The 72,089-nt window shown below is 38.1% G+C and overlaps 1 pseudogene; it reads left to right on the top strand.

Moving 5' to 3' along the window:
* The first annotated feature begins 37,106 nt into the window (after positions 1-37,106).
* LOC145010654 (vacuole membrane protein KMS1-like) lies at positions 37,107-64,379 on the top strand (annotated as a pseudogene).
* The last annotated feature ends 7,710 nt before the right edge of the window (positions 64,380-72,089 follow it).

Genomic DNA, 72,089 nt, shown 5'->3' with positions numbered 1-72,089 from the left:
ACATAAGCAGGCACATAAGGCATCACTCCTAGATCCTTAGCCCTATTCTAGCATGCGGTTCTACGTAAGCTGATAAACATAACATAAACTTGTATGGGTACTATGGGGAATACTTACTTGAGCTCGGCCGATCGCGCACGTCACACACTTCGCTCTTTCTTATGACTCTTTTCCGAGTTTTAGAGAACATTTTCTTTTGGAAAATCTTTCAATCCCTCGATTTGAGTTCAGACACTCCCGAAGGCGTGTCCGAATCCCTCAAACCAGGGCTCTGATACCAACTTGTAACGACCCAATTTTCATGTCCAAAAATTTCATTTTAAAATATCACTTTAGAAAACATTAATAAATAAAAACATTGTTTGATCACACCATAACACATCGCAAACCATGTTTTAAAACTCAAACCATACATCCCATCAAATATCAGAGTACAATCCCAGTGAATCTCGTAAATGCGGAAACCGAAGAGTGTGTGTGTGTGACATGCTGCTACCGCGCCGGCTCCTTTCCCCTAGCTGAGGAGGTACCTGAAACCAAAACTGAAACCGTAAACACAAAGCTTAGTGAGCTCCCCCATAATACCCCATACCATACAAGCATTTAACATATAACATGCAATTAGGAGATACGGGCCTCGCCCACACTCGTGAAGATACGGGCCCCGCCCACACCTCACTTTCTGAGAGATACGGGCCCCGCCCACACTCGTGAAGATACGGGCCCTGCCCACACTTCGCTACCTGGGAGATACGGGCCTAGCCCACACTCCATTCTCGGAGAGATACGGGCCCCACCCACACTCAACCGCCAACTCATATCATACAAGTATCGCACAGACAACAAGTGTAAACAGTTCTATCATGCTAGTATATAACACAATCAACTCAACTAATAGATACGGGCTCGGCCCACACTATAATACTAACGTCTCATCTATACGGGCCGGCCTTGGTGCCTTAGACCCGTTACTACTGGAAGGAAACTCACCTCGAAATAGCTACTGGTCTGTGTGGGAATTGATCACCTACTACTGCTGTTGCTGCTCCGGAAACTCCCCAGCTGTAATTCCCAAAATATACTTAATCATACACTGCTAACTGTCCTTTGGGTAAAAAGACCATTTTACCCCTGGTCTAGCCCTAAGTCAAATCGAAGTCAACTTTTAGTTGACCCAACTCGCCGAGTGGATCTCCACTCGCCGAGTCCCTAGCAAACTATTATCCTGGGTCCCTGATTCTACTCGTCGAGTTGGGCCATGACTCGACGAGTTCATCTTCTAAACTGTCATTCAACTCCTTCATCCTACTCGCCGAGTTGTATGAACAACTCGTCGAGTTCATCTTCATCCGAAGAACACATATGCTAAGACTCGCCGAGTTGTATGAACAACTCGCCGAGTTTGTTCTTGAACTATGAAGATTGCCTTGGACTCGCCGAGTCAGGGCATTGACTCGCCGAGTCCTATCATGAGTGAGTTCAGCTTCTAACTCACCGAGTCACCCCCTGTGACTCACGGCTCAACTCGATACATCTTAATGGGACCAGTTCAGTGACTCGCGACCAGACTCGTCGAGTCACATATATGACTCGCCGAGTCGCAGCCATGCATCCATCAAATATACTGATTTGCTCGATTCCAGTCCACGCCATTCACAGATCTGGGCTTCTAGGACACAATTCACACGTAAAGTTTCCAACTTTACATGTAGATATTCACCAATATGGATTTTAAGGCTCAAAGTGCACCAAAAGAGGTAGATCTAGGGCTTTCATGCAATATGACCCCATAAAGGCAATAGATCCAAGCTCCAGGGACTAAATCATGCCTAGATCTAAAGGCTAACAACTTATTATCACCCACAAAGCACAAACAAGCTTGGGGAAGAGCCCAAGAAGGACTCCAATGAAGCAAAAAGGGATTACAAGCTTGAAAACAGAAGGGAAACGAGCTATACCTCAAGGAATATGTTGAAATGACACAAAGATGCCTGATCTCCTTCTCCTCTTCTTGATCTACACCTCTTTCTCCTCAAAACCTTCAAGAACACACCAAGAGCACTTCAATCTCTCAAGGAATTAAGGGAAAATGATGTTGGGGAGTTCTGGGGGGTGAATGGGGACGAGTTGGGGCGGAATGAGGGTTTAAATAAGGTGCAAACCCTTGAAACTTAGGGTTTCATCCAGCAGCGGTGACTCACCGAGTCCAGGATATGGACTCGTCGAGTCGCCCACTTAAACGTGTCCTGAGTCTCGTCCCTACTCGGCGAGTCGGACCTTATGACTCGCCGAGTCCAAGGCTAAAATAGGGCAATGCTCAAATAAAATTCACATACCGGAAACCAGGTGCTACACTTCTTCTCCTTTGCAACCTTAAAATGGCACTACCAAGCTTAGAATGCACACACAAAGGCTTAAGAACGATGGCACACACTATTTAGGGTTTCACTCTGAGGGGTGGTGGCTGAGAAGTCCATCCACACATTCCTTTTATAGCCTCAAGAAAGGAAATTAGGGTTTGGATCTGAATGAGTTACGCCAGGCGTAACCTTGGGTACGCCCCGCGTACCTGAGGGGGAACGCATCCAAATGAGGCGCGTGAGTACGCGCAGCGTACACCTTGTACGCCCAACGCACTCGCCTACCATGAAAACCCTAAATGATTAACTTAATCAAGATGCAAGGCCAACAGAAGAATACCTGGATTTCGGGCTATTACAATTCTCCCCCACTAGAATCAGACTTTGCCCCCGAAGTCTCATACTGAAAACAACTCCGGATAATGCTCCCGCATCTCAAACTTGGATTCCCATGTTAGCTCGGACCCCTTCCAATGTTGCCACTGCACTTGTACCAGGGGTACTTCCTTGTTCCTCAGAACCTTAACTTTTCGATCCCTGATCGCTACCGGTATCTCCACATAGTTCAGTCCTGCATCCACCTGAATATCATCCAATGGCACCACTGCCGACTCGTCGGCAATACATTTCCTCAACTGCGAGACATGAAAGGTATCATGGATCTGCCCCAACTCAGCAGGTAGATCCAACCGGTAGGCTACCCGGCGTACCCTAGCAATTACCCTGAAGGGTCCAATATACCGGGGCCCCAACTTGCCCTTCTTCCTGAACCGTATCACTCCCTTCCAAGCAGAGACCTTTAGGAGCACAAGGTCACCCACTTGAAACTCGAGCTCGGACCGCCGCCTGTCCGCATAACTCTTCTGGCGACTCTGCGCGGTCAACAACCTCTTCCTGACCTGCTGAATCTGCTCGGTCGTATGGAGTACGATCTCCGTGCTACCCATCACCCGCTGCCCCACCTCTACCCAGCAGATGCAGGTGGGACACCTCCGCGCATACAACTGTTGGATAAGGTGTCTAAGTCCATAACTTATTTGGTATATACTTGACCCGACCCGGCATGGTCCATTTGGATTGCATCTCATCCAAACTATTTATGGATAATTTTATGAGAGTTACACACATACGTTTATTAATATATTATAAGTTATAATATATTAATATGAAGTCATGTTATTTAATTAGTCTTAGTCTTAAATTAATTATGAATTAATTTAGAGATTAAAAGGAAGACTAATTAATTGTGGGCTATTATATTTTATATAGTGTGGGCTAATACTCATTTGTTAATGGGCTAAGCTAATATGGAAGTGCATGGATGATCCATGTAGCTTTTAACCCATGGATCCTTGGAAAAGGAAAGGTCATGGGTTATTAGGGTTTCACCCTAACCATGCACACTATATAAGCATGCTTATGGAGCATGAAATGGTGCCCTAGTGTAACTAGTGAACTAGTGTGTGTGAGCTTGTGTGTGGCCGAAATATACAAGTGTATACACTCTCTCAAAGTTTTCCAAGAGTTTGTGGTGTTTTGTGATTCCATTTGAGGCATTCATACTATTGGTGCTTGGCCCTCAAACTCCTCAAGAACCAAACTCATCAAAAAGGTATGTAATCTCTTCTAACTCTTTATGTTGAAATGTTCCCCATGCCATGTTAGATAGGTTATAAACCTTGGAAAATTATTATTTTGCATGTATTTAGACAAACATGGATCCAAGGTTTATTAGGGTTGCATGCACACTTAGGAAGTGTTAGATTGCTCAAAACCCAACAATGGTATCAGAGCCTAGGCTTGCTTGTTTGAATACTTGATGCAAATTGCTGAAAAACGAAGATTTTATGCTGTCTGCACAGCTGACTCACCGAGTCCATGAAGGGAGTCGATGAGTCCAAGGAAAAACTCATCCAACTCGGCGAGTTGGTTCATGCACTCAATGAGTTGGACCCCCAGACAGCATATCTTCGAGTTTTGGTGCTGGAATTGGTCTAGAATGATTACCTTAAACTGTTTTGGACTCATAAAACCTGTTTTTGATGTGGTAATGATGATGGTGGACCAATTTCAAAGTTATAATCACAATTTCAATTTTATATGTGTTCATATGATTCTTGAAATTGTTGATGTGGATGTTCATGTTCATATGAGTTTTGTTAGATCATAGGAATTATTTGCAAATTGTTTGTTAGTTAATTCTTGATCTTAATGTGTTTTAATGGAATTCTTAATTTGTCCTCAAGTTATGGAATTCCAAAAGTTTTTCTTTTAAATGTTTTTTAAGAAGTTGTAGGTTACATTTTCTTGAAAAGTTTTTCCTATAAATGTTTTATGGACTCCATAACTTGTCCTCAAGTTATGGATTTCCAAGAGACTCTTCATTAAAAGCTTTAAAACACTTAAATAAAACTCATAAGTTATGAATATCCAAAAGTTTATGAATTGTTCAAAACTTGCCCTCAAGTTTTGGAATTTGGAAAAGTTTCACACACTTTAACAAACTTTAATTCCAACACTTAGAATTTTAAAAGTTAAAATTCAACACTTATACTATTTATAACATTAATGGTTAATTATTATATATATGTATAAGAACAAGTCATTTTACCGTTAGTAGGCCTCATTCACGAAGCCGGTCTATAAGGTGGGTATAAGGTTGTTGCCTATAAAATGGCGACTTAATGGGTGTCCACTCTCACCCACCGTTTGCTTCATTGGTGGAGGGTCGTTAGCCGAACGGGTAGGACAATGATTTTAAATTCTCATTAAAAGTATAATGATTATTATAAAGTAACTAAATATTTTTTATTTAATTCCCAATCTTAGTTACTTTAGGAAAAATGTGAATTTGGTGCTAGCCCATGGAATTCACACTTTGTACCTTACCAATTCGTTGGTGGAGCGTGTGTGGGTAACCGGCACACGAACTTGGACTAGTAAGGATCACGAAGGGTGACTTAATGTTTGTCATAGATCAATGGAGCGTGTGTGGGTAACCGGCACATTGATTGGGTGATAATATTAAGGGTACCAAGTGAATTGGTATGGTTATTCACACCTTGTTTTGTGATCCTCAGCATCTCAGTCACAAAATTTGGGAGGGCACACTCGAGATTGAAACATGCCATTGAAAAGTTCAATGAATCTTAAAAGATCTAGGAATTTCAAATCCAATTAAAACCTAATAAATTATTTCGTTTTTCATGGTGGAAATTGGTGAATCGTCATTCGCCTACCTTCAAATATTCTATAGCTTGGATTACGGCATCCCTCTTCCAAGTTATAAAATATTGTGTTGGGTCCTAGCCTTAATATTTCATATTGGGTGTTATATTAAGGACTTTGAATCAACTAACTTGATTTTCTCCCATTATAGATGTCTGGTTCAGACAACTATGATCTTCCCAAATCTCTTGAAGATGGTGTCACTCAACATCATGCTTCACTTCCTCCATCTCCTCCAATTATTCTCCCTCACCCACAAGTTCTTGAAAAGTTTAACGTCACTCAATCCCTATTGGCATGCATAGTCTATGTGTGCTCACATCTTGGAGGTAAAGTCACATATTGACAAGCCGGGAGAGTTGGGTGTCAAAGTCTCGTGAAAGTTGGATGTTCAATCACTTTCTTAGTAACATAGTGAGTCTCTTTGGGACTACTATGAGACAAACTATGACATGACCCTTAATGATGTTATCTATTTGCTTGGTGTTGTGGAATCAGAAATGATTTGGAACACCAGTAAAGCAAATTTGAATAAAAAAATCAACTTCCCAAACGTTAAAGGGACATTGGAAATGGTAGCATTGGATATCTAGAAAAACATTTCTCTTCCCAATGGAAAGGGATCGGCCATAGTTAACTCGGTTGACCAAATGGTAAAGAGAAAGGCTGAGTCTGAGATAGTCTCATGTGCCATTACCAAAGGGTCTATATGTTTTATTGCCAAAGGAAGGGGCATTGGTTGCGAAGCTGCCATATTTACCTGAAAGATCATAAGGTTGATCAAGTCATGAGGTTTGACTCTACTTCGGGTAAAATCCACTGTCTAACTCTATTAAGTTCCTATTTGGAGATTCTTATTACATAAAGTGAATGGGTTACATGCTGATGTTTTAAGAATCAAAGAAAAGATAGGAAGCTTAAAGTAAGTATATGTTGATTCTGATTGCGAAGGTGGGTTTCGATCGCATGATTCAGTAATCAGAATTTTGAGTTGTTGCTTAAGAGTTATAATATATTGCTTATGAATAGATAACAACAAGGTTTTCATGTGGATTGTAAGGATAAGTTTTTCCGCAAAGTTTTAAAAAAAAAGAAAAAAAAAGGTTTAAATTTTATTTATTTATTTAAAAATATCCTTACAATGGCATCCGTGGAAAATTGTTGCTTATATGTTTCTAGTAATAGCAATATTGGAAAGTGGATTTGATTCTTTCATTTGTGGTAGTGTCTGAATTTACCAAATAAAGAAAGTTTTTAATCACCCAAGTTTCAATTGGACAGAAACTTGGAATCATACAAGTTGTATTGTCTGATGAATGAGAATTTTCATCTTCGAAAATTAAGACTAATTCTTTGATCACATGTATATGTGAGTCAATTGAAGGACTAAGGAATTAGGTACACTGGGTGTGCGTTGGTCAAGGTCCACCACAAAGATTGATTTGTCATGATTTACTAAAGATTAGTAAATATGATTATACTTATAAGGTTAAGTATAATTCTGTAACATTGGAAAGGTTACAATGTATGACAAAACAAATGAGAAGAATCAAATTAGGCAGAAAGATAAAAGTTTCTCAAATCTGAAAGGATGGGAGAGTACTTTAGTATCATATTTCATGATCATCTTAATGATTATGAAACCATATCACAAATTCATGCTCTAAGGACGTCTTAGTGCATTGTTATGGCTAAGAAGAGAGGTCATGAATTGTTGGATTGGTTAAAATCAAGAAGATGAGTCATACTTCGTTCCAAAACAATTCTTAGAGTTATACTCCAAGATTGTAACCTTGAGTGACATAAAGGTTTAAAACACTTATCAAATGTAGTGTAAAATGTTTCTACTCTTGTACATTTGAGATTGGTAAGTTGTGATGTCTTGGATGAGACAAAGACCAACTAAGACCAATTGTGTGAAGTGTTAGTCATGATAAGAATCCGCACTATCCCTTGAATATTTGTTTTGTCAAGGAATGGTTCTTGAATGGGGAAACTTACATGTCAAAAGGACAGTGGGAGCCTTAAAGATCCTGAAAGAGTTTCAAGATTTAATCAAGAGTAAAACCTGTAATTTATCACTAGCACATGACTTGAGGTTTGCAACCTATCGTGTTGACATAATTCTTATTTCTGTACCTACTTCAAATAAGTTGAATTTGCATGTGAGTTATCAGAGTTCAACATTGGAAGCATTGGTGGGCCTTGTGCTACCAAGGTAACAAGAAACTAAGATTGAACAAGTTTAATCAATGTAAGGCTGAATTTGTCACTAACCTTATCTTGTGATTATGGTTTTGACAAATTCACATGGATAGGAACTCATACACTATAAAATCTAAGTATCGTAAGGTTTCTCTCCGATTCATGAAAATGATGATGAGGAAACACTTCCATTCAGTAGATTTTACGTAGATATCAATTGTGTTATTTGCATTTTCAAAAGTCGTTAGTGGAGCGCGTGTGGTTAACCGGAACACTAACATGGACTTGTGAGAAATGGAAAATGCCTAAGCAATTGTGACTATGATTACGGCATCCCTTTTCATAGTTCTTGAAATTGCTTAGACACACAGGTGAGCTATCTACGGAAAGGTGTATGAATCTAAATTTTAGAAGTCCAACCAATTTCTGAATACATGTCAAAGCTAGTGGGAGCATAAGTGTTATGCTAATAATCATCATGTTAGTGGGAGCATGATAATTATGATTAGTATTGCAAGCTAGCAATGTTAATTATAGAAAACAAAGTTTCAATTCGTGAAGTTGCAGGGGTTGAAAAGTTATTTTGCTATAATTAAGGGAGAGAGAATTATACTTCATTTCGGTTCTAGAAGCTTAGATTGAGATTTTAATCATCTTTAGTCAAGAACATATATATGAATTTTATGTCTGAATGGTTCGACTTAAGGAAATTCTATATATATTGCATTTTCAAAATTCGATTATGATTACAACATCCCTCTTCATAGTTAAATTTTGAAAACATGGCAAATAAAAAAACATTGTAGCAAAAGACTGGTCTAGTATCATGTCTTTATGTCAAACATCATGAATCGTGTCCCATATGCTTCGGATATAGGATCGATTACATGTGATATAATATTCATCTTTTCTAAATTTTCCAAATGCTTAAGGCATTAAGAAGGGAAAAGTCTGGAACTGGATATGACTAAAGTGATTAAGCAATTGTCGAGGACAATCTGAGGTTTGCCAAAGATTGGTTGCTCAGGGAAAGTTGGAAGTATGATGTAAGTTGTCGGAAAGGACCGTATTGACATGTTCTGAAAAGAAGTAACTCTTGTTCGGAAGTGATAGTCAGAATGGGACTATGGAAATGTCTCCATAAGTGGAAGTTATTCAATCTATGTAAGATTAGAAAACCTTAATGCAAGAAGGATGTTCAAAGCAATGTACTTTGAATACGAGACTTCCGTTCCATAGAAGTTGACCTTCTTTGGAATACTCTGTAATGACTGGTGACAAGGTTTTGGTGACTTTGAGAATAATCATTACAAGAGGAACATTGAATAACAGTTTAAAATCTAACAGATTTTTTGGTAAATGATAGGAATCGGGGATTCTCACATTTACAATAAGGATTTGGGATTGTGAAATGAGTATCATTGGAATCATGTTCAATTGATCTACATCACAATGTAAGGATCATAGACAAACATAGTGTGCATACTTGGAGTATGGCATAACTATTGTTTAGAAAAACAAAGTGTACATGCTAGGAGCATGGGATAACTATTATTTTTATTCAAGTCTTAAGTTGATTATTTGAAACATTATACAATGAATAATGTGTAATCAATATGGTGATAAATAAAAGGTGGTTTTATTAATATTCAAAAGGGTTCTTAGACCATATTGGATTTGATTATTATTGTGTTTCACTTTGCATGTTTTGACTTCAAAAATAGCTAGGTTATTCTTTCCGAATGACTAAGTTATTTAAACACTCCACAGTCGTTCATATGTTGGAAGTATGTATGAATAAAGACTGTCATGAATCGGGTTTGTAGATGGCTAAATGGGTTTAGTCATAGCAATGGTTGCTACAACATTCATGAGTGCTCATAAGTTATGAGTATTGGAATAAACCCACGCTCACTTGTATCACTTCATGGAATTTATCTCGAGTGATCGTGAGACGGTAATATCATATAAATATTCAAACCTAGAGATATGAATTGTTACCTATGAGTTGGTTGTGCATTGATTGCACGTAAACGCATCAGTAACTTGATGTTATAAAACGTGCCTTTGTGTACAATTCAACAAGTAGCAGAACAAGCATATGAGTCGAAGTTTATCTGTTCCTTCTAGAAATATACGCGATATCTGGGCCCCTCGATGATTTTTTTGTGACCTATGTACCGGCCGGTCAGAACTAAATTGATGTGTTCGATTAAGTTCTTTGTCAAACAAATCGAAAATCGGGAAACAAACTGCTGGACAATAAGTACGACTGATATCATGAGGACAGAGGATTATATGATCACTTATCTAAAATGGCGCTTCATAGTTCAACAGAGTCTTCATAGTTCAACGGAGTTTTCGAAGAACTACGATTGCTGGTTGGTTCCTGAAGTAACATACGCAAATATAGTTATTAGACTTATGCAAGTGGGAGTCTGTTGGATAAGGTGTCTAAGTCCATAACTTATTTGGTATATACTTGACCCGACCCAGCATGGTCCATTTGAGTTGCATCTCATCCAAACTATTTATGGATAATTTTATGAGAGTTATACACATATGTTTATTAATATATTATAAGTTATAATATATTAATATGAAGTCATGTTATTTAATTAGTCTTAGTCTTAAATTAATTATGAATTAATTTAGAGATTAAAAGGAAGACTAATTAATTGTGGGCTATTATATTTTATATAGTGTGGGCTAATACTCATTTGTTAATGGGCTAAGCTAATATGGAAGTCCATGGATGATCCATGGAGCTTTTAACCCATGGATCCTTGGAAAAGGAAAGGTCATGGGTTATTAGGGTTTCACCCTAACCATGCACACTATATAAGCATGCTTATGGAGCATGAAATGGTGCCCTAGTGTAACTAGTGAACTAGTGTGTGTGAGCTTGTGTGTGGCCGAAATATACAAGTGTATACACTCTCTCAAAGTTTTCCAAGAGTTTGTGGTGTTTTGTGATTCCATTTGAGGCATTCATACTATTGGTGCTTGGCCCTCAAACTCCTCAAGAACCAAACTCATCAAAAAGGTATGTAATCTCTTCTAACTCTTTATGTTGAAATGTTCCCCATGCCATGTTAGATAGGTTATAAACCTTGGAAAATTATTATTTTGCATGTATTTAGACAAACATAGATCCAAGCTTTATTAGGGTTGCATGCACACTTAGGAAGTGTTAGATTGCTCAAAACCGAACAACAACAGCTCAAAGGGTGGCATACCAATGCTTGAATGATGGCTGTTGTTACACGTTAACTCTGCTAAAGGTAGATAGGTGTCCCAGCTCCCTCCGAAATCCAAAACACATGCTCGGAGCATATCCTCAAGCGTTTGAATCGTTCGCTCGCTTTGTCCGTCCGTCTGTGGGTGGTATGCGGTACTGAAATGCAGTCTCGTACCCAACTCCTCATGAAACTTCTTCCAAAACCTGGAAGTAAAACGCTCATCGCGGTCTGAAACAATCGACATGGGAACCCCATGCCGTGATACCACCTCCCTCAAGTATAATTCCGCCAACTTCTTCGCAGAAGAGCTCTCACTGATGGCTAGAAAATGAGTGCTCTTTGTCAATCTATCCACGATCACCCAAATCGCATCGACTCCCCTCGCAGTCTGCGGTAATTTGGTGATAAAATCCATGGTAATCTGTTCCCACTTCCATTCGGGAATATCTAGCGGCTGCAATTTACCGTGCGGTCGCTGGTGCTCGGCCTTAACCTGCCGACAAGTCAAGCATCTCTCAACAAACCATGCAACATCCCTTTTCATACAGGGCCACCAATACTCCTTCCTTAGATCCAAATACATTTCCGTAGCCCTGGGATGAATCGAGAATTTCGATCGATGCACTTCCTCCATCAAAATAGCACGCGCACCAACCACAAATGGTACCCAAATCCGACCCTGAAAAGTCATAAGCCCTCGACCATCCGTGATGAATCCTGATACCTGACCTATAACCCACTCCCTCTTCTGGTTTTTTAGTTTCGCAGCCTCAGCCTGAGCTCCTCGAATAGTATCCAAAATTGGGGTCATGACCGTCAACCTCATACAAATATCTCGGATCGGGGTGCTTTCCGCCCCACGGTTCAACGCATCGGCCACCACATTAGCCTTCCCCGGGTGGTACAGGATCTCACAATCGTAATCCTTCACCACATCCAACCATCTCCTCTGTCGCATATTCAGATTTGGATGATCCATCAAGTACTTCAGGCTCTTGTGGTCCGTGTAGATGGTGCACCGAACCCCATAAAGATAATGCCACCAGATCTTGAGGGCAAACACCACAGCCCCCAATTCCAGGTCGTGGGTGGGATATATCGACTCATGAGGCTTCAACTGCCTCGAAGCATACGCTATCACATGTCCCCTCTGCATAAGCACCGCCCCCAAACCCGATATAGATGCATCACAGTACACCACAAAATCCTCCATCCCTTCTGGGAGTGCATGCACCGGAGCCTCGCATAATTTCTGACGAAGCGTCTCGAATGATGACTGCTGCTCCGATCCACATGAAAACGCAGCACCCTTCCGGGTCATCCTAGTAAGTGGCACGAAAATCTTGGATAAATCGTTGATAATCCTGCGATAATATCCAGCCAAACCCATAAAACTCCTGATCTCAGTGGGCGATCTCGGCACTTCCCACCTCAACACCGCCTCAATCTTGGTCGGGTCGACCAATATCCCTTTCTGGTTAACAAGATGCCCGAGGAACTGGACCTCTCATAACCAGAAATCACACTTGGAGAATTTGGCATACAGCCTCTCCGATCTCAATACCCCAAGAATTTCCCTCAAATGTTCCTCATGCTGCTCCCTAGACATCGAATACACCAAAATATCATCAATGAATACGATCACCGACCGATCCAGCATCAGCCGGCACACCCGGTTCATAAGATCCATGAACGTAGTCAGGGCATTGGTTATCCTAAAAGGCGTCACCACAAACTCATAATGTCCATAACAAGTTCTGAAAGCAGTCTTCTGGATATCTTCATCCCGAACCCTCATCTGATGATAAACTGACCTCAAGTCTATGTTGGTGAACCAAGATGCCCCCTGAAACTGATCGAACAGATCTTCGATCCTAGGTAATGGATACCGGTTCTTAACCATCAACTTGTTCAACTCCCGGTAATCGATACACATCCGGTGTGAACCATCCTTTTTCTTGACGAACAAAATCGGCGCTCCCCAAGGTGAGGTACTCGATCGAATAAACCCCATTCCCAACATCTCCTGAAGCTGCGAGGATAACTCCTGCATTTCCGGTGGAGCGAGACGATAAGGCGCCTTGGCGATGGGTGCCACTCCCGGAACCAAATCGATACGGAACTCCACTTGCCTTTCCGGGGGCACACCTGCTAACTCTTCGGGGAACACATCCGAAAACTTGCATACAATAGGAACGTCATCAACCGAATTGGGCCTCCCCGCGGCCACTCAAGTATCCATCATGTAGGCTATGAATCCATTGCAGCCCTGCTGCAGACTCTGCCTTGCCCTGGCAGCCGAAGAAAACGCCAACCCACACCGGGTCCCCTCGCCATAAACCGTAAGCACTCCCCCACTAGGGTCTCGAATCGTCACCAGCTGTCTCTCGCAGTCAATGACTGCTATAAACTTACTCAACCAGTACATGCCCATGATGACGCAGACATCCCCCATAGCTATAGGAACCAAGTCTATAGGGAACTCGACCCCAGAAATCTCGAGCACACATCCTCGAATCACATCATTGGCGTGTACCGCTTTCTCATCTGCTATAGAAACTCACAGGGGTCGACTCATGACCTCCTGATCAATACGGATGTGCTGGCTAAAAGCCAACGATACAAAAGACTGACTCGTACCCGAGTCAAATAATACCAAAGCAGGTACAAAATTCAAAAGAAAAGTACCTACGCATATCATAATATAAGCACAATATCTTAGAATAAAAGTAAATACATGAAAGAATACATACCGGCTACGACATCAGGCGTCACACGGACCTTCTCCGCAGTCAACTAGAAAGCTCTTCCATGAGCCTTCGGAGCCTCGGCCTTCACTGGCCGAGTCTCGGTAACCCTGGCAGTAGGCGTAGATCCCTGGCGAAGCTGGGGGCACTCGGCCTTCCGATGGCCGGTATGGTTGCAATGAAAGCAAACCATGAATCCCTTGGGGCAATCCCTAGCAATGTGCCCCTCCTTGCCACACTTGTAGCAAGCACCCGATCGACATGCCCCCTCGTGACCCTTGCTGCACTTTCCGCAAGTGCGGCCCTTCTGACCTCCTGATCTCGAATCGGCGGACTTGGTCCGCATGGCTGCCGGCTGAGACTGAGCCGACCGCCGATCCACCCGTTGAGACTTGGCCTCCTCCTTGGCCTGGGTCTCCAACTCGATCTCACGCTTCCTGGCATTCGCCTAAAGCTCAAAAAAAGTATGTTATGACGAGTTCGATACGAACTCCCGGATATCCCTCCTCAGCACACCCAAATACCGACTCATCCGAGCTTGCTCCGTGGACACCTGCTCGGGGTAGAACATCGCCCTCTCATGAAACTTTCGCGTGATCACCGTGACAGAATCATTACCCTGCTTGAGGGTCAAGAACTCTTGAACCAACCGTTCCCTCTCCACCGGGGGAACGTACTCGTCTCTGAACATAGTAGTAAATCTCTCCCAAGTCACAGCTTAAACCTCTGCCAGAGTAAAGTTTGCCGTCACGAACTTCCACTAATCCTTTGCTCCCAGGCGGAGCCGGTTCAAGGCGAACCGTACCCTCAGATGCTCCGGACATGAACAAGTGTAGAAGCATCCCTCGATATCAGCAATCCATCTCATCGCAGCGATCGGATCCTGCGTCCCATCAAACTCAGGTGGCTTCGTGTTGCTGAACTCCCGGAACAGCAACGAGTCACCTCTCTGTGGTCTGGCAGCGGCCACAACTGCGGTAGCTGCAGAGGCTATAGCCTCAGTCAACGCGGCGTACCGCTCATCAAATGTCTCCATCAGTGTGGTCTTAATAGACCCAAACATCTCCGGAATCTCAGCCCGGATCGCTGCAGCCACCTCCTCATGAATCATATGACGTAGCTCCTCGTCAGTCAGACTACTCGTACCAGGTCTGTGGCGTGGTCCAACAATGATGTCTCTGAAATACAACATAAAACTATCAGAGACTCTATCGAGCATAATCACACTCGATAACGCAGCGCTACTCAGTTTCCGATACCCAAGGATTTTTACTTGGGTTGCCCACTGACCCGGTGTCTTCAGTAGTACGGGCCCAATACTACCAACTACACCGCATCAGCATTCACCCCGAGTCCTCCTCCCCAAACCCCGGATCCTGAGTACTCTATTCTTGCCATGCACTAGCTACCCACTCGCTCTCAAAGCACCTCATAGAAGCAGGTTTCCCTAGACTAAGGCATCACAAATCAGGCCACTCTAGTCCTAATATGAATACCTAGTCTGCTAGCATGCGTATCATATCATATCATATCTCATAACTCATATCGTAAGAGTAGTTTGGGGATTTTACCGTTCGGGTGCTGGCTGACCGTACACACTTCTTCTTCTTTGGTTGTTTCAAAAATCACTTATCAAATTTTATTGATTTATTAATTAAAAAATTTCTCAAATCCCCGGTTTGAGTTCAGTTACGCCCGAAGGTGTACCCGAATCCCTCAAACCAAGGCTCTGATACCAACTTGTAACGACGTAAATTTTAAAACCAATTTTCAATTTTGCAAACATCAAAACCTCGATTAATATTTTAAATTGAAACGTAAACAATATTTTCACAACCGAATACATCACAAAGATCATGAAAATAGTTTTCCCCGATAATGTGTACGATTACGCCGGTGCCTTCCCACGTTCCTCGCTAGTACCTGAAACACATAACACAACAACTGTAAGCATAATTGCTTAGTGAGTTCCCCAAAATACAACCTACGCACATACGCCTTTCCAGGCCCTGACCTTCCGATCCATGTGTCTCAGGGAACTTCCGTCCAGACTGGGTAAACCTTCCGGTCCTACCCACGTTGACCTTACGGTCCACATTGCAACGCCTTCCGGCTGATAACATATTCGCCTTCCGGCCCATAACATAATGCCTTTCGGCCCATATCAAGCATATCATACATGGCACATATAACGATTAACTTATCACACATAATGCATATATCTCATATCATATTTGACCTTCCGGTCACACAGTCAAAGCCTTCCGGGTACAGTATAGTGAGAAGACTCACGTCGTGGAAAGTCTAAGATCTCGTGTCCTTGCTATCACCGAATCCAACGACGGCTCAACCTCGCCTAAGCATAAAAATATCATTTAACACACAAAGACTTCCACTTCTAAAAAGTTACCCCTTATCATCCTTCCTGAAAGGGTAAAAGACCATTTTACCCTTCCTTGACCTAAAGTCCTCATGTTGACCAAAACCCCAAAAGTCAACAAAAGTCAACCATGGGAGTACGCGGGGCGTACTGCTAGATGTACACGGGGCGTACATCGCCAACTCCCCCTAGATCAGGGTCTCCACCCAGTACGTGGCACGTACTGGAAGTTACGCCCTACGTAACCACCAGAATCAGCCACCGTCCATTTCTGGTCTTAATCGGTTAAGTCATTAATCCAACTTCCAGATCCGACTCCTTTAATGTGTCTAAACCCATAAAGTCGAGACCTTTAAGCGTTGGCATGGCTATAAAGGCTCCAACATCACATAACAATCTTTTACTCAAACTCAAGGACCTAGATCTCATGCATGGTGCAATACCTATGTCCAAGATGCCATTTTTATGAGTCTACAACTCCAATAGATCAGAAACATGAAGCATCTAAGCTTATGGAGGCCATTTGCACAAAAGTCTCCACCTTTGGGACTTAAACCCTAGAAAATGACATCTAAAGCATACAACAAGAACCAAGTGTCAAGATCTGAAATTTTTACCTGAAATTGAAGCTTTAACCCTTGCAAAGCTCAGATCTACACTTGAGCACCACTTCTAGCCTCTCCAACAAGGTCTTCTTCTCCTTTGCAACCTTAAAATGGCACTACCAAGCTTAGAATGCACACATAAAGGCTTAAGGACAATGGCACACACTATTTAGGGTTTCACTCTGAGGGGTGGTGGCTGAGAAGTCCAGCCACACATTCCTTTTATAGCCTCAACAAAGGAAATTAGGGTTTGGGTCTGAATGAGTTACGTCGGGCGTAACCTTGGGTACGCCCCGCGTACCTGAGGGGGAACGCATCCAAATGAGGCGTGCGAGTACGCGCAGCGTACACCTTGTACGCCCAACGTACTCGCCTACCATGAAAACCCTAAATCATTAACTTAATCAAGATGCAAGGCCAACAGAAGAATACTTGGGTTTCGGGCTGTTACAGAAATTCGGGTAGTTGTTATGTTATTACCTTGTTATATTTGTATCATGGTTTATAAGATTATTCTATGCTAGTGACTGGTTAGGTTGGTATCCTGGTAGGGATGTGCTATGTATGTGATCTGCTAGATTGGTTGATTGGTTGTGAATTGTGATATGATTATATGTTTATGTGCACATGGTTGATTGACTGGGGTTGGGTTGAGGCGTGTCCTGCTTTGTGCTGTAGGCGAACATACCCAAGGCGGACTGGATATCCCGAAGGCCCAATGAATGGTCCGGATAGGCTATAGGCCCCACGAGGTCGGACTAGACATGTCGAGGCTCGGAGAGTGGACCAGGTCGAATGAAGTTCGGTGCGAGCGGACCAGTCATAATGTAGACTCAGCGAGTGGACTAGGTGGGTTGAAGGCTCGGTGCGGGCGAACCAGCTACACTGGAGACTCGATGTAAATGGCTAGACTTAGAGGGTGGACCAGGTGGACTAAAGGCCCAGTGCGGCGGACCAGTTACACAGTAGACCCAAGGTGCATGGTTGTTCTGTTTATGATATGTTAGTTGTATGGTATATGCGGTTGGTATTTTGGGGGTATCTCACTAAGCTTTCGGGCTTACAGTTGTGGTTTAATTTTTCAGGTACTTCAGGTGACCGTGGCAAGGAGAAGGCGTGATCATACCGCTCCTCATGTTCATGTTTTACGATATGGTTCTGCGTATACTCTGATAATAAATGTATTGAAAACCCTTTTGTAATGAATTAATGAAATTGGGTTGTTTTTGAAAAGTTTAAATCGGTTGGAATTCTTAGAGTGTTACAAGTTGGTATCAGAGCCTTGGTTTGAGTGAATTGGAGGAACATTCGTGTGAATCCAGTCTCAAATCAAGCAGAGTTTTCAATACAAAATTAAAATGGTTTTAAAAAATAAGTAAAAGAGGATGCAGAGGGTACGATAAGTCGGAGCCAGTAAGTTACCCCAAAATTACCATACGAGTTATTTGTTTATGTGATATCTTAGAACAACATGATAGTGTTAGGCTAGGGATCTTCTGGAAATGCATGATAGAGTTGCCTGATTGTGATGCTTGCTAGCCTAGGGTCTCCTTTTATGAGAGTTTCAGTGTTCCTCTAGGAGTGAGGATAGAGTTCTTTCTATGTTCGTTAGTGCTAGGGCCATTGTGCTGATACTTGAGACAAATATGAGTAGGTGTGGAAGGTAGTATGGGCCCGTACTACTGAAAGCAAAGGACCCATATGCGTATCAAGGAAGTCACAATTCCTGGGTGGTGGATTAGAGAGTCATTTTGGGTGGTTATGCGAGGTTACTGACGATCTCTTGCTGTATTGCAGAATGGCAATTATGAGACGTTTTGAGGCAGGATCCGGTTCGGGATCAGGAGTGGGAGAGGGTGGTCAGGAGGGGTCAGCACCACAAGAGATCGTTGGCCAGATGAGTACAGAAGAGTTGGATTCCAGGATTCATGAGATCATGCATGATGAGGTTGCTGCCATGTTTTGGGCTGAGTTGCCGGAACTATTTGGGTCGATCAAGACCACCATGGTTGAGTACTTTGATGAGCCCTATGCAGCTCTTACAGAAGATCCCTAGCCTAACACTAGCATGGCTGCCGTGGTGGCTACAGTGGCAGGAGGAGGAGGAGGTAGAGGTTTTTAGTATCGGGACTTTGATAATACGAAGCCCCCTACTTTTGATGGGGTTCAGGATCCGATCGTTGCTATGCGATGGTTGTCAGATGTGGAGGGATGTTTCTTCACATGTTCATGCCCTACTGATCAGAGGGTGAGGTGTGCTCTGAACCTATTGAGGCTCGGGGTGAAGGATTGGTGGAGATTGACCACGGGATCATATTCGGATGTGCAGCGAGCTGCGGTTTCTTGGGATAAGTTTTGGGAGATGTTCAGCACTCGTTTTGATGCATGGGTTGAGAGAGAGAGAGAGGTTGGCCCAGGAGTTCCTGGAGCTAAAGCAGGATACAGAGTCGGTGATAGAGATCACCATGATGTTTACGGAGAGGCGATGTTTTTCCCTGAGTTTGCTTCAGAGCAGGCTCAGATGTCCCGATACCTGAGTATGCTTAAGAGGTACATCAGGTAGTTTGTATCCATGCAGAGATGTGATACCTTGTTAGAGTTGCAGGAGGCCACTCGGTGACGTGAGTTGGAGATTGAGTTGCAGTTGAGAGAGCAGAGGCATGCTCCGGCTTAGTCGCAGCCGGTGCCAAAACGGTCTCCATTGATTATAGGTTGGGAGATCAGGGCAGCCGCACTTGTGGGAAGTGCGGGAAGGGTCATACCGGAGTTTGTAGGTCTGGTGGTGTGTGCAGCAAGTGCGGGAGAGAGGGCATTATGCGAGGGATTGACGTCAGTAAGCCCCAGTTCAATATATGAAGATTTGTTATCAGTGTTATCATGTTGGTCACATGAGGGCCAACTGTCCATAGCTTACTGCAGGACTGGTGCAGGCTCTAGCACCATCCACTTTGAGGATTACGGGTGGAGGTTAGGGTAGAGCAGAGCCCCCGAGGGCTTAAGGATGTGCTTTTCATCTTATAGTAGAGGAGGTCAGGGTAGAGCCGGATACAGTTGTGGGTATGTTTCCTTCTTGATATCTTGTTATCTTATGGTTGTTATGGAGCATTTTATATCTGCTAGTCTTGTTCGCATGGTTCATGGCATTGTATTCATTTGTCCTTTCATTGGGTTATCGTATGATCGAGGATTTTGGGATTGGGGGTCTCAGTTGGTTATCATCCTTGGGGATTGTTGATGGGGAATTAGGCTTTTGGTCCGAGTGTCGTGTATATCAATAGCAATTGGGATTTGAGAAGTGTTCAACAGGGAGTCATACTCCTTTAGAGTTCGTGAGGCGCGATGCCGGAAAATGATTTTTGTGGAGGTTGCTCGTTTCATAGGAAACCAGTTTGTGGATACGAGGAGTACGTTGAGCAAGGATAATTGTTTTATGTCAGTTAAGTCACTGGTGGTTGATAGTCAGTGCCCTAAGTGGGGAGAATTGGAAGTTTCTAAGGAGGAACGACAACATGAGAGGTCAATTAGATGTTTGAGTTTCAGCAGTGTTTCAGTTAGCCAAGAGCGTGGGCTGGTATGAGTAGGTCAAACGAGTGTGGCGGAATAAAGACCAAGGTTGGGCCTAGGGTTAGGCCGGGAATTGAGCGTATAGCATGGAATTAGAGTTCGGAACCCCAAGAGGGCTAGAGCAGTATGTACGAGAGAGATTCCCGGAAGGAGTGGTTGAGGGTGACGTAAGAAAGTTTTGAGCAGTCTGGATAGACTGAAGACCGGAAGGCGTACCAGTCAGGCTGAAGGCTCATGGAATGGTTCAGACAGGCTGAAGCCTCGGAGAGGTGGTCCAGACATGCTGAAGGTTTTGAGAGTGGTCCAGATAGGCTGAAGGCCTGGAAAGGCGGTCCAGTCATGCTGAATACTCTATATGTGATAGTGGATCGATACGAGGAGAATGAGTGAATATGTCGTCGTGCAATAGTAATCGTTATGGTCTGGCCCCCAAGTATTGATCATGATGATGGAGATGGCTAGAGGCCATGCGTGGGCCTTGTTAGTTACGAGATCGAACTCAAAGTATATGGGATATAGAGAATAACGGTTGCTCTACAAGGATTATGTAGAGTGGAGTTTAGCTCTGTGGCACGTACAGGTGCGGTAAGGGTTGTTAAGTAGACTTCATGGAAAAGAAGGGGTATGTAGCTCCGGAAGGAGTGTGGGTTCTCTGAGAGGAAGGCAGCAGAGTAAAAGGATGATCGAAGATGGTTCGATTATTCATAATAAGCTCTGGAATTGTACCAGATATATGGAACCACATACAGGATGGATTCCCGTTGAGGATGTGGCAATGTCGGATGATGCGCATGCGTATTTTCAGTCTCCTTGGAAAAAGGAGGAGGTCAATGGCTTCAGATTGGAGTTTTGGAACAGAAAAAGGTGAGACAGGAGGTTAACAAACTCAGGAGTAGTTTGGACTAGTGCTGACGGCGGTAAAAAAGATTTCTGTCGAAGGCCAAGGACCTAGAGACCGTAATAGAGAAGATGCGGTAGTAGGGTTGCAAGAACCTGAGTTGATTGAGAAATCGGAGTCTGCAATGCAGGGGTTGTTCTGAAATGCATACTGCAATAGGCTTCGAGGGTGAAGCCTAATTTAAGTGCGGGAGAATTGTAATGCCCCGTTCTTAAAATATCTATTTATGGTTCCCGAGATCAAGATTAAGGGCATTTCGGTCCTCCATGGGTATTGGGTTTTTATGTTGGATAAGGTGTCTAAGTCCATAACTTATTTGGTATATACTTGACCCGACCGGCATGGTCCATTTGGGTTGCATCTCATCCAAACTATTATGGATAATTTTATGAGAGTTATACACATATGTTTATTAATATATTATGAGTTATAATATATTAATATGAAGTTACGTTATTTAATTAGTTTTAGTATTAAATTAATTATGAATTAATTTAGAGATTAAAAGGAATACTAATTAAATTATGGGCTATTTGTTTTATATAGTGTGGGCTAATACTCATTTGTTAATGGGCTAGGCTTATGTCGAAGTCCATGGATGATCCATGGAGCTTTTAACCCATGGATCCTTGGAAAAGAAAAAGACATGGGTTATTAGGGTTTCACCCTAACCATGCACACTATATAAGCATGCTTATGGAGCATGAAATGGAGCCTAAGAGAAAACTAGTGAACTAGTGTGTGTGTGCATGTGTGTGGCCGATTTTATACAAGGTGTATACTCTCTCAAAGTTTTCCAAGAGTTTGTGGTGTTTGTGATTCCATTTGAGGCATTCACACTATTGGTGCTTGGCCCTCAAACTCCTTAGAACCAAACTCACCAAAAGGTATGTAATCTCTTCTAACTCTTTTATGTTGAAATGTTCCCCATGCCATGTTAGATAGGTTATAAACCTTGGAAAATTATTATTTTGCATGTATTTAGACAAACATAGATCCAAGGTTTATTAGGGTTGCATGCACACTTAGGAAGTGTTAGATTGCTCAAAACCCAGCAGTGGTATCAGAGCCTAGGCTTGCTTGTTTGATACTTGATGCAAAATAGTGAAAAAAAGTTGAAATCGTTGCTGTCAGCATGGTGGACTCGCCGAGTCCATTGGGGGGACTCGACGAGTCCAAGGCAAACTTCAACCTACTCGGCGAGTAAGTTCATGCACTCAACGAGTAGGATCGAAAGAGTGCAGATTCTCGACTTTTGCTGCTGGAAATGGACTAGAAACATTACCCTAAACTGTTTTGGTGTTATAAAACTTATTTTAGTTGGTGTAATGGTTGTTCTAATCCATTTGCAATAGCATATATCAAAATTCCATGATTTTATGTGTTCATATAATTCTTGAATTTTTGATGATCATGTTCATGTTCTTATGAATTTAGAAAATGATAGGAATTATTTGCTGAATTGTTTAGGATTAATTTTTTATCATTTATGTGTTTTAATGGAGTACATAATTTGTCCTCAATTTATGGATTACCAAAGGTCACTTTCATTTAACACACACTTAAAACACATAAGTTACATGAAAATGAAGAGTCTTCATTTTTATGAACCTTTAATTTATAAGTTATGAAATGAAGAGTTTTGCAAAGTTACAAAACTTGCCCTCAAGTTTTGGAATTTGTAAAGTTTCACACACTTTAATAAACTTTAATTCCAAACCTTAGAGTTTTAATAGTTAAAATTCAACCCTTATACTATTTATAACATTAATGGTTAATTATTATATATATGTATAAGAATAAGTCGTTTTACCGTTAGTAGGCCTCATTCACGAAGCCGGTCTATAAGGTGGGTATAAGGTTGTTGCCTATAAAATGGCGACTTAATGGGTGTATACTCTCACCCACCGCTTGCTTAATCGGTGGAGGGTCGTTAGCCGAACGGGTAGAACAATGACTTTAAATCCTCATTAAACGTATAATGAATATTATAAAATAACTAAACTCTTTTAATTCCCAATATTAGTTATTTTAGGAAAAATGTGAACATGGTGCTAGTTCATGGAATTCACACTTTGTACCTTACCAAGTCGTTGGTGGAGCGTGTGTGGTTAACCGGCACACTAACTAGGACTAGTAAGGATCACGAAGGGTGACTTAATGTTTGTCATAGATCAATGGAGCGTGTGTGGTTAACCGGCACATTGATTAGGTGATAGTATTAAGAGTACCAAGTGAATTAGCATGGTTATTCACACCTTGTTTTGTGATCCTCGGCATCCCAGTCACAAAACTTGAAGGGCACAATCGAGATTGAAACATGCCATTGAAAAGTTCAATGAATCTCAAAAGAATCTAGGAATTTCAAATCCAATTAAACCTAATAAATCATTTCGTTTTCATGGTGGAAATTGGTGAATCGTCATTCACCTACCCTTTTGAGATGCACCAAGACCTGATGGAAAGGTACCATCAGAGTGCTCGTCAGGAGTGGTATGAAATAATCTCCTCCATAATAACTACCCGCATGAAGGATGGTGAATCTGTCACGGGCCGCATGCAAAAGATGCAAAGGTATGTGGACCGTTTGCTGAAGCTGAATGTTAACATCCCCGAGGAGTTGGCAATTGACATCATTTTGCACTCCTTTCCTTCTTGTTATGATCATTTTCGAATGACATATCATATGAACAAGGAGGAAGTTACCCTCAGCAAGCTTCAAGGACTCTTGAAGACCGCTGAAACCGGTCTTAAGGGTAAAGCGATTGTTACCTCTACTACTCCTACTGCAACTTCTACCCCTGTTTTAGCTATTGGGCAAGGCAAAGGGAAAACGAGGAAGCACCCTTCGAAGGGTACCAAGGGAAAGTCTCTTGAAGGCTCCTCATCATAGACTAAGAACGGTTCTGTCACTCCTTCTACCATTCCCAAGGATGCTGAATGCTTTTATTGCCATGAAAAGGCACACTGGAAGCGAAACTGCCCTAAGTACTTGCAGGATCTAAAGGATGGGAAAGTGAAACCCACCTATGCAGGTATTTACACTATATTGTCTAATTACCCAACATATTCTAACTCTTGGGTGCTTGATACAGGATGTGGTATTCACATATGTTCTGATTTGCAGGGCCTAAGAAGAAGTGAGGATGTGGAGCACGGGAAGATAAACTTAATCATGGGGAATAGGAAGGCTTCACCTGTTTCCAAGATTGGAGTTTATACTTTGTTGCTTAATAATGGGTTAAAATTAGATTTGAATAAATGTGTGTACTCGTCTAAAATGGCGAGGAATATTATTTCTTTTCATGCTTTGTACAAACAAGGTTTTACCTTTTCGTTTGATAATGAATGTGGTGGTATTAATGCTTTCTTTAATAATGTGTTTTATTTTAAAGCATTACCTTGTGATGGTGTGTATGAAACTGTGTCGATTGTGGACAACTTAGGAAATAATGTGTTGTATATTGATTCTTCTACTAGCCTAGATAAAGCATCATTGTGGCATTATCTTCTTGGACATGTAAACAAGAAATGCATAGGCCAACTCCAAAAGAGTGGAGTCTTGGAATCATTTGACCTCAAATCAGATGATAGTTGTGAATTTTGTCTACTTGGAAAAATGACAAAATCACCCTTCACTGGAACTTGTGAGAGGGGTGAAGGTTTGTTGGACCTAATACATACTGATGTATGTGGGCCATTCAAAACCGCCACAAGGGATGCTAATCGGTATTATGTGACTTTTATTGATGATTTTAGTAGATATGGGTATGTCTACTTAATCAAAAATAAGTCTGAAACCTTTGAAAGGTTTAAGGAATTCAAGCAGGAAGTAGAAAATCAATTGGGTAGGAACATTAAGATGCTTCGATCCGATCGAGGTGGTGAGTATCTTAGTACCGAGTTCCTTGACTACCTTAAGGAGTGTGGGATTGTCTCACAATTGACTCCTCCCAGGACACCACAGCTGAATGGTGTAGCTGAGAGGCGTAATCGAACCTTGTTGGACATGGTTCGCTCTATGATGAGTCGAGTTTCGTTACCAATCTCTTTTTGGGGGGTATGCCTTAGAGACTGCCGCCCATATCCTTAATCTAGTCCCTACAAAGAAGGTTACCAAAACACCTCATGAGATGTGGACTGGGAAGGTTCCCAATTTGGACCACATCAAAATTTGGGGTTGCGAAGTCTTCGTGAGGCGCGAAACTCATGATAAGCTTGAACCCCGAAGTGAAAGGTGTATTTTCATCGGCTACCCACAGAAATCCTTCGGTTACCTCTTCTACAGACCCAGTAAGAATGTGGTCTTTGTAGCACGAAGAGGGATCTTTCGCGAGAAAGAATTTATAAGCCAAGGAGACAGTGCGAGGCAGATTGATCTTGAAGAAATTCAAGAATCAATTGGTGAAGGAACCTCAGACACTAGCAATCAACCTGAGGAGGAAACTCCTGTTGATCCAGCTGACGAGTCTGTACCTCCGAGGCGTTCCACACGGGTTAGGAACACAACTTCATTTTATTAGTGATACGTTTATTAGTGATAGTACACTAGTAAATTTGGATGAACCTAGCAGTGTTAAGGAAGCCATGGCAGGCCCGGAGTCTACTAAATGGAAGGAGGCTATGGACAGCAAGATACAGTCCATGTATGACAATCAAGTTTGGAACTTGGTTGACAATGTACCAGGCCGTAAAACAGTCGGGTGCAAATGGATCTTCAAGAAGAAGATAGACATGGAAGGAAAAGTGCATACTTATAAGGCTCGACTGGTTGTGAAGGGTTTTACTCAAACTCAAGGTGTTGGTTATGATGAAACCTTTTCGCCGGTAGCAAAGATTAAGTCTATTAGGGTTATGTTGGCCATTGCAACATTTCATGATTATGAAATATGGCAAATGGATGTCAAAACCGCTTTCCTTAATGGAAAGTTGGCTGAGGATGTGTACATGAATCAGCCAGAGGGTTTTGTCAATGCAGAGTACCCTAATAGAGTATGCAAGCTTGAGAAATCCATTTATGGATTAAAACAAGGATCTCGTAGATGGAATCTTTGTTTTGATGAGAAGGTAAAAGAGTTTGGCTTCTCGAGAAGCGAAGATGAGTCTTGCGTGTATGTCAGAGCTAGTGGGAGTATAGTTAGCTTCTTGGTACTGTATGTGGATGACATACTACTCATAGGAAATGACATCCCAACCTTGCAGGAGGTTAAGTCCTGGCTTGGGAAGTGCTTTGCTATGAAGGACCTAGGGGAGGCTACCTATATCCTAGGGATAAGGATATTAAGAGAAAGGAGTAGAAGACTAATTGGACTTAGTCAGAGTATCTACTTGGATAAGGTGTTGAAAAGGTTCAACATGGAGAATTCCAAGAAAGGAGATTTACCGATCCAAAGCAATACCAAACTGAGTAAGACTCAGAGTCCGAGTACAGAGGCAGAGATAGCTGAGATGAGCCAATTACCATATGCTTCCGCAGTTGGCTCGATCATGTATGCTATGACTTGTACCCGTCCTGATGTGGCATTTGCTTTGAGCATGGTCAGCAGGTATCAGGGGAACCCTGGCAAGGCTCATTGGATCGCAGTATAGAACATTCTCAAGTACCTGCGGAGGACTAAGGATTGGATCCTTACCCTTGGTGGCAGTGATGACTTGAGAATATTAGGGTATAGTGATGCTGGTTTTCAGACTGATAGGGATAATTTCCGCTCTCAGTCGGGCTGGATCTTTACCTTAAATGGAGGGGCAATTTCTTGGAAGAGTTCCAAGCAGGAGACGATGGCTGATTCGACTTGTGAATCAGAGTATATAGCAGCGAGTGAAGCAGTGAAGGAGGCGATATGGCTAAAGAACTTCATCGGAGACCTTGGAGTTGTACCAGCTATTAAGGAACCTATAGAGATTTTCTGTGACAACAATAGTGCGGTTACCTAAGCCAAGGAACCAAGAGATCATGGCAGATCCCGACACATTGACAGAAAATATCACTTCATAAGACACAAGATTGAAGAAGGACTCCTTGTGACAAGGAGGATATCGTCGGATGAGAATCCTGCAGATCCCCTTACGAAGGGACTGACGAGGGTTAAGCATTTTCAGCATGCGAGACGCATCGGGCTGAGGGATGATATTAGTTTTATAGATTAGATAGTTTTCCTGAAACTTGTAAAATGTAATCGACATTTGATGATGAATAAAATTTGTGATTTATTTATGAGTAAAGTGTTACTATCATTGTCAATTATTTACTATTGTTTCAGTTTTGCATGTTTTGATTTCCAGAATAATTAATTTATTCAAACCTCCACAATCGATCATACGTCGGAAGTAGGTATGAATCAAGATTGTCATGAATTGGGTTTGTAGATGCCTTAAAGGTGTTTAGACATGGCAATGGTTGCTGCAACATTCATGAGTACTCATAAGTTATGAGTATTGGTATAAACCCACGCTCACTTGTATCACTTCATGGAATTTATCTCGAGTGATCGTGAGACGATAACATCATATAAATCTTTAAACCTAGAGATATGAGTTGTTACCTATGAGTTGGTTGTGCATTGATTGCACGTAAACGCATCAGTAACTTGATGTTATAAAACGTGCCTTTGTGTACAATTCAATAAGTAGTAGAACAAGCATATCAGTCGAAGTTTATCTGTTCCTTTTAGAAATAGAAGCGATATCTGGGCCCCTCGATGATTTTGTGTTGACCCATGTACCAGGCCTGGTCAGAACTAAACCGATGTGTTCAGTGAAGTTCTTCGTCAAACAAATCGGAAAATCGAGAAACAACTGCTAGACAATAAGCAAGACATAGTTCCATGTGTTTGTGCGGCTGATATCATGAGAACAGAGGATTATGTGATCACTTATCTAAAATGGCGCTTCATAGTTCGACAGAGTCTTCATTGTTCGAGGGAGTTTTCGAGAGCTACGATTGTTGGTTGGTTCCTGAAGTTATAGGCAAATATAGTTATTAGACTTATCCAAGTGGGAGTCTGTTGGATAAGGTGTCTAAGTCCATAACTTATTTGGTATATACTTGACCCGACCGGCATGGTCCATTTGGGTTGCATCTCATCCAAACTATTATGGATAATTTTATGAGAGTTATACACATATGTTTATTAATATATTATGAGTTATAATATATTAATATGAAGTTACGTTATTTAATTAGTTTTAGTCTTAAATTAATTATGAATTAATTTAGAGATTAAAAGGAATACTAATTAAATTATGGGCTATTTGTTTTATATAGTGTGGGCTAATACTCATTTGTTAATGGGCTAGGCTTATGTGGAAGTCCATGGATGATCCATGGAGCTTTTAACCCATAGATCCTTGGAAAAGGAAAAGACATGGGTTATTAGGGTTTCACCCTAACCATGCACACTATATAAGCATGCTTATGGAGCATGAAATGGAGCCTATGAGAAAACTAGTGAACTAGTGTGTGTGTGCATGTGTGTGGCCGATTTTATACAAGGTGTATACTCTCTCAAAGTTTTCCAAGAGTTTGTGGTGTTTGTGATTTCATTTGAGGCATTCACACTATTGGTGCTTGGCCCTCAAACTCCTTAGAACCAAACTCACCAAAAGGTATGTAATCTCTTCTAACTCTTTTATGTTGAAATGTTCCCCATGCCATGTTAGATAGGTTATAAACCTTGGAAAATTATTATTTTGCATGTATTTAGACAAACATAGATCCAAGGTTTATTAGGGTTGCATGCACACTTAGGAAGTGTTAGATTGCTCAAAACCCAACATTTTATTCTAGAAGTTTTCGGATCAGGGTGTTATGCTAGAAGCGTAGATCTTTTCGCCATCTTCGCATGGATATAAAGTTCATCGGGAACAGGCTTAGAATAAAGGAGTTATGACACTTTGAATATATTGACATTTATAGCCCTTAATGGGAAAAGTTGATGAGGAAGCTCATGTATGAGAATGGGACATGCGTGGGTTCGCCCAGCGTAGGTTGGGTTACGCCCAACGTAACTGGGTAAGTGGTCACAGGTCCAAGGATGCGTACACCCAGCGTACTAGAGGTACGCCCAGCGTACGCTCAGAGTCATTAAACCCTAATCTTAGGGCCAGTCACTATATATAGAACATAATGGCTTCAACCCCAACCCCCATATCAACCTTCCTAACCTTAGAAGAAACCCTAGAAAGTTCCAACCTCCATTTTTAGAGATCTTGGCTTTGGAAAGCTCATCTTGGTGGTTTAAGCTTGGAAGAGGTAAAAAGGAAGTTGTTAAGGAAGGAGTTGGGGGCTGGAGCTCGTAGATCTCGGATCGCATCATCACTTGGTGCCCTTTTAAGGTATAAAGTCTCTTGCTTGACATTTATTTTGTGTAGATCTTGGTGTTGTGAAGTTTTGACAACATTTCTTGTCCTACAAACCCCAAAGTGATGCATGATGTGAGTTGGTCGAGATTAACTATCCTTTCAGACCTTAGGAGAGGTCTTGAGTAAGAAAAATGAGGTCCCAAGGGATTTGGTTGTCTTATATGTAACATAGATAGGTCTTAATGGATTAAGACCTTGGATTAAGAGCTTTATGGACATCCCAGGTAATAAGTTTGAGACTTTATGAATCCTAGGCATAGTTGGTCTATGGATTTGAAGTTTGGGCTTAAGAGCTTAAGCCATTAATATCTTATGAGGAGTTGTAGTTCAGCCGAGTTACACCCCGCTTAAATAAGAGTACACCTGGTGTACACATCAGGGAGTTAGTATGCTAAGCGTACATTGAATTACGCCTCGCGTAACATTGCGAGTTTGGGCCTTGAGTATTTTGGCCTCGGTATGGGTTGCGCTTTGGGTATTTGGGCCTTAGTGGGCCATCAGAAATCATATTATATGGACCAAGGATTATATTTTGGGCTTAGGGTGGGGCTCATTAAGGGATTGGGCCTAATGTTGCAAATTGGACCATTAATGGGCCATTAGTGGGCTTGAGAGCTTACCTAGTGTTGGGCCTTTCATATTTTGATTATGGGCCTCAATCATGGACCAGATTGAGTTAAGGTTAAATTGGTAAATTTACCCTTGGAAGGATATTGTGCTTGGGCTAATGGTTATTTTACTACTTTGGATAGTTCGAGATTTTTGGTTAGTCGGTGGTTCGGGCATCTGTTTCTTTAGTTCAGAGTTTCGGCAGTTGCAAGGTGAGTTGTCCTCACTATATCAACAGGGTTTAAGGCACCAAGGCCGGCCCTTATCGGATGGAAATCCGGGTAGTTGTTATGTTATTCCCTTGTTATATTTGTATTCCGGTTTATAGGATGATGCTGTGCTAGTGACCGGTTAGGTCGGTATCCTGGTAGGGATGTGATATGTATGTGATTTGCTAGATTGGTTGATTCGTTGTGAATTGTGATATGATTATATGTTTATGTGCACATGGTTGATAGACTTGGGTTGGGTTGAGGCGGGTCCTACTTTCTGCTGTAGGCCAACATACAAAGGGCAGACCGGATATTCTGAAGGCCCAACGAGCGGTCCAGATGGGCTGTAGGCCCCACGAGGGCGGACCAGACATGCCGAGGCTCAGAGAGTGGACCAGGTTGACTGAAGGCCCGGTGCGGGCGTACGATTCATACTGTAGACTCAGAGAGTGGACCAGGTGGTTTGAAGGCCCGGTGCGGGTGGACCAACCACATTGCAGACTCGATGTAAATAGCTAGACTCGAAGGGTGGACCAGGTGGACTGAAGGCTCTGTGAGGCGGAGCAGTCACACAGTAGACCTAAAGTGAATGGCTGTTCTATTTATGATATGTTAGTTGTATGGTATATACAGTTGGTATTTTGGTGTATCTCAGGAAGCTTTCGGGCTTACAATTGTGGTTTAATGTTTCAGGTACTTCAGGTGACAGTGGAAAGGCGAAGGCGTGATCTTACCGCTCCTCATGTTCATGTTTTACGATATGGTTCTGGGAATACTCAGATAATAAATATATTGAAAACCTTTTTGTAATAAATTAATGAAATTGGGTTGTTTTTGAAAAGTTTAGATCGATTGAATTTTTTAGAGTGTTACATTATGAGTAAAGCTACTATCTTGTGTTGATTATTCATCTATTGTTTCAATTTTGCATGTTTTGACTTCCTAAATAATAAGATTATTCAAACAATCGACAATCGCTTAGATGTTGGAAGTAAATATGAAAGAAGACTGCAAAGTTCATGATTCCTTATGAATTGTGATTTGAGCATTGGAATAAACCCGTGCTTGTTGCTATCACTTCATGGAATTTTTCACGAGTGATCGCAAGACAATAATATCATATAATCTTTAAACCTAGAGATATGGTTATCGTTTGTTGGTTGGTTGCGCATTAATAATGCGTAAACGCATCAGTAACTTGATGTTATAAAACATATTGATGTGTATGATTTAGCAGTGAATAATAAGAGCATATGAGTCGAAATTTATATGTTCCTTTTATTCCAACAGGATGAAAGTGATATTTGGCCACTTGATGATTTGGTTTGACTTATGTGTCGGGCCTGGTAAGGATGAAGTTGATGTGTTCGAACTAAGTTCTATGTCAAACAAATCGGAGATCAAGGAACAATGTGCTGAGCAATAAGTATGACTATGTTCCATGTGATTGTCAGCATGATATCTAGAATACAGGATTATACGATCCTTGATCTAAAGGACAGGATTTTGATCCGAGTTGACAACAGCGTATAATAGCTACGATTTCTAACCAGATCCTGAAGTCATATGTGAGATATAATTATCAGAGTTATCCAATAGGGAGACTGTTGGATTAGTGTCTAAGACCGAAACTATATTTGGTATGTACTTGACCCAGTTGTGCATGGTCCTTTTGGGTTGCCTTCACCAAACAACTTGACAAGGTAATTTATGGAGAGAGATGATATTATCATGTATTAATATATTATATGATTAATATATTAAAGGGGAAATCATATTATTTAATTAATATTAATCATAAATTAGTTAGGAATTGATTTGGTAGCTAAAAGACATTAATTAAATATAGGGGCTTAAACTATCAAATGTGAGATAGTTGGTTTTTGGGCTGGGAAACCTAATAAATTAAAGGGTGAACAAAATTATGATGAAAGTCCATCATAATTTTGTCTATAGCCCTCATTCCAGAAGGTTCCATGGGATACTTAGTGCTTAAGCTGTCTATTTGGGTTTTGACTGAAACCCTAGTAGCCTACAGTATATATAAAGACCCCTACATGCAATTTTCGGCCACTTGATTCCAAGGGAAACCCTAGGGCCGATTTTAGCATCTCTCCCCTCTCTCATAATTTCCTTCTTTCTGGTGTAGTGTTTGTAAGCCATTTGAGGACTTATACTTGTGACTCTAAGCTCCAAGAAGAAGAAGATCCAAGATTGTTGAAGAGGTAAACATCTAGATCTAGTATATCTTGATATTTTCGAAATATATATGCTAGATTAGGGTTTGTAAGTCTTGGATACAATACATGTACAATAGAGAAGCCTAGATCCAGGAAGTAGTGTTTGCATGAGCACATAGGAAAGTTATTATGTGTGAAACCCATCGCATTATAGAGAGATGATAAATGACATTGAATGTGCCAAGCATATTTGTAGGATTATTCACATCTTATTTGTGATTCTCGACATCCTAGTCACAAATAAAATAGTATAATCTAAGATTAAACATGCCATGGATTGATTCAATGAATCTCAGAAGATCTAGGAGTTTCATAGTTTGAAATGGTGAATTGCGTTTGCCTACCTTCCTAAAGTCAAGATAAGATTTTGGCACCCCTCTTCTTAGTTTTGAATTGTTATTTTGGATCCTAGCCTTAAATATTAATTATGGATTAAAATATTAAGGATCATTGTCATCTAACTAAAACTACTTTTTCATTATAGATGTCTACTTCTGGTGATGCTTCTGCTCCTCAAAACTCTTCCCACAACTTTTCAATACTCTTGATCGTGTCCACAGTAGCATTGGACGACACCAACTATAATGATTGGATGTGAAGCATCAATATGGCTCTTCGATACGAGAGCAAAGAGTATGTCCTTGAGAAACAACTCATTATGATCAATGAAGCTACTACCACTCCTAAAGAAATAGCCTCCTATAGGAAACATTATGATGACCCAACTAAGGTTGCTTTCATCATGGTTTCCACCATGATACATGAGTTTCAAAATTTTTATGAGGACTATTGGCCATGTGAGATGAAATTATATCTTGTGGAAAAGTTTCACGGGAGAGACCGTCAAGAAAAGTATGAGTTCGTCAAAGCATTAATAACTTGCAATTTGAAGGAAGGAGAGTTAGTCTACAACCACATGCAAAGAATGTAAAGATACGTGGTGTGCCTTGATAGGTTGAATGTGAAATTTATTGAGTTGTCCATATACATGGTCCTTAACTCTTTGCCACCTTTTTATGATTAGTTCATCTTGGTTTATCATTTGAACAACACATAAACCACATTGCCCCAACTCCATAACATGTCTCGAATAGATGAGTATGGAATGAAGAAGAATTAAAATCTACCTCTACAAATACACCTATCCTTTCCATTGGTCAAAACAAAGGAAAGAAAAATGAGTGGTTCTCCTATGCAGAATTCAAAGCGCAAGGCTCATGTTGGATCGTCAAGAAATGGCCCAAAAGTTAAGCCCGATTATGATATTTCTTCAGTTATTGATCCCAAAGAGGCCATTTGCTTTTAGTACAATGATAAGTTCCATTGGAAATGAAGCTTCCCTAAGTACCTACAACACATCAAAGATGGAAAAGTGAGCCATCGTCAAAATCTATTTTCACTATAACATCTTGTTTCACATTATTCCCTATGTTAGGGCTGTGACCCGAAAATCAGTTATGATAAGGCTTTGGCCCTTTAAGAAAGAGAGGTTTATATCCCTTTGGGTGGTAGATAATAGAGGTTGTTGGAACTTAGTGTTTGGTTTGTGTTTAGAATCCAAGGGTATAACAGTAAAATGATGGTGCAAATCTTTTATGAATTTGGATTTATGTTCGGAAAGTTTTAAGGAAAGGGAGATTTGATAGAATTGTAGAGCTTCTTGTTGGATTAGGCATATACCCCATACCTATAATAGGTGTCTACTTGATTTGATACTATCATGGTCCTTTCGGGTTGCCTTTACTCTTGAAACTTGACAAAATGACTTTTAGAGAGAGAGGTTGATAAATGATTAATTAATGTATTATGATAATAACATATGAATTAGAAATCATGTCACTTGATTAATATTAGATCTGATATTAATTTTGGAATTAGTTTTGGGATTAAAGGAATTATTAAAGGAACATGGGTTGATTTGCAAATCATTGATAGTTATGAAACTGGGCTACTTGACTCCTTACATAAGAGTGGACAAAAATTATAGGGAGGCCCTATAAGTTTTTGTCCAAGGCCTCTTGATGAGGAGTCCATGGGTTGTTTAAGCCTTAAGCAGGAAATTAGGCTTTCCTCCAACAAACCCTAGCAGCCTCAGCTATATAAAGACCCTAGATGAAATATGGTGCCATTCCTTCCTCTCTAGATGTATTGGCCAATGCTTAGGGTTTCCTCCAACAAACGTAAGCAGTATCGGTCAATGCTTGCATTTTGTGAACCCTAGATGAAATGCGGTGCCATTCCTTCCTCTCTCATTTCATCCTCTTGTAAAGGGTATTTGTAAGCCTTTAGAGGTTTCACATTTGAGGCACTAAACTTTCAAGAGTCGAGATATATAAGGTGTTCTTTTTATTATAACATTACAGGTAAGGTAAACTTCTAAACTCTATGAATTTCGATTATATTTACTAGATCCTAGGGTTTTTTCTTTGGTATTCAATTTGCATGTTCAACTAGTGAAAAACTTAGATCCAAAGCAATTAAGGTTTCTTGAACACATAGGTTGTAGTTATGCTCCAAACTCATCAGTGGTATCAGAGATTAGGATGTTTTTCAAATGAACTTGATGCAATAGTGAATTGCATAAAGGAGAGAGGAGAATATTTGTCAATCTGTTCATCAAACTTGACGAGTTCATAGAGGAACTCGGTGATTTTGCTCAAATCGACGAGTTCATTTCATAACTCCAGTATTTGACTCGTCAGATGCCTGATTTTTAGATTTTGATATTTTGATTTGATTAGGATAATTATCTTAATTCGTTTTAACTGTTTAAAATTGAATTTTCTGGAAAAGGTAATGTATATCCTTATCAACATAAATGATTTGGTTAAATTTTAAGACAAAGACAACATTAATTTGTTAATTTAATTATTTAAAATTAGATCTAGTATTTTTTTAAAAGCTTTAAAAATACACCCTTTGGTTTTATAATTTAAAATTTGATTAAATATTTTAATTTTGAAATCTTAAACTTTAGTACCCTAGTATTTTAAAAGTTTAAATACACACTTATAATATTATAAAATTTTAATTTTAATTTGTATATATGTATAAAAAAAAGGTTAGTCTTACCGTTAGTAGGTCTCAATCACGAAGCCGATCTATAAAGGGGTATAAGGAAACTGCCAATAAAATGGTGGTTGAATGGGTGTCCACTTTAACCCACCGCTTCCTTGATTGGTGGAGGGTCGTTATCCGAATGGTTAGGATACGACATTAATCTTAGTTACTTTAGGAAAATGTGAATTTGATGCTAATCCATGAAATTGCACATTGTACTTTATAAAAATCTTTAGTAGAGCATGAATGGTTAACCGACACAGTAATATAACCTAATAAAAGGGTGGCAATGGGTAGCTCATAAAGTATCAGTGATCAATGGAGCATGTGTGGTTAACTGGCATATTGATTTGATGGTAAATGACGTCGAGAGTACAAAGCTAATTTGCATGGTTATTCACACATTTTTTGTGATCTTCGGTATCCCAGTCATAAATGGAAAGGTCATAATCGAGATTAAACATGCCATTGAATAGTTCAATGAATTTCGAAAGATCTAGGAATTTCATTTAAAACCTAATTTATTAAAATTTTCGTTTTCATGGTGGAATTGGTAAATCGTCATTTACCTACATTCAAATAATTTACAATTGGACTATGGCATCCCTCTTCTGAATTGTGAACTATTGTGTTGGGTCCTATCCTTATTATTTCATGTTGGGTGTTATATTAAGGATTCCTTATCTAATCAAAACTTCTCCTTCTTCTTTTTCATATTTCGACTTCCAAAAACACTTTTGGTTCCTCTAATAACAACTCCTCGAGCTCATTCTCGCTCTTGAGCATCTGTTCCAAGGTGACATTCGATCGTTTCAACCTGAATGATTGGATCTGCAACATCGGAATGCCCTTTCGATTTGAGGACATGGAATATGTCCTCGAAAAGAGTTGAATGAGATAGATGAATTACAAGCTACTACTGAAGAAATAGTTGAGTATAGGGCTCATTACAAGGATGCTACAAAAGTGTCTTGTATTATGGTAACCACTATGACTCCCAAGCAACATTGGTTCTATGAGGACTCTTGGCATTATGAGATGTGCAAGGACTTGATGGAGAAGTACCATCAAAGAGCATGTCAAGAAAGGTATGAGATAGTCAAGTCACTCATTGCTACCGAGATGAAGGATGCAAAGTCCATTACAACCCACCTGCAACGCATGTAGCACTATGTGGATCGTCTCTTGAAGCTTAATTTGAACTTTGATGAAGAGTTGGCTATTGACATAGTATTGCACTCTTTACCTCCTTTCTATGATCAGTTCAAGATGACTTATCATTTGAGTAAAGAGGAATACACATTGAGTAAACTTCAAGGCTTGTTGAGAACTGCTGAAAGTGGATTAAAATGAAAGGTTGTTAAATTTAATCCTCTTACTACTGTTTCTCTAGTCATGGCTATTGGACAAGGGAAGGGGAAAAAGAGGAAAGCTCCCTCTAAACAAAGATGGAAGGTAATATCTCGTGAATGGTCTTCTAGTGGACTCACAGGAAAATCAAGTTCTGCTCCCCTACCTCAGACCCAAAGGAAGCAACATGCTTCTTCTGCTAAAACAAGGGGATTCGGAAGAGAAGCAGCCCTATGTACCTAGAGTACATTAAGGATGGAAAGATCAAGCCTACCTCAGCATGTATTTACACTATTTTTTCTAAAAACTAATTCCATTCTAATTCTTAGGTCCTTGATACAGGATGTGGTTTTCACATTTGCTTTGACTTGAAGGGACTAAGAGAAAGTAAGAATGTGGAGCTTGGGAAGATGAACCTGATAATGGGAAATAGGAGATCGTCACATGTTACCAAGATCATCATTTATTCTTTAATGCTAAGTAGTGGGTTGTGCTTATACTTGAACAATTATTGTTACTCATCAGAAATGACGAGAAATATTATTTCTTTTCATGGTTGGTACATACAAGGCTTTAGATATTATTTTAATAATGAGAATGGATCTATTAATTCTTATTATAATGATGTATTTTACTTTGAAGCATTGCCTTGTGATTGTGTATATGATACTATGATGGTTGTAGACAATTTAGGAAATAATGTGTTGCCAATTGATGTATCTAATGGTTTAGAGAAAGCATGCTTGTGGCCTTGTCGTCTTGGACATGCCAACAAGAAGCATATTTCCTAACTCCAAAAGGATGGAGTGTTGGGATCATTTGAACTAAGGTCGGATGATACATACAAGTCTTGTTTTCTTAGAAAAATGACTAAATCACCTTTCACTGATACTTGTGAAAGAGGTGAAGAATTGTTGGATTTCATACACACCAATGTGTATGGGCACTTCAAATCCACCACAAGGGATGCAAATCGATTTTATGTGACTTTTACCAATGATTATAGCAGATATGGATATATTTACTTAATCAAGCATAATTTAGAAACCTTTGAAAATTTTAAAGAGTTTAAATATGAAGTCGAATATCAATTGGGCAGGAAGATCAAAATGCTCAAATCCGATAGGGATGGTGAGTATCTTAGTATCGAGTTCGACGACTACCACAAGGAATGTGGAATTGTTTCACAATTGACACCTCCAAGGACACCACAACTTAATGATGTGGCAGAGAGGCGTAACCAAATCTTGTTGGACATGGTTCGTTCCATGATGTGGCAAGCCTCACTACCAATATCGTTATGGGGGTATGCCTTGGAGACTGCCGCCCATATCCTTAATCTAGTCCCAATAAAGAACGTTGGCAATACACCTCATGAGATGTGGACAGGGAGGGTTCTCTTGTAGGCATATATCAAGGTTTGTGGTTGTGAAGCTTTCATTAGACGAAAGACTAACAAAAAACATGAACCTTGAAGTGAGCGATGTATTTTCATCGGCTACCAAAATAAGCCCTTTGGATATTTGCTCTACAGACCTAGTGAGAACATGGTCTTTGTAGTATGAAAGGGAGTATTCCACGAGAGGGAAATGATATGCAAAGAGGACAGTGGGAGTATAATTGATCTTGAAGAACTTCAAGAGTCAAAAGATGAATGAACGTCTAACACTATCATTCAACTCAAGAAAGAAATTCTTGTTGAACCAATTGACGAGTGCTTAGCTCTTAGTCGTTCTACTCAATTTAGAATGACACCAGAGTTTTATGGTTTTCATATTACTATTGATGGTGATACATTCATCAGTGATAGTACACTGGTAAATTTCTATGAGCTCTTAGGCCATGGTGGGCGTTGAGTCTGCTAAATGGAGAGAGGCAATGGACAACAAGACCTATATCATGTATGACAATCAAGTTTGGAAGTTGGTTGACAATGTACCAAGTCATAACACAGTTGGGTGCAAATGGATCTTCAAGAAGAAGACCGACATCGATGGGAAGGTACATACGTTCAAGGCATGGCTAGTTGCGAAGGGCTTTACTCAAACCAAGGGGTTAACTATGATGAGACCTTCTCATTGGTGGCTAAGATTAAATCTATTAGAGTTATGCTAGCCATAGTTGCATTTCATGATTATCAAATATGACAGATGGATGTCAAAACTGCTTTCCTTAATGGAAAGTTGGCTGAAGATGTTTAAATGAGTCATCTAGAGGGTTTTGTGGATGCTAAGTACCTCAATAGAATGTTTAAGCTTGAGAAATCAATGTATGGATGGAAGCAAGCTTCTTGTAGATGGAATCTTTGCTTTGATAAGAAGGTTAGAGAGTTTTTCTTCTCTACGAGTGAGGATAAGTCCTGTATATATGTCAAATCTAGTCGGAGTATTTTTTTCTTTCTAGTATTGTATGTTGATGACATACTGCTCATAGGAAACGATGTTCCAACCATGCAGGAAGTTAAGTCCTAGCTTGGAAAGTGTTTCCCTATAAAGTATCTAGGAGAGGCTACTTACATTCTGGGAATAAGGATTTAGAGAAATAGGAGTAGAAGACTAATTGGACTTAGTCAAAGTACTTATTTACATAAAGTACTGAAGGGTTTTAGCATGGAATATTCCAAGAAAGGAGAATTTCGTATCCATAGACACACCAAGCTGACTAAATCTCAAAGTCCGAGTACCGATGCTGAGATAGTAGAAATTGTCGAGTTCCATATGCTTCCGCCATTGAATCGATCATGTTTGGTATGACATGTACTCATCATGATGTGGATTTTTCTTTGAGCATGGCCAATTGATATCAAGGGAACCCAGGTAAAGCTCACTGGATAGTGGTTAAGAACATTCTTAAGCATCTGTGAAGGACAAAGGACTGGGTCCTTGTGCTTGGTGGGAGTGATGACTTAAGAGTTACAGGGTACAATGATGCCAACTTTCAAACCGACAGAGATAACTTATGCTCTCAGTTGGGTTGGGCGTTTACCCTAAATGGAGGAGTTGTGACTTAGAAAAGTTCCAAGCATTAGATTGTGGTTGATTCAACATCTGATTCAGAGTATATAACCATGAGCAAAGCGTCAAAGGAGGCTATATGGCTGTAGAACATCATTGGAGACCTTGGAAATGTACCAGCTATTAAGGATCCCATGAAGATTTTCTGCCATGATGAAGTAGCGGTTGCCTTCACCAAGGAAGCACGGGATCATGGAAGACCCAGACATATTGACAGAAAATAGCATTTCATCTGATATTAGGTAGAAAAAGGACTCCTTATCGTCAAAAGGGTATCTTCAGAAGAGAATCCTGCAGATCCCCTCACAAAGGGTTTAAGTAGGATTAACCACGTTCAGCCATGCGAGGATCATTAGTTTGAAGGATGGTATTAGCTTTAGTGATTAGATAGACATATAGAAACTTGTAACGATATAAATGTAATTGACATTTGATGATTAAATAATGGAGATTCATTTATAAGTATTGTTTACTATCTTTTGTCAATTGTTTATCGTTGTGTTTCACTTTTTCATGTTTTACTTCTTGAAAGTTTATTTGTTCCTTTTACCCCAAGGCCATAAAATTATTATTTTGGGCCCCTCGATGGTTTTGTGTGGACATATGTGTCGGGACTGGTCATGACTGAATTGATGTGTTCAATTAATTTTCTTCTCATACAAATCAGAAATTGGGAAACAAACTATTGTACAATGAGAATCAATATATTCCATCTCATTTTCCACATGACATCTTTCAGAACGGAGGATTATATGATCCCTTATCTTAGGACTTGTAATTGACTAGGTCAGAGTTCAACAACGGCTTTTAGAGCTACGATTGATGGTCAAATTTGGAAGTCATACTTGCAATTATAGTTATTAGACTTATCCAAGTGTGATACTTTTTGGATTAGGTGTCTAAACGCATAACTATAATTGATTTGTACTTGATTTGATAGTAGCATGGTCCTTTTAGGTTGCCTTTACTCTTACACCATGACAAGATGACTTTTGGAGAGAGAGGTTGATAAATGATCTATTAATGTATTATGAGAATAATATATTAATTAAAAATCATGTTATTTAATCATAAGTTAATTTGGAATTAATTTTGGGATTAAAGGAATGTATTAAAGGAACAGGGGTTGCTTTGCAAATCATTGATAGTTGTGAAACTGGGCTACTGGAGTCCTTACATAGGAGTGGACAAAAATTCTAGGGAGGCCCTATAAGTTTTCGTCGAATGCCTCTTGATGAGGAGTCCATGGGCTGCTTAATCCTTAAGCAGGAAATTAGGGTTTCCTCCAGCAAACCCTATCAGCCTCAACTATATAAAGACCCCAACCGTAAGCAATTTTGGCCAATGCTTGCATTTTGTGAACCCTAGCTGAAATTTGGTGCTATTGCATCCTCTCCCCTCTCATTGTATTGTAAATGGTATTTGTAAGCCATTAGAAGTGCCACATTTGAGGCATTAAGCTTTCAAGAGTCAAGATCTACAAGGTGTTCTTATCATTACAACATTACAAGTAAGGTAAACTTCTAAACCCTATGAATTTCGATTGTATGAACTAGATCCTAGGGTTTTTGCTTTGGTATTCAGTTTGCATGTTTAACTAATTAAAACATAGATCCAAAGCAATTAGGTTTCCATGAAAACATAGGTTATAGTAATGCTCAAAACCCATCACCTCTCATTACCTTTCCATTGATATAAGGATCGTTGAAAACTATACGTAGAACGAAGAAGTTATGGCCTTTAGAAGATTCATAGTTTTTGGATTAATACGAGTGTGTTGGGCGTACATAGGAGTACGTTGGGTATATTAGCTAGGAGGGTCGCGGATGGCCCTTTGTGTATGTTGGCGTACTAGGAGTATGATGGGCATAATGGGGTCAAGTGTTAATCCAAGTTTAGGGTCTTGGACCCTAGTTAATGGCCTTAACTAAACTCCAAACCCTCTTACCTTCAACCTCCATCATATTAAACCCTAAATTAAAAAACCTAGACTTAATTTGAGGATTCTTGAGGTTTTGCGTGTAATCTCGGTGTACCATGGAAAAGAAGGAGGTCTTGTTGGAAGTATTACTTGGCTTGGAGATTGTGGATCCAAGCTCTATTAATCTTCGTCAACTTCCAGGAGGTAAAAATCTTCTAACATGATGAATCTATATGTTAGATCTAGTCTAGGGTATGTTTTGGGTTTATTTTGGTCCCTAGATTCATTCTTGTAAGTATAAGCTACTCTAGGAGCTTAGAATATTGGATCTTAGCATTTATGAGGTTATGGGTGCATAAATAAGTCATCTTGATGGGTTTCGTTGAATCACGCTTAGATTGGTGTCCTTATCTAGAGGTTAGAGCTGAGTTTGGACTGTAACATCCTAAGTTCAGGAGTGCAAGCTTAGGGTTCAAAGTGTAAATGTGAAAGAGCAACTCGGCGAGTCCATGGTTAGACTCGGCGAGTTGAGTCGCATTCAGGTCGAGTGATAAGTGACCAACTCAGTGAGTCTCATGGGTGGACTCAACGAGTTGCTGCTGTACGGAGAAAACCCTAATCCCGGGGGTTGAGCCCTATATAATGAACATAATACCCTCTCCCTAGCCTCTTTACCCTCTCTTGAAGTCCAGAAAACCCTAATGTGCGTTTGTGAGTAATTTGAGAGCATTTGAACCTTGGAGAAGCGATTTTGGAACATATCTTGGAGAGTTAGGAGGCTTGGAGCAAGGGGCTTTGCTAGGATTCGAATTTCTCTTTGGTTAGAGCTTCCTTTTGAGGTATTATTTCGTTGTTTGGACTGTTATTCATCTAGATTCATCATTTTGGAGTATTTGGAAAGAATAGCTTGTGATATTTCGAGTTTGGAGGTTAGATCCAGGGTTGCCACCTCAGATCTGGAACGCAGAAGGTCTAGAGTGCATTGAAGTCCCTGTTCTTGAGTGATTGGTGATGCCATCTTGTCCCAAACCCTAACCTTAGAGTGTTATATGCTTAGATCTCTTTGGATTCACGTAAAGTTTTCCACTTTAATTGATGGATGGGTTGTATAAGGGTAGATCTATGTTTTGGATCATCTGCATAGCCTGGAAAGCTTTTGTATGGATTAAAGTCTACGGGTACTTGGCGAGTCACAAGGGTGTACTCGACGAGTTGAAAGAACAACTCGGTGAGTTGATCGAAGATAGCCTTGGACTCGGCGAGTCTGTTCTTGGACTTGGCGAGTCTGGACTTGAGGTCCTAGCTTTTTCTGGTTAAGCTAAGAATCGGTGAGTCAAGGGATGACTCAGTGAGTTGAGATGGGAATTTTCAGAGTTGAGGGAATCGGCGAGTAGGGTCAGTCATGAAGTTTGACTTTGACTGAGGACTTTGACTTTGACCAAGAGTTGACCAGTTGACTTCCAAGGGCATTTTGGCAAATTTTAGTATTTATTGGGTTCAGTCTTTTAGCATTATCAGGGGTGGAGTTCGTGTCGGAGGTTGGAGCAGCGTGATCTTATCTTTTCAGTCAGCAGTTGCAAGGTGAGTTATCCTCACGATATCGATAGGGTCTAAGGCACTAAGGCCAGCCCTTCATCGGATTGTAATATGGGTATCGTTGTTATGTTGTTTCTTTACTATGTTTCCATCCTGGTAGTTAGGATGGTATATGTTAGAGACCTGGTTAAGGTCGGTATCTTAGTATATAGGATGATGCTATGCTAGTGACCGGTTAGGTCGGTATCCTGTTTAAAGTATGTTATGTTATGTGATCTGCTAGATCGGTTTGATTGGATGTGAATTGTTATATGGTTGTATGTTTATGTGCACATGGTTGTTGACTGGGGTTGGGTTGAGGCGCGTCCTGATTTGTGCTGTAGGCCAACATACCCAGGGCGAATCGGTTATTCTGAAGGCCCAGTGAGCGGTCCGAATAGGCTGTAGGCCCCACGAGGGCGGACCAGATGTGGCGAGGCTCGGAGAGTGGACCAGGCCGACTGAAGGCCTGATGTGGGCTGACCAGTCATACTGTAGACTCGGAGAGTGGACCAGGTGGGTTGAAGGCCCGGTGCGGGTGGACCAAGTACACTACAGACTCGAGGGATATTGCTAGACTCGGAGGGTGGACCAGGTGGACTGAAGGGCCGGTGCGGCGGACCAGTCACACAGTAGACCGGAAGTTCCTGGATGTTCTGTTAGGTTATGATATGTTATGCGTAGTATACGTGGTTGGTATTTTGGGGGAATCTCACTAAGGTTTCGGGCTAACAGTTGTTGTTTAATGTTTTTCAGTTACTTCAGGAGACCATGGCAAGGCGAAGGTGTGATCGTACCGCTGCTCATTTTATGTTTTACGATATGGTTATGGGAAGACTCTAATAATAATTGTATTGAAAATCTTTTTGTAATAATTTAACGAAACTGGGTTGTTTTTGAAAAGTTTAAATTGGCTTGAATTTTTAGAGTGTTACATGGACATTTTTTCTTTAACCATTAAGAGATTATTATTGAGTTTAGCCCTCTAATGACTACATTAGAAGTACATAGGAGTATGCTCAACGTAATGCATTGATCAGCAGTGACAAGTTGTACATTATGCTATGATGGGCTATATGAAGGGTGTAAGTTTCTTGTAATACTCCTGACAAATTTATTTTTTGACCTTTTTGGAGTTGGGCCATGAGGTGTTAGACCAGTTATGGAAATGGTAAAATGGTATTACCCTTTATGAAGATAGAACATTATTTGGGCCTTGGATTTTGGGAATTTATCTCAATTATTGATTAAGGGTAATTGGTCATGTTCAATGTGAGGCTTCCGGTACCACGAAAGTGTGTATCTTGGTTATCTCAGATTGAGGTGACTTTCTTACTATATCCATGGGTCGAAGGCACCAATGCCCACCTACTACTTCGTTATGTAGAATGATAGTTGTCTCTATGACACTTGCACGAAAGACCAAGATCTGGCGCCTGGAAATTGTATGAAAGACCAGGTTCTAGCCCCTGGCACTTGTATGTAAGACCAGGATTTGGCACTCGGCATTGCATGGAAAGACCATGGGGTTAGCCCATGACACTTCTATGTCAGACCAGGATTTGGCCCCCAACATTACAATGAAAGGTCATGGGGATAGCTTGTGACACTTTTATGTTTTGATATGTGGTATTTTGAGGAATTCACTAAGCTTTGGTGTTACGTTTTTCTTATTGTTATGGTTTCAAGAACATCTGGTCTGAAAGGGACGAGTCCAACTTGATCATGGCACATCTACCTATGTTTTCTGGACTTATGATTTTGGGATTGTACGATGATAACTATTTTCATTATGAAATGTTGTTAAAAGGGTTGTTAAGGACATATGGTGTTGATATGTTGAATTAAAAATGAAAATTTTACCTTATGATTTTTGGGATGTTACAAGTTGGTATCAGAGCTTTAGTTTAAGGGATTCATGCATACTCTTGGGTGTGTCTGAACTCAAACAGAGGGTTTGGTAAATTTTTCATAAACTAAAAGTTTTATTTAAGGATTTTATAATAACATAAACCGACATGGTGCGTTCAATCAGCCGAGCTCAAGTAAGTGATTCCCAGAATACCCATACATGTTTGTTATGATTTTATGTTACAAGAATTGCATGTTAGATTAGGGCTAATGATCTGCTCAGGATTTCTTGATATGAGAGATTTCTTTATATGAATAATTGTTTGAGCTTATGGAATTGCATGTTAGAATGGATTTTCAGATGGTTGAATGGATTGGCTTGATATGTGATGCGTTGTAGCCTTGGAGGATCGGATGCTATGGTGGATTTTGAAATATATATTGGTAGAAGTAATTTCTAAGTGTATGCTTTAAAATTTGTATACAGTTAGCATCATATAGCCCTAGAATGATTGATTTCTCCTTGTTTTCTCTTCCTCGTTTGGTTTTGGTGATAGCCTAGAGTCTTTTATTCGACAATCTATTTGATTCATTATTGTGTATAATTTGCATGCATAAGGCAACCGATAGTGAGAGTAAAAGTTCCTGAAAGAATTAATAACCTCAATATTCATATTAGAATGATATTGCTAATTAATAAATGATACTAAGGGTCACACTAATGACAACTTGATATAATTGAATATTTATTAGAAATTTTTTTTAATACATATTCATTAACTCTTATAATAAATTGGAAAATATTTATTTCATCGAAATGATTATTTTACAACACAAGTAACACATTATTTCAGAAGGAATGAATTAATAATTCTTGTACAACATTTTGGACCAGTTGAGTATTTTGTCTTTTACCTAAAGACAAAGTTTATATTTTTGAAACTTAGAGTTTATAAAATTTAAACATTTTGTCTTCTTTTAAAGAGCATGGTTGAAACTAGTGAAGACTAGTGAAGGTCATGGATTTTTCCTTTGTTTAATGCAAAGTGATCACCCTAAGAAAGATATGTTGACGACATAGGGATGTAGTTGTCTTAAAGTACTAATGCTTATGGAATTTACTTTATCACTTAAGACTAATTGATTGCATTTTGTTCTTCCATTTATGCATGCAAAACCGTAACCCTATATATATATATATATATATATATATATATATATATATATATATATATATATATATATATATATATATATATATATATATATATTGTAACAACCCGAAAATTTCCGTATCATTTCTTGTAACTCTTTCGTAGTACAATTCACGCAACCAATCTTCGTTTCCAAATTCGATTTCCGATCTTCCGTTTAATTAAGTCATAAACTTGTACATATTTAAAATGACTTAATGGGTGTCTTAATACATATAGAAATCATTTTAACACCTAACCTAGGTGATCGGAATATTTCTAGAAATAACCGTATCGGGTTACGGTAACTTAATCGGGTACGACCAAAAGCCTCGTCTAACGACGGTATCGGGTAGAATTCCACCGTGTCCAAAACTTAAACACTATATAAACGCGTTTAAGCCTCCATTTGAATCCTTTGGTCAATTTCTCATTTAACTCTCACAACCTCTCTCCTCATCCAAAAATCAAGGTCCAAAACAAAGATTTAAGGCTTGAAATCAAACAGGTAACACCCCTAACTTGTTATTCAACCTCTTTAGCCTTCAAATTGATGTTTAATTTGTGTTTTGGGACCAAGAACATGAGTTTACAGCTAAGGAACTAGCTTGGGCCGTAAACTCCTAAAAATGGGGTTTTTAAGCCCTAAAAACCCTTCCTAAGCAATGTTCGACATTAGATATGACTTAATGGCTTAATGGAAAGGAATTATAACATGTAAAACATGGATTTTGAGGGACAAAAGTGAGTTTATGGCCAAGACATATTCTTGGGCCGTAAACTCATATTCAAGGGGTTTTTGAGCCAAATAACCCTTCCAAATCATAGTTGGGACTTAGATATGAGTTGTGAGATATTTGTTTTAGCATTTAAACACTTTAAACATGAAATATGGGGGACAAAAGTGAGTTTACGGCCAAGACACATTCTTGGGCCGTAAACTCCACATAAATGGGGATTTAGTGCCTTAAAACATGTCCAAATGCCTTGAAACTCAACCAATGGCCTTGTGGTTAAATCTAGATGCATCTAAAAATAGTTTAAGGGTTTGAAACACATCAAAAATATCATTTATAGGATTTTACAGCCTAGGAACATACCCTTGGCCGTAAAGTCATAAAACTTTGTCAAATGATGCATTAAACCACCCCAAAGGCTTGGATAAATTCCTAGAAATCACATGTGATTGTTCTTAGCATCAAAAACTAATTTCTTTTGACCATGGGTAGTTTACGGCCGTAAACTCCAAGGTGTTGGCCATAAACTCCCTTCTTTGTGGTATACTTACATTTAATTCATTCCAAGGCATTTTAGAAATCCATTCCAACAATCCCCATGTCGATTTAAGCCATTTAAGCACTCAAAACCACACCCGCATGAGTTTACGGCCGTAAACTCATGTATGTGTGTGTTCAATGGCTGTAAACTCTTTAAAAATGTTTACTCTTGGGGAGAAAACTCAAGTCTCAAGTCCCTAGTGCCATTACATGTCCGAAGATGTCACCCGGGTTACTCCAAACGCTCGTTTTGAGGTGTTTAACCTCATTGGAGTGTAATGTTCCATATGATTAGTGAATGTATCCCTAATTGTATATATATGGACATTATTTCATTTTACATAGGGACATCGTGAGTAATCAAACCCCGAACCAACGTCTAGTATTCAAAACCGACACGTTTCCGAGTCCGGTAAGTTCATACCTCTACCCTTTTTCACTGTTTTCACTGTTTTCAGGGGGGAATACAAGAAAAGTACAAGGGAATTCTTGTACTCAAAACATGTTTTCAAATGTGTGTTTCATATTTCATATGCTTTTATTATTGATTACCATAACTGATAACCAATTGAACATGCAGATCACGTAACATATATTTGTGAAATAGGTCTTTAAACTGTTATGTTTTACATATATTTCAAAAATGGATTCCCATATTTTATCAGTTAAAAGCATAACATTAAACGTTTGAATAATATTTGTACACTGTTTTGTCCTCGGTAACACTCCACATATATACGTGAGTGGAGGACTATTATATTATTACTAGTAAATTTGTTAATCTTGTATGATTGGAGACACGTCCTCGGAGAACACTCCACCGAGATACGCGAGTGGAGGACTACACCCATAACCAGAATCTCTGGTATTTAGAGAGCGTGACTTGAGTGTATAGATCTATATGGGGCTCACTACCCCATACCTGGCTGCTAGCTACAGCCGAACCGAAATGGTTCAAGGGTGACGACAGTCATTAGTATGTGGACTACTTATTGCCACAGGTTTTAGTCTATTGTATGGTTATGGAACTCGCAATTAGGATAACAGAGATTTACTTATAGTAATAATGAACCACTTTTTATATCATTTACATCTTTTACATCTTTCACATACTGTAACTAACATTCAGGAAAGTACGGGACTTTCCTGGGGAAAACGTGGAACCTAATCACAATTACATCTTTTACGTCTTTAACATCGTTTACATTAGAAATCAACATGTAGGAAAGCATGGGGCTTTTCTGGGTAACACTTACATAACTAGAAAGAGTAACAAACTGAATAACATTACATCTTTTACAATTAGTAACAAACAATAAGGAAAGTATGGGACTTTCCTGGTAACACATGATAAGCAAACAGTACAGTTAACAAGTCAGATAATCAACTATATATTTTCATATGAGTAGACATGTTTTCAGTGTACAAATTACTATACCTTACATTTGTGAAACAACAATCAACATCAAGAAAATATGGGATTTTCTTGGTATACATAACATTTCAGAAACAGAAAGGAGACTTGAAATATTTTCACAAACAAAAACTGCTTATGAACTCACCAGCTTTTTGCTGATTTTCAAACCGCTTGTGTTCTCAGGTCAGCGTTAGAACAGGTACCCAAAGATCCTTTTTGCTTGAAGACGGTGTACATGAAGATCCGTTTCTTTTTGTTTATATATATTATGTATCACAACTGTACAAACTTTACTTTTGAAACAACTGTAAAACTTTCTTATGTAACGTTTTGGTTGCTTTACTTTACTTACTATGTGCATTGGATTTGATACTCAACGTGGAGTCAACCCCGGAAGTGCATCCGCCTTCGTTTTTCGGGGTGTGACATATATATATATATATATATATATATATATATATATATATATATATATATATATATATATATATATATCCTCTCTTGAAATGTTATTGCTAAGCTTAAGGAGTTCTTACTTTTTCTTATGCTCTCTTAGATCAAATACTTGGATATTTGATTGTAAGCTTAAGAGTTAAAAAAAGGAACTAACATTCTTATCAAGTTGATAAATTTTTGGTGTCTCAAATTTCATCCATCTTCTTCAACATCTGAGTATCCCCTAGAGGACCTAAAGTTCATCAAAGAGTGTTGTTCCTTTTTCCTTGAATGGTTGTGGTTTTTTGTCTTTCCATTACTTGCAAGAAGATCCTTGGTGAGTTGTAAGCATTATTATGTTTGAAAGTTTCAAGTCTTCCCTTGCTAATATTATGAGTTATTCGAAACTAATTTTCAGCAAAACACGAACATTTCCTAGCATGGGTTGTAGTAAGTGAGCTTTGGAGGTTCTTTGTTTGTTCTATAGCTTGGTGTGTTACAACATGAAGGCTGCTTTCTTTATGATTCATGTAACTCTTAGTGATATGTGTTAACTATTAAGTGAATGTGTTAAGTCAAATGTTTTAAAGGTTAAATAATCTCAGAGTGATGGATTAAACTCTATTGAGCAATTGTTGTTTGAGTCTAACCGTTGTAGGGTTGAGTCTGTTACTTGAGGGATTATCTAAAATTTGTGGCATATGATTATATTTATGAAGTAGTTCGCTGATAAGAGTAGGAGTTCTTTAGCAACTGGTGGACAGAGGAGGTTAGGAACCTTGGAGAGCCTAGTAAGTGTTTTTAGCAAGTTCAATGTTACATTCGTAATTTCCGTTTTTTCCCTTTTAGCCCCATAATGCAAAATATTTATTTTTTGGTCCCTAGCTAGTATACAAGTCATACTCTATGATTATGCTTAGCATACTGGCTGTTTCTTGGACGCATGATTCACCCATGTACACAGGGCATACGTGGATTTACACATGATGTATGTAAGGTAGGGGCAAACTGTAAAAATTAGATTTTTCACCCTATTTAAGCAACTTATACCACCCTTTGATATTCTATTGATCAGCCTCCATCACTATATACCCTATAAACGAAACCTTATGTATCATTTGTGATTTTTGAGCATGAAAGTGGGTTTTGGTGGTGTTTTAGTGAAGTACAGGAAGAAGAACTCTTGGAGGTTGCTTGGGAGTTTCTTGAGCTTGTAAATCCCAGTTCATCTTCATCTTAGCAGGTCATTTGAGGTGTTTTCTTGGTTGTTTTCTTGGGAGTTTCTTTATGCTATATCGAACTTAGGTTACTACTTATGCATTCTTGGGTGTTTTCAGCTAAAGTTGAGTTTATGGTCAATGCAAGAAGCCATTGGGATTAGATCTTAACACAAATGGGGTCCATTATCCATAAAAATGCAACCTTTATGAGCAATATCGGTCCATGTAGGAGTTAGGTTCTTTGTTGTGGTTCCTTTTGAGTTTTGGGTCTTACTAAGTCAAGCATGGGTGTAAAGTTGCCAAATTTACGTGTTAAGTCACCTTCTAGAATCATATCTGAGAGTTTGGCATGTTGGATTAACTGAATAAGTGCTTACTCAGATAGGTTGGCTGTCTGCCAAGTACGAAGGACGTGCCCAACTTGTATGTTGGGTGTACCGGCCCTGTAAGGAGTACGCCAAGCGTCTGTCTGAGTACGCCCAACGTACTCAGCTATTTGACTTTTGGGTTGACCTCATCGGGTTTTAGCCATATTTTGGGATTTTAGGGTTTAGGCCTTGTTGGGCCATTGGATTTTTTACTTTGGGTCATGATACATCATGAACCTTCATGGGATTAGGTACATGATTGTTTTGGGGCACAATTAGGAAGTTGGGCCATATTGGGCCTTGGGATGCCATTTAGGATACTTGACTTTTTGGGCATTTGGGTCGGGCCCTAGTTTTGGGAGAAATATCAAACGGGTAAAATGGAATTTTACCCTTGGTACTAGACAACTAGTCTATATTATTTATTATGGGTTAGGATCCAATTATTTATTGGATTTTATTTAATGATCGTAGTGTGGGGATTTTCTAGATCAGCAGACCTAGAGGTGAGTTTCCTCACTGTGTTTGGTGTGTCAAAGGAACCACTGCCGACCCATGGTGTACTATGTTTAGGATGCTAGTTGTATGAGTTCTCTTGTATGTGGTATGTGTTTATACGTCTATCGAGCAGGGCCTAGCGTCGGATGGAGCCCGATGATTACAGTATATGCTATTTATCTTTGTAATTTTTATTGGTGTATTTGTATGTAGTATGTATACTGTGACAACTGCCAATTCAGGTTATTCTTTGACTCATGCATCTTTATAATAACCATTCATGCACAACATGCCATGACCTAGTAGTATAAATTAGGTCAAAAATCTTGCATAAACTAGGATCCAACTAAGGTCTAGGACTAATATACTTGATACTTACAATTCTAGTAAGTTGCTTAGCTACAATAGGAAATGCCAATACTATAATTAGAATAAAGCTTCAAGCTTTGTTATAATTGAAATAGGGTATAAAACTCTAAAAATAAGTTAAAACATTCTAATTATACTTCAACATGTTGTTGAATATCAAACAATATTCCAAAAACCCTAAAGAGCCAAAAATCCAAAGTTATAAATTATAAAGATTAAAAACTTTATAAAATTTGGCTATAAGCTTCCTAATATCAAATTTTATTAATCAAATTATGGATTATACCAATGAACTAGAAATATAAATTACAAGTATTAATCATAAATTATTTGTTGAAAACAAGATTTTTAAATAAATCAAATTGCTTAATAAACATTTTATAAAAATGAATGTTTTTATATAAAATATAGGAGGGAAGTTTATAAAGTTTAAAATTTAGGAGAGAGGAGGCCAAAATGCATGCAAAAACCGGCCATCACCTCTCCCCATGCCCTCTCTCTTCCCCAAAACACAATCATTATGCTTAAACCCTTACTCCACCTCTTCCCTCTTCACTCTCTCACTTCACTCTCTTCACACACTTCACTCTCTTCTTCCCTCTCTCTAAACTCACGAAAATCCTCTCATTTCTCTGCAAAATTTCGAGATTGTGAAGCCCTTGAAGTGTTCTTACTTCTCTCAAGGTCAAAACCAAGGTAAACAACAACATCTTCTTCCATAGTTTCATGGTTAAACCTCTTTTTCTTCTTAGTCTTCTTTACTTTTGGGATTCTATGCCTTTCCATGGCTATAAATCATTATTCTCCCCTTGTGGTTTGTATATTCTCACCATAACACAATGCATGTGTTAGAGATGGTGAAAATCCGGGATCAAACCCATGCAAGGAGTGGAAAAGATGCACATATGATCATGTGACATCAAAACCTAATATTTCATGTTCTTCTCCATTTCTTTTGTGTTCATGCATGAACAAAATCATTTAAACCATTTCTACTACATCTTGGATGCTCATTCATTCCATGCATGTGTTAGAAATCGGGCCTTACCAAAGACATGCATGATGTTCTTGTTGAAATACCCTAATAATGCACACAAGCAAACATGCAATCTGCCAGATTACTTTGTTCGACTTTGAACAGTCATAACTCAGTCATTTCTTAACCAAATCATGATATTATTTTTGTATTGGTTAGTTCCACGAGTTAACTTTCAAACCCAACTGGTCTCACTGTAAAATATTAAATATCCGATTTTTAGCAGATTTTACAAAAAGGTTGCCCATACAGCTCTTTTTCTGTGATCACTATTTTTATCTTGCTTAAACAATGGCCTTAAACCCAACCATAAATCTGAGGAAAAATACCTTAGAAACTTAACATATCTAGTGAATTATGGTTGAAATTTCGTGGCTTAAAACCTCATTGAATGGGCTACACAAATTCATGAACTTCAGCCACATTTACACTTCATGCATTATTGCATGCAACTTTTCTTAAATTGTTTGGAATCATTACCCTCATTTCTCTTCTGAATACATTTTTTTACATTTTTCCTTTTGAAAGCCCTTGCATGCATGAGATAATCTGGAAAATTTCAAGAGCTTTTGTTATTTCTTTGATTTATTAGAATTATTGCTAAAACCAAGGGCATAAATCATATAAAATACTTCCAGCAGTCAATAAATCCTAAATAAATTCATGGATGATCCTTATGGGGAATAATGACCCCTCACCGAATTTCAGCAATTGTTGTTACTGTTTCATATGATTTCTAATTTTCTTTTATTTAGGACATGATAAATTACAAAACCACTTTATAGGATGTGAAAATTGTATCTAACAATTTTCGCATACCTTACCTGCGATGGGTGACTCCAGAAAATAATTTCAAGATTTTCCATCAGGTTTTACTGTTTTCCCAATTTTTGGTAATTATAATGGTCTAAAAATGGGAGAAATAGTTCTGATTATCCAAAATTCATGAAAATTTACCAGGATATAATATTATAGAGTAGGAGGTTACACAAAAATTTTGAATATTTTTCTCTACTGTAAACTATTTTTCTCTTATTTTCTAAAGTTAATTGCACTAAAATACACTTAAATATACATAAATACCCAAAACCAGTTCATACATTATGAAAACCACTTTTGATATTTTTCCCAGGATATTTCTACTGTAAATGATGTTACAAAAATTTATGGTGATTTATTTTAACTGTTTAATATTATTTCTTTAATTAATGACTATTTAAAGGAATAAAGCAAGGAAAAATAGAAATACCCACTGAAAAATATCTTTTATATTTTTCCCAGCCTATTTATGTATAATAACAATTAAATAAAAAGTTTGGGTAATTTTGGAAACTGTTTTCTATTTATTTCAGTTTTTATTGAAATAAATGCTCAAAAATCATAAAATATAATTAAACAGCTTGGAAATCCATTTTTATAATTTTCCCAGCTTAGTATTGTGTAATAACAGTTAAATAAAAAGTTTGAGAATTTTTATCCCTCGAATGCTATTTTCGTGAATTTATGTTGTAATAAGAACTTAAAAATTTGGAAAGTTTATGTTCCAAGGTTGTAATTAATCGCCCGATATATAGAATTTCATTACTTCAGAAAAAGTGTAACTAATTGATATAAAATCCAATACTAAAACATAAATTGGCATTTCCCTATATGTAGAGTTTAGTATATTAGCATTAGATATCGACATGGAAACTCACTAGTGCGTGTGTTTGATGTCGTAGGATCCCGGTAGTAAGACGTTGGTGCATCCCGAAGTACCGCTTGTGTCTACACAAAACATCGTGAGTATTCACGCACTCCCCTATTTTTGGTTTTTATGTTTTGGGGTGGAAAAGCATGTCCAGAAAAACTACTGTTTGCATGTTGTATTTAAATTGAATTGTATCAAACATGATTGCTATTGTATTGCTATGTTTCTTTATGTATGTCTATGCAACACGGAACATGAGAACTTATCGTACTAAGGCCCTTCCCTTATCTCTAACCATTAACTCTTTGAGCCAATGGTCGTTATGGATAGCGCTATTAGGAATTGGCAACTGCTCACTCGCCCGAATCGATGGAGTGCATGATACCATATTCATCTATGGAACGATAAGCATAGATCTCGATAGGGATTCAGTCATAGGTTTGGTTGAGACTCATTGTTTGCTCATACACATACAAACTCGTTTCTCGTTATAGCAATAAACTTGTATTCATTAATAGCAATCAACTTGTTTATCATTGAAGGAATGTACTTGTATTTACGAAAAGCCTTATTGTACGCTTGATTTTTATAAACTTGTGATACTCACCAACTATTTTCATAGTTGACGCTCGTTTTACATGCTTTTTCAGGAAGTAATTAGTAAGTGGATGTAAAGATTCATCATCATAGAGCATGCTGCATCGTGTTGAAGCTATTATGAAGCTATATTTTGAACAATGTTATTTTGAAAAACTTGTATTTTGTTTCTTTTGAAGTTATGGGTTGTAAACTTTTAAATATTGCTATGGTGATGTATCTTTATCCTTTGCATTGAAACCGTTATCGCTGTCATACCTTGCGTTTCCGCTTTAGCGGGGTGTGACATATACTGGGCGGGACCCGAAGCCAGGTGGAGCCCAATGACCGACAGGTCTGTTCTGAGCTAGACCTGATAGCGGGCAGGGCCCATTATATGTTTGATATGTATGGTATGTGGTATTTTGGGGAATTCACTAAGCTTTGTGCTTATAGTTTTTGGTTTATTTTTCAACTAGTTTTGGTTTGAAAGAAGGAGCTCGGGATGGTGGCAATGCACACACCACATTGTTCCGCAATTTACATGACTCTGATGCTTTCGGATGTTATTTTATATACTCTAATTTTCTATGGTTTTCTTGATATTGTGTTGGCTCATGGTTTCATTATTTTTAAAATTGAAAATTTTAGTCTTAATTTTTGGAACGTTTCAAGTTGGTATCATTGCCTTGGTTTGATGGATTCGGGCATACTCTCAGGTGTGTCTGAACTCAAACTGTGGATTTGGGGAATTTTCAAAAAAAAATGTTTATAAATAATGTTGTCTAATAAATGAAAAAGGGTGGGGTCCATGCAATCAACCAACCTCAAGTAAGTTTTTCCAAAATTCCCATACATGTTTTATGATATGCTTTTGTAACACCCGGTTCCTAGTACGTATTTAAATTCTAGTAATTTCAAGTTTTGCCTTGGCACTCAGCGAGTTGGAGGACCAACTCGTCGAGTAGACTCGATATCCATCAAGAGTTTAAGGGACCTACTCGACGAGTTGGGTAACCGACTCGACGAGTAGGAGTTGTCCGGATGAAACCCTAAAATTTAGGGTTTGCACCCTATATAAATAATTTATCTTCTCCCCAACCAGCCTCCATCATCCCTCTTACTTCCAGAACGCCCTAAACCAAAACCCTAGCATTATTTGAGTGTTATTAAGCTATTTTTGTGCATTCTTGGTGGTTGTGAAGCTTGAGAAGCAGGAAGGAGCATGAGAGATCGATTTGAAGCTAGTAGATCTAGAGGTTGTGTTCCATTTCTAGTTCATTTAAGGTAAAAAGCTTCAACCTTGGTTTTCCATTTGATAGATCCTCCTTAGGGCTTGAATCTTGTCATTTTGGGGAAATTTTAAGTCACCTTTGGGTTTGGGGCATTATATGGAGAAATAGTTTCAAATCAGGATCAGAGGGAGCTCTCATGGTATAAAGATACCAAATTTACTGCCATAAGATCCCATACATCTTGAAGACTCCATTTTAAGGCCTTTTGAGGTAAATTGCCAATGCATTAACATAATTTTTGCAACTTTACATATAAAAGGGGCCCTAGGAGGCTAGTTCTATGATTTGAATGCATTATGTCTTGGATAGTGTCTAAATCCATAACTATGTTTGGTATGTACTTGACCTGATTGGCATGGTCCATTTGGGTTGCATGGCATCATGCATTTGGATATGCTAAAATTAGAGAAATAACACATAAGGTTTATTAATTTATTAAAAGTTCTAATATATTAATATGATTATTTAATTAGTATTGATCAAGAATTAATTAAGTGATCGAAAGGTGACTAATTAAATATATGGGTTGATTGTGTAAATCACCCATACTTGTATAGTGGGCTAATGCTCCATGGATTATCAAGTTGGGATAGAACCTATAGGATGCTCCATGGATGCCGTAGGTATTTTTGTACCCATTGATCATGGAAATGAAAGGCCATGACAATTAGGGTTTACATGGTGTAACCCTAATTGTGACACACTATATAAGCATCTTATTCTTCCCAAAAATCGGCCACTATGAAGGAATGGTGATGGTTAGCTGATTTGATGAAGTGTCTCATTTCTCTCAACTTATTCTAAGTGTATTTGGAGTTGTGTGAGTCATTTGAGGTGTCACACTTGGGGCACTAGGCTCTTAATATCCATGGGATCAAGCTACATCAAAAAGTATGTCTTCGAACTTATATTATTCCATATGAATTAATGTTTTCTATGCTACCTAGGATAATACATTGGAATGTTCATATTTGCATGTATAATAGAGAAAACATAGATCCAAGGTATTTAGGGTTTCATGTACACTTAGGTGTGTTATAATGCTCAAAACCCAACATTGGTATCTGAGCCTACGCTTGTTTTATTGTTATACTTGCTAAAGTAGCTGAAAATTTGAAGTTTGTTGCTGTCTGCATAGCAGACTTGCCGAGTCCATGAAGGGACTCGATGAGTCCAAGAGTATGGTCATCCAACTCGTCGAGTTGGTTTATGCACTCGACAAGTTGGACGCCAGACAACATATCTTAAACTATTTTGGATGGAATTGAACTAGGAACATTACCCTAAGCTGTTTTTGAACTTATAAACCTATTTTTGATGTGGTAATGTTCATGCTAATCCAATTTCAAAGATAATTTTCAATAGATTCATGTTTTGTATTAGTTTAATGGTTAGGCTAGTTTCATGAAAAAGTTTGATTTGAATTATCTTGTTGTTATGAGTTGCTTAGAATAATACAAAAGTTATGTGATAATTTATTTTCAATCCAAATTAATCTAAGAGTTGATCATAAAATGTGTTTTTGTAACTTGTCCTAAAGTTAAATGAAAAGTCACATTTAAGATTTTTAAAACTCATAAAGATTTCCATAAGTTATGAATAAGGAAGAGTCAGATTCTTTTAATGGTTTAAAGTCTTCCATAACTTGTCCTTAAGTTATGGAACGTGGAGAGTTTCTTTTTTTTTTTTTCTAATTAAAACTACTTTAAACTCATAAGTTATGGAATTGAATAGTTTTTGAATTGTTCAAAACTTTCCCTCAAGTTTTGTAATTTGTACAGTTTCCCTCATGAATACTTTAATTCCAAGTTAAGCCTTTAGAATTTTAAGAGTTAAAACTCAACCCTTATACTATATATATATATATATATATATATATATATATATATATATATATGTATATATATGTATATATATATATATATGTATATATATATATATATATATATATATATATATATATATATATAAGAGCAAGTCAGTCTTACCGTTAGTACCTATAAAATTGCAGTTTAGTGGGTATCCACTCTTACCCACGCTTCCTTGACTGGTGGAGGGTCGTTAGCCGAACAGGTAGGAAAAGGAATAAAATTCTCCCTTCATTAAAAGTATTAATGATAAATACTAAGTAACTAAACACTTATGAATTCCCAATCTTAGTTAATTAGGAAAATGTGAATTTGGTGCTAACCCATGAAATTACACTTTGTACTTTGCTTAAGTTAGTTAGTCGAGCGCGTGTGGGTAACCGGCACACTAGCTTGATTTAACAAGGTAGGCAAAGGGTAACTTAATTTTTATCATAGTATCAGTGGAGTGTGTGTGGTTATTCGTCATATCGATTAAGGGGTAAATATTAAGGGTACCAAGTATATTTGCATGGTTATTCACACCTTTGTATTGTGATCCTCTACATCCCAATCACAAAACTTGAGAGGGCACAATCGAGATTAAAACATGGCATTGAAAAGTTCAATGAATCTCAAAAGATCTTGGAGTTTCGAATCCAATTAAAACCTAATAAATTATTTCTTTTTTCATGGTGGAAATTGGTGAATCGTCATTCTCCTACCTTCAAATATTTTATAGCTTGGATTATGGCATCCCTCTTCCAAGTTATAAAAGATTGTATTGGGTCCTAGCCTTAATATTTCATATTGGGTGTTATATTAAGGACTTAAATCAACAAACTTGAATTTCTCCCATTAGATGTTTGGTTTAGACATATATGATCATTCCCAAATCCTTTGGAACAAGCTTTCCTAATGAAGATGACATCCTAAGTTTGGCTCATGGAAATCATTCTTCAGTTCCTCCACCTCCTCCAATTAATTCTTCCTAACCCACAAGTTCTTGAATAGTTCAAGGTCACTCAAGCCCTATTGGCAAGCAAGGTCAATGTGTGATCACATCTTGGAGATGAAGTCACATATTGACAAGCCGGGAGATTTGGGTGTCAAAGTCTTGAGAAAGTTGGATGTTCAATCACTTTCAATGTTACATAGTGAGTTCTTTTGGGATTACTAAGGAATAGACTATGACATGACCCTTAATGATCTTATCTATTTTCTTGGTGCTTCTAAATCAGCAATGATTTGGATTACTAGTAAAGCAAATTTGATTAGAAGATTAACTTCCCAAACTTCTATGGACATTGAAAATTGTAACATTGGAAATCTGGAAAAGCTTTCTCTTCCAAATGGAAAGGGATCAGCCATAGTCAACTCGCTTGACCAAATGGTAAAGAGAAAGGCTAAGTCTGAGATAGTCCCATGTACCATTACAAAAGAATCCATATGTTTCTATTGCAAAAAGAAAGGCACATTGGAAGCGAAGCTGCCCTAGCTACGTGAAAGAAAGAAAAATCAAAAAGTTTGACTGTGCTTCAGGTAAGTCGACTATCTAACTCTGTTAAGTTCCCAGTTGATGATTCTTAATACACAATGTGACTCGGTTGCATTTTGATATTTACCAGGATCAAGAAAAGGGAAGGAACACTACTAGAAAAACAGCCTTTTACGACGCGCAAACCACGACACTCATTGATTTATGTTACGCAAAAGAGAGTGACATTAAAAAAGAGTCATCTCTTCAAAAAATTTAAGGATTTAGGTCATGCATTATTGTGTGCCCTTAAATTAGTGTCTAAACTAAAAAAATAAAAAAAAAAAAAAAAAAAAAAAAAAAAAAAACACGGAGGGTACATGTGTGTCATCTAAGGATGTCGCTTTATAAATTTTAATGGAACGCGCGTTCCATCCTTTAATAACAGGGGAAATGAAATCCTAAAAAATTAAAAACCCCGCTTTTCTTCCATCTTTTAGGGTTTCCATGTAAACCCTAGACCTCATTTGTAGGTTTCGTTCTATGATCAATTTGTTGCTGTTCGGGAAGGAATAACGAATTCATCCTCTCCATCAACTGAAAACCTTCACTCTCTGCTTCTCCTTTTCTCTGTAAACCCTAGACCTCATTATGCGGCTATAACTCTTCCTCTTTTTCGTATTTTTGGTGTTTGGCAGCGATATAGTGGTCAACAATGTTAACTATCCTCTTTTATCTACCATTTTCTCCCTCTGAGACATTAAATACACGCCATCCCAAGATTGGAAGAACTAGGGCTTTTGTGCGCTGGATCTCACAGGAAACAGGTTTTCCTTATCCCCACCCTCACCCATCCAAATTCCTTCTTCTTCAAATGATTATATGTTCTCACCTCTCAACCGTACCTAAATGGATATCTCTGTCTCTCTTGCATCTATTCTCCCAACATCTCTCGTGCTTTCCTATTTACAGCTAGAGTTTGAGAGCGAAAAGAAAAAAGAAAAGATGTGCCTTTTCTTCCTCTTTCTTCCCCTTTTCTTCCTCTGGTTCGATCACAACCCTTCTTATTATTTTTTTTTCGATTTGCAGGTGAGGGTGTGAGGTGGCGTTCGAAGGTTGTCAAGGGGTTGTGAGGAGATGATTGTTGGTGATTGTTCGGTAATGGAGAAATCAGGGTGTGTTTGTGTGACTGATTAACAAATTTCATCAAACTCCAAGTGCAGAAGCCCTAAAATTTTAATAAACTCTCAGATGGAAAAAGGGAGAAAAGAAAAGAACAATGTATAGAGAATAAGGAAAAAGAAACGGAGAAATAACTAAATCCATCTTCGATCCCAACCAGATGTATGTAAGATTTTCTACACTTTTTATTTTTTGTCCCAATGTTGGCTGGATTGTCTGATTTAACATCTAACTCGAGACCAAGAAAAGCAAGCAACAGCGAGCACAAATCATATCCATAGAGAGACAGCGCACAATCAGTGAATGCTGCGAATCTCATATCTTCCTAGAGTCCTCTTCCCGTAACAACAACAAAGATCTGCTTTCGCGTTGTTACTGATCTTAGCCTGCTCCGTTTCAATAGTGAGTTTATCAGATTTTCTAGGCCTTGTATTCATCCCGATTGTCACTGATTTGAGATTTTATCAAGAATTTAAACTGATTCAAAAGATGTATTTTCGTTTTAGCATGTGAGTGCAGAAGAACTTCAATCATACTCATAAATCTTGTTGTCTTCTCAGGCTTTCGAGATGCCGATCTCAGGTACCTCTTTTGATTTTTGAAATGCCGGGATTGTTTAAATCAGATCTTCTAACATTTGATGTTGTTGGCTGTAATCCATGGACATAACTAGGGTGGCTCAATCTGTCCAGATCCACAACTTTTTTGATCTGGTTGTCTAATAGATTAAACTATTATCCTTTTTCATTGGTTAATTGATTTAACTTTGTGACAAGCTGATTCTTGCTACCATTCTTGCTCTCTTCTTAACCTTATAAAATCAAGGGACATATTATATCCCTTTCTCCGCCTTATTGACTTATTTTATTTGATTCATATCTTTTGTCTGTTGCACTTTCGCAAGGGTTTTTTTGAGTCTTCTTTACTTACTCTATTTCCGTTGAGGTTTTGTATTGTTTCTTTTTTCAGACTAAGAAAATTTTACCTACTTAATTTGGTAAATCGAAACAATATTGATTAAATGTCATTGAAGATGTGAAATGAGTTTGTTGGATAACTTGCTCTAGGTTACTCGAGTTTACATGAAGCTAATATGACAATGTAATAATATCAAACTAACACAATGGAACCATGGTTGTGTTTATTCCTGTATCTCTGTGTGTGTGTGTGTGTGTGTGTGTATAATTGATCTAATAAGATCACCTCACTCTTTTCTTATGAAAAATTTTATCATCTCTCTATAGTCTATGTCTATATACATAAGACATGACACAACACAATGGCATTGCTCTGTGTCTAGTGTGCATTGAGTGGACTGATGTCAATTGGATAAAATTGTAATCTTTTTTGTCTCATGTAACAAACACAGCCTTAATTATGGAAGTTCTCATTTTACCATTTGGATTTTTTTTCCAATTTTGGGTTTATATTTTTGTAATGGTGAGTGAATGCCTTGTTTCCCTGGCTAATCGGTTTTCTTGTTTGTAATTGTAGGACTGCGTGAGAAGCATAAACAAGAACTCGAGAATATGACATTAATAGCACAACCTTTCAAAACATTGAAGCTTTTTATAGTGGCTATTGTTCAGTATATAAGCAGATCACTGGTATACCTTCTGACACATGTTGTCTGGCTTATGCTTTTTTCACACTCACAGTTGCAGCTGGACTCTTGTTTCTGTCTGTGGATGGTCCTCATGGAAAGGTACTTCTTATTGCCTATTACTTACATTAGGCCATTACAACTACATATTTCTGCAGTTTTATTTGAAATAATGATGTATATGAGTTCTCTCAAATGAAAGCTTCTATTGATCACGAGATCATCCATAAAACCAAGTAAATACCATTTTTTGGTCTCTATTTATTGATCTTTATTAGTTGTTTTCCAAGAAAAGCATAAAATCAAACCAAAACCCAAAATCAGTTGTACATTGATCTTCAATAGGTATTCTGTTTGTTAACGAATTCTTTGCCTATGATTCATCGTACTCAAAGTTCCTTCAAATTATCGATGAGGTTGTAAGTTCCTTGGTTTTCATGATTATATGTTACATATTAATATATAATGATGAATATGTGATACATGTGTTCTTGTAGCATGTTGAAGAGCTTCTTGAATATGCAAGGTTTGGACTGTGGTGGATAGCTCTTGGTGTTGCATCTTCCATTGGTCTTGGTGAGCTCAATCAACTTTATCCCCATTATCATTTATTATTATTATAATAATAGCTCAATAGCTAATTTAATTAAAAAAATAATACTTCTTCAGTGGCTAAATCAATAAAATGGTGAAAGTACAAGTGTTGTTCTTTATTTTTCCCTTTAGATAATTATATTCTTGCATTTTCATTTATTATGTTCTTTTTTGGAAACCAAAGTTTTTGAAGTTTTGTTAAGTTGTATTTGTAATTAATTGATCAGGGTCTGGGCTACACACTTTTGTTCTATATCTGGGTCCCCACATTCCTTTCTTCACAATAAAAGCAATGCAGTGTCGTCGGGTGGATCTTAAAAGTGCTGTTGATGATACAATAAAGTTAAATAGAAGCCCTACATGACTTCAAAAGGATTGTTCAGAGTTTGGGCCTCCATTGTTTTTTATCCTCTCAAGGTGTTCAGGTTCCACTCAGCAGCATTTTGCCTCAAGTACAAGTAGAAGCTATTATTTGGGTCCTTGGAACTGCATTAGGAGAGCTACATCCATATTTCATTTCTAGAGCAGGTTTCTTATACTTATTCTTATTATTATTTTTTTTCCTTTTCGTATATTGCTATTCCCTTCTCAAATTGCTTTTTTTCCTCATTAAGTGATACACTGATAAAGTGCTATCTAGATAAATGATGTTTGTGAAAACATGACAGAAAATTATTTGAATATTGTTTTAAAAATGACAAAAAATGTACAGTTTTTTGCAGCAAGTATCTCAGGTGATAAAATGGAGGTGACAGAAGAACTGGATGCTTCCTCATCAGAGAATAATGGAGTTGCTTCAAACTTAAATCACATGAAGCGTTGGTTCCTTTCACATGCTCAATATTTAAAACACAGCTCCTTTACAAAATTTGAGTCATAGTTTTTAATAATAGTGTTATTGTGTTGATTTAACAAAAGTGTTGGTGGGTTGATTGGTATTTTTATGCATATTTGATTAAATTAATTGATCAGGGTAAGTATCTCTATATATGCTGGAATCAGGGAAGGAATGGAATTCTTCATTCCATTGGAATGGAAAGAAAACATTTTGTTTTGTCTAATTTAACGGATTGGGGAAAACCCTACTCTTTTTTTTTCTTATAATTCTATATGTATGAGTTATTAGCATGATCTGTTAAATTTTGATAAACATGGGCAGCATGTTAGGCGTGCAGCTGTTTTCGCTTTGAGTATAGCTGGCCACAACAAGCCAAATCTCATCAAGGGCCTTCTTCCATAACTGTTGCCACTTATTTATGCAGAACTCATAGGCGAGGTTTGGAATATTAGTTTTAGACATAATTATATTATTTTATCTGTTAACACATGTTCATCATCTAAACCTAGTATGCGGTATTTCAATTGATAAATATATTTATCAAGATTTTGAGTTGGCCATATTTATTTAACATTTGACTTTATATTTGCAGGTGCGTTTAATACGATATTGTGTGGAGGGCTCCCTTTTTTTTGGTGTATGAATTCATTGAAAATGGAAACTTAAGTCAACATTTACATGGAACAAGTGAATTTAAGTTCAATTGTATATAAATGAGTTCATTTTTTTATAAGATTTATTCACTTTTGGAATAATTATTTGTATTTGACATATTAGTCAAATGAATTATCTTTGTTATTTATGGTATTTTATTTTGTATTATGAGATTTTTAATTTATTATCTAATTTGAAAATTAGTAAATCTATAAATAATATATTTTTTAAACATTTAAATTATGATACGCAAAAATGTGTGTCATCTTCATTTATGACATGACCTTTCTTGACAGGGGCTTTCTTGATACGCATTGCGTGTCATTAACACGTGTGTCGTAAGGTTACGACACGCAAATGCGTGTCATCTTCCTTTATGACAGGGCCTTCCTTGATACGCATTGCGTGTCATAAACGCGCGTCGTAATTGCGCGTCGTAAATGAGCGTCGTAAATGCGCGTCGTCTCTCTTTATGACAGGGCCTTCCTTGACGTGCATTTGCGCGTCGTCTGAGCCTTTTACGACGCGCAATGAGCGTCGTAAAAGGCTGTTTTTCTAGTAGTGGAAACTTAAAGAAAGAGTATGTTGAATCTGATTGCGTAGATGGATTTCACGCATGGTTTGAAAATCGGATTCTTGAGCTACTTCTTAGGAGTTATGATAGATTGCTAGGAAGCATGTAATAGCAGTGTTTTCATTTCAAGTTGCATTGTAAGGAAAAGTTTTTCCTGCATTTTTATATAAAAATAAAAGTTTTACTTTATTTTATATCTCCTTGCAATGGAATTTATAAAAACTTGATGTTTGTATGTTTCTAGCAATATTGGAAATATGAATTTGATTCTTTCATTTCTGGTAGTGTCTAAATTTAGCAAGTAAGGAAAGAGTCTCATCACCCAAGGTTCAATTGGACCGGAACTTTGAATCATACAGGTTGTATGATGAATGAGAATTTCCATCTTTGGAAAATTAAGACTGATTCGTTGTTCACATGTATATGTCAGTCAAGTAAAGGACTAAGGGATCGAGTACACATTCTTGTGCACTGGTCAAGTGCACCACAAAGATCAATAAGAGTATTCGTCATGATTTACTAAAATTTAGTAAATATGGTTATACTTACAAGTTTAAGTATAGTTCTGAAGCATTGGAAAAGTTTCGATGTATGGCATAACGAATGAGAAGAATCAAATTAGGCTGAAAGATAAAAGATTCTCAGATCTGAAAAGATGGGAGAGTAATTTAGTATCATGTTTTGTAATCATCTTAATGATTAAGAAACCATATCACAATTGGTTTTCTAAGGATGTCTTAGTGCATTCCTATGGATAAGAAGAGGAATCATGAATTGTTGAAATGGTTAAATCAAAAAGATGATTCATACTTCGTTTTCAAAACAAGTCTTAGAGTCATACTCCAAGATTGTAATTTGAGTGACACATCTTAAAGAAGGTTTATTAAGACTAGTCAAATGTAAGAGTAAAGTATGTTTTACTCTTGTACATTTGAAATTGGTAAGTTGTGATGTTTTGGATAAAACAAAGACCAACTAAGGCCAATTGTGTGAAGTATTTGTCTTGATAAAGAATCCACACTATCTCTTAAATATTTGACAAGTGAGTCTTATATGTCAAGAGGACAGTAGGAGTCTTAAAGGTCTTGAAATATTTTTCAAGAACTAATCAAGAATAAAAACTTGTAGTTTATCACAAGCACCCGACTTGATGTTGTAACCTATCGTGTTGACATATTTGTACGCCCATTCTAGTTAAAATTGGCTTTGCATATAAGTTATGAAAAGTTCTCAATTGGTTGCATAACAACTTGGAAACAATGGCAAGCCATTGTGCTGCCAGGTGGCAATAAATTAAGATTAAGTTCAATCCATATAAGTTTGGATTTGTGATTATCCTTGTCTAGTGTTTATGGTTTTGACATATTCACATAGATAAGAACACATACACCATAAAATCTAAGTGCCATAAGATTTTTCTCTGATTCATGAAACACTTTCACTAAGTAGATTTTAAGTAGATAACAATTTCACTAAGTAGATTTTAAGTAGATAACAATTATGATATTTGCATTCTTAAAGTCGTTAGTGGATCATGTGTGGTTAACCGGTACACTAACATGGACTTGTGAGAAATGGAAAAGGTCTAGACAATTGAGACTATGATTACGACACCCTTTTTCATAGTTCTAAAATTGTTTAGACACACATGTGAACTATCTAAGGAAAGGTGTGTGATTTTGATAAAATATTATCAAAACATCTCATATCAGAAATCTGAAGTTTGGTAAGAAAGTAAATAAAGTATTGATTTCTAGAAGTTCAGCTGATTTCTGAGTACATGTCAAAGCTAGTGGGAGCATAACTGTTATGCTAATAATCATCATGTCAGTGGGAGCATGATTATTATTATTATTATTACAAGATAGCAATGTTAATTATAGAAAACAAAAGTTTCAAATAATGAAGTTATAGTGGTTGAAAAAGTAGTTTTGCTATAACTAAGGGAGAGGAAATTATACTTCATTTCAATTCTAAAAGGCTTAGGTTGAGATTTTAATCATCTTTAGTCAAGAATATATATATATATATATATATATATATATATATATATATATATATATATATATATATATATATATTCTTGACTAAAGATGATTAAAATCTCAACCTAAGCCTTTTATATATATATATATATATATATATATATATATATATATATATATATATAAATTTTATGTTGGTTTGGTTCAACTTAAGAAAATTCTATATATTACATTATAAAAATTGGTTATGATTACGACATCCCTCTTTATAGTCAAATCTTGAAAACATCGCAAATAAAAAATATTGTAGCAAAATACTGGTCTAGAGTCATGTCTTTATGTGAGACATCATGAATCGTGTCCTATTTGCTTTGCGTATAGGATAGATTCCATGTGCTCTAATATTTATCATTTCTAAAATTTTCCAAATACCTGGGGCATTAAAAAGGGGAAAAGGTCTTGAGTTGGATATGAGCAAAATGATTAAGCAATTGTCGAGGACAATCTAAGGTTTACCAAAGTTTGGTTGCTTAGGGAAAGTTGGAAGTAGAGTGTTAACTTTGGAAGGAGCATATTGACATATTCTGAATAGAAGCAACTCTTGTTCAGAAATTATAGTCAAAATGGGAATACGAAGTTGTCTCCATAGATTGAAGCACTCTTTGTAAGATTAGAAAAACTTAATGCAAGGAGCAAGGAGTAGATCTTCATTTGAATACCCTCTAATGAATGTTGACAAGTCCTTGTGACTTTGTTCATATTGATTACAAGTGGGCAGTGCATATAAGTTTAAAATCTAACAGATTTTGATAAATGAAAAAATTGGAATTCTTACATTTACGATAAGTATTTGGAAGTGTGAAATTAGAATCATTGAAACTCTGTTCAATTGGTTTATTTCACAAAGTAAAGATCATAGACAAAGATAGAGTGCATACTTGGTGTATGGCAAAGCTATTGTTTAGAAAAACATATTGTACATGCTTGGGGCATGGAACAACTAGTGTTTTTAATTCAAGTATAAATTTGATAAAACTAAAACAATTAATAATGAGTTATCAATATGGTGATAAATAAAAAGTGTTCTATTTATACTCATAGGTTTTGATACCATATTGGATTCAATTATTCTTGTGTTTCATTTTGCATGTTTTGACATCCAGAATAAATTCCCGAATGACTAAGTTATTCAAACCATCCATAGTCGATGATATGTTGGAAGTAGATATGAATCAAGACTGCCACACCCCGAAACCAATGGCGGAAACGTTCCGGGGCCGAGGATGTCATGTTGTATCGCAACCAATGTACATAGTAAGCGTAGTAAACACAACCACTACATTACATAGAAATGTTTACATTGTTTGAAAACAAAGTGTTACAAAAGTTATACATATATATATATATCATATGAACATAAAGTTAAGACGAGTCTTCTATATGCTCCGTCTTCTCCAAAAGATCATTGTGTACCTGTCTAATGCGGACCTGAGAATCCGAGCAGTTTGAAAATCAGCATAAAGCTGCTGAGTTCATAAGCAGTTAATTTTTGTAAAAGAACAGGTTTCCTTTGGTTTTTTGAAAAAGTCGTTTCCAAGAAAATCCCATATTTTCTAATAAGTAAAGTTTAGTTTTCCATTCGTTCCACGGTCAAGTTAAGTTTGGTTATCCGTTTATTACATTATGAAATTAGGAACAGTTCGTAATCCAAGAAAATCCCATATTTTCTTATTTGTAAGTTTAGTTATTCGTTTATTCTACATTTTGGTTAGGAACGATTCGTTATCCTAGGAAAAACCCTTATTTTCCTAAAAGTCGTGGTTAGTTCTTGGTTCGGAATGCTATGTACTAGTATCTATCATACTTGTCGTATTAGTTAGGTATTCTGATATCCCGATTATCCTATACTCGAATGTCGATTATCTACTTTACTTAGCTATATTTTCGAATGTTTGGAGATATTCAGAGACGTACATTAGCTGTATATTTGATGATCTAGTGACTTCCAAAGGCAAACTTTAGTCGTATTTCCGAAGCTCTATCGACATCCAAAGATGTATATTTTTGAAACTATGTCGATATCTAAAGGCGTACTTTCGAATTATTTCCGAAACTCTTGTGACACTCAAGGCGTACACTAGCTGTATTTCGGAAGTCTTGGTGTCATCCAAAGGCAAACTTTCATATTCGTTTTGTTACTTTCGTCAATCTGTTACTTCCGGAGGCGTATCTTATTAGTATTAATTCTAATTTATGATTAGTATGAATCTTTCGTAAGATTATAAAATGAAACATAGATTATAACATTTTATAAAGAAATCTACAATTAGTATGAAAGCTAACTTTGCAATTCGAACTATTGGTTAATACGTTTTTCGATATTAAAAGCATATAGAATATAAACATTTGAACTGAAATAAAATGTTTGAGTACAAGATTTCCTTGTAATTTTTGCTTGTATTCCCCCTGAAAACATTTGAAAAAAACGGAAAAGAGTAGGGGTATGAACTCACCAATCGAGGAATGTGTTGGTTTGGATGGTAAACGTCAGTTTAGGGCTTGAAAACATGCGAGGTTCCTATGTAATATGAAGAGATATATAATTTTATCTAATTAGAATTTGAACCACTAATCAATATGAATAAACACTTCGAGACGCGAAAACGCTTTAATACAAGTATTTGGAGTGATGCGGGTGGCATCTATGGATGTGTATGGCTTGGATATGTAGTTTGCTTTTCAAGAGTAAACTCCTAATGGAGTTTTCGGCCCAATGACCAACTCCCCATGAGTTTACGACCGTAAACACATGGTGGGGGTGTTCTTGGGTGCCTAATGTTCTTACAACTCTTGTGGGGTAATGCTAGGCTTGGTTTTAAGGCATTGGAAGGTAATTTGGACATCCTAAGGACCATTTGAGGAGTTTACGGCAGTAAACTAGGATTTTACGGCCATAAACTCTTATGTACCAATTCTTAATGTGTTTTGGTGGTCCTAGGTTAATTACAATGCACAAAGGAAGGTTCTAGGGTTGATTCCATGGATTAGGAAGTGATTGGGACTTGAATTGGACTTGGAAAAGGAGTTTACGATCTATGAAGGTGTTCTCGGTGAGTTTACTACCTTAAACACATGAGTTTACATCAGTAACTCATATTTGTCCATGATTCATGTGATTTGGTGATTGAAGGTTAAGCATGCTAAGTTCTAGACCCGTTTATAAGCCATACAAGGTGTTAAGGGTACTTTAACACTTATTGGAGGAATTTAAGGTCTAAGAAGAGGTGTTTATGGTCCAAGAATGTTCTTGGGCCCTAAACTCAAGTTTGACCAATTTGAGTATGTTTTGGTGCATCTCTTGAAGGATTATAAGGTTATATACTCTCATGGAAGCTTTTTGGAGGTGTTTAGGGCAAACTAACACCTTAAATGGTGTTTATGGTCCATGAATGAGGGTTTATGGTCCAATCATTTTCTTTGACCATAAACTCAAGTTTACTCCCCAAATGGTAAGATTTTGGTGTTCTAAGTCCAATCTTGTAAGTCCTTATGTCATATCTAAGCACTAGAAGTGATTTGGAAGGGTTTTGGGGCTCCAAAACCCCATTTATAGGTGTTCACGGTTTGGAGAGATTCCTAGACCGTAAACACAAGTCTTTGGTCCTATTTCATGATATAAACATGAATTTGAAAGCCAATCATGTTATACTATGAGCTAGGATGGGTTTCTTACCAATTTGGAGCTTGAAATGGATGATTTTGGATTAAAACTTTGATTTGATGAGAGAGAGAAGAGAGAGAAAGTTATGAGGTGGGAAAAAGTCTTCAAAAGATGCCCAATCAACCTTTATATAAGGCTTGAGTTTGTGGCCCGGTGGAAATCTACCCGATACTGACGTTAAACGGGGCTTTTGGTCATACACGATTTAATTGTTTATAACCCGACGAAATAAAACTAAAATTTTCCAAATAATAACTTAGGGCGTTTTCATGTGTTTCTAATGGATTTGGACACTCACGAGGTCATTATAAAAGTCTCAAATAAAATGACCTAACCCAAAATGTTAGTGGAAAAATTGAAAGATAGACGGGTTTCACTGATAGAAACGGGTTATCGTGATGGAAAAATTTTCGGGTTGTCACATTATCCCCCATGTTAGAGGGAATTTCATCCCGAAATTTAGAATTAGGAAACAATCATGGGTTTGGAAAGAGACGCGGTTACTTCCGTTTCATCGAGTCTTCGTGCATCCACGTGAATTCGGGTTCTCGCATGGTATTCCAACGAACCTTTACTTATTGGGATATGGCTTTGTTTCGTACGTTTTAATCTCTCGATCTATGATTTCGATTGGTTCTTCCATGAGGCTCAGACTTTCATTGATCTTGATCTCACCAGGGGATTTCCAGGGTTTCGTCGGATAGGCACTTCTCAAAATATAGAGAGGTGGAATATCGAATGGATGCTGCTAAGTTTTGAAGGTAGTCGGAGTTTATAGGTTATGGAATCAATCCTAACGAGGATTTCGAAAGGTCCTA

The sequence above is a fragment of the Lactuca saligna genome, chromosome 8, assembly GCF_052625555.1.
Source record: "Lactuca saligna cultivar CGN05327 chromosome 8, ASM5262555v1, whole genome shotgun sequence".
In the NCBI taxonomy this organism is placed as follows: Eukaryota; Viridiplantae; Streptophyta; class Magnoliopsida; order Asterales; family Asteraceae; genus Lactuca; species Lactuca saligna.
This window is presented reverse-complemented; position numbering and strand designations above follow the sequence as displayed.